The sequence below is a fragment of the Cupressus sempervirens genome, chromosome 9, assembly GCF_028749045.1.
Source record: "Cupressus sempervirens isolate cs-2001-9-10 chromosome 9, ASM2874904v1, whole genome shotgun sequence".
In the NCBI taxonomy this organism is placed as follows: domain Eukaryota; kingdom Viridiplantae; phylum Streptophyta; class Pinopsida; order Cupressales; family Cupressaceae; genus Cupressus; species Cupressus sempervirens.
The window spans coordinates 708,752,789-708,824,877 of record NC_143126.1 but is presented as its reverse complement, the minus strand read 5'-3'; positions in this window follow the sequence as shown (position 1 = coordinate 708,824,877).

The window sequence follows — 72,089 nt, the reverse complement described above, 5'->3', positions numbered from 1 at the left end:
ATTTATTGAACCCACTCTTTAATAACTAGTAATGTAATAGTGAAATCAAGATATATCATTACATGTGGCTATCCTCTTGCTAAAAATGCACCATTGACTTTTATTTTGAATTCAAAATACAAAACAAGATTTAACCATTTTTTCAAGATTAATTCTTTACATGATCAAAATGATTTACAGAAGAAAACAATAAAAAACTATGAAAAAAATACAAAGTTTTCTAGATTTTTAAAAAAGTCAATATTTTTGTTTTATGGTGCATTTTGTAAAGGGAATAACTCGTGGAATTGTTGTTGTCATCTTTAACTACTATCAATACACTCAATGAGGGTTTTAAGACAATGAGAAAATATGAATCCTAGTATGATATGATTTCTTGTGCTTGAATGATCACTAAATAAACTATTATAAATTAGATATAAATGATTAACTTAGTCACAACTAATTTTAGTTTATTCACATCGATATATAATGTCAGCAAATCTATTACTAAACCATTTTAGTTATTTATTTGATCATTGAATTAATTGATAATTTAGTCCTATATTTAATCACTAATTTAGTCATATTAAGGCATGATAAATCCAACCACCATCATTCTGCTTGTAAAGTGAGTGCTCTTCCACTAAATTAGTACTTGTTAAAGAATAAGAGATGCAATATGTTATAGTTATCACCATTAGTGTAATTTATTTAGAGTTAATATTATGTGAAATAAATAGGTTAATGCATTACACTTTTATAGATTATGTACTTTAAACAAATTCAAGAAAATACATCAAATGTAAATTGTTAGAAATAATCTATTGGTGTTTTGAAATGTCACGGTTTGAAATTACTCTGATGAGAACATAATATATCTAGGGGTAGCTACTTCCCATCTGCAACATATCCCTTTAGACACTGGGCCAACTATAAGGCTAGACCTTTCTTCTACTTCAGGCTCTACAAAATCTAGGCAGGTGGACCTTTTAGATTCTTCATATGGTACTAGTGTTCCAAAAAGCATACATCTGAATCTAAAACAAAGTAGATTAGAAACCTTATATCTTCTATACTTATGCAAAGATCATAGACATGAAATAGCTAATAACAATGCCCTAATAAATTGATAAGCTGAGTGAGGCCATCCTTTTAGCTCTTAAACAGAAAGGGAAATGGATGATTATAAGTTTGTTTTTAGCAAATCCTTAAATATGCAATAGTTAGAACAAGTTGATCCTTTAGCTAATTAGTGCCTTATCTATTGGGTAGTTCCATGAATCATACACATCCATCTATGATACTAGTGACATGTTCCATACATCAAGATATTAGATCTATCTTATCACTTTGTGAATCAGACATCGGTGGTCATCAATACCTCATTCTCATTAAATATCCTTCTCAAGTGACCAACAATCCTGTCAAATACATCAAGCATTTACTTGGCTCTTTGTTCCAATAGAAAAATACACCAGGCATACAATCTTACAGGGATGCAAATGGGTCTAAGTTCTTTGTCCCTAAACCACATAAAATTTTAGATTATAGAGATAAGAGATGAGATTTAGAATGAAACTAAGAAGATTCTTTCTTATTTGTATTCATTTCTTTGAAACTATACATTCAAGATGCATGCAAATAACTCCTAAAACCACTAAATAGATCAAAACTATCTCTATTATCTTAACTACTGTTGTTTGTACAAGAGAAATATTGAAGAATGTGGTGGAATCACAACTCTGAATCCAAAAATGTGGTCTCATAGACAAATTGGAACCAACATGGTATCAAAGTAATGAAACATATCAAAAACTAGAACCCCTACAATGGATGAGAAAGAGAAAGATATAGGAAATGAATGTAATCATAGATCTAATTTGGAAGTGACATGTGTCCACTTGAATCTTCATTCCTTGTTGTAATGCATCTCTTATCTTTCTACAACCAAAATATGATATGATTCTCATAATTGTCTATAACAAACTTGGAAATATCTCTTCTAAATGATGAAAACCCTTGTTTTGTCAAAATATTTGAAAAGCATTTGAAATGTTGATAATACCTTCATCAAACTAACTTGGAAGTGAGAAAAATCTGCCCCTAATTACATTAATACTGCCTCTAGCATTCACCCAGTTCATCATTTCATCATAAATCAAATTTGAACTGCCCTAACTGAACAAGGTTGAAAAATGAGCATCTGGCACAAAACCCTACATAAATTGAATAGATGGCTTCTTGTGTGAAAAAACTCCAAAAATGGAAAGTTCACTCTCCTGATTCTCGTGATATATAATAGTACTATATTGGTGCATCAAAGATGCCAAGAATATCAAAATGAAAAATAGGCTCTTGGTAGGCTCACAGATCTACACTTTATTACAAATATTTATTTTTATCCTAAAGGTTGAAACTATAGGTTAAAACTAGAATTTTTTTAAAAGACCTATTGTACATGCCATTTGAAGGAAAATAATAAAAAAACTTGATTTTATGCAATTTGAATTTTTCCTCTTATTTCCCAACTGGGTCAAACTAGGTTTGACCATGCGGTGACACGTGTCACATTTTGATTTTCTTGTTCTTGCCATGTCATCTAATCTACCACCTAGGCACCATCTAGCACCACTAGATTGGTCTTTGCTCCACCACTTGTTACTGGGCCCTCTGCTACATGGCAACCTCTAATTGGGTTGCCATGTTGCTATCCTTGTTAGCATGGTCACCATGTCATCACAACATACTAATGTTACGACATGTGGCACCTCTGTCCATGTCACTACCTCATAATCTGTGCCACATCACCAGTCCCACCATGTGGTAGTCTATTGCTATGTCGCTATGCCATCTCAACACCGCCACATCACTAGTGACATAGTGACATCGTGAGACGTTTGATCTTGCCACATCACTACCTTGAGAAACATGTTAGGCTCTAAAAACCACTGCCATGTGTCACTATCATATTTGTCATCAATTTTCCATGTTAGCATCTAGTCAGTGTATTAGTTCAAAATAAGTTTTCCATGTTAGCATCTAGTTAGTGTATTAGTTCAAAATTTATTTATGGTTATACCTTTAACATGGCTGGGTGGGCCCATTGCACTTAAGCTCACATCTCAAAAAGGGCACATCTTTAAGACATTATATTGGACGAGGCTTTGAGTATAAAAACACTAGAATCAAGCCAAATAGGATAAGTGTGGTATAAATGTTTTGTTCTTGTTTCTCTTGCTCGCTTCATGGCACTGAGACTATATTGGTTTTTGACCCAAAAGCCATTACCTTAGCAGGCAGGGGAAAGGGTAAAGACAAGAATAGTGAGTAAGGCCAAAATGGCTAAAGTCAACACTGAGACAAGTGAAGCCAAGACTACTCAATCATACGCTACAAAAAACATTACCCATTGCTACAATAGACAACACAGCTCACATGAAGCTGCTCTCACTATACTGGATCCCAATAGAAGCATATCTAAGCATAACTGGCAAAACAAATTACTTTGCCTCTCCTACCTTTGATCTAGGTGTATCTGGAGGATCTTGAACACTGGGGTATGGCTCTCAATCTGGAAATGCATAAATGATACAACAACTACTCCTGGTTCAAGGTTAATGGACTAGGATCCAATTGGTTTAGCTAAATAATAAGTTGATCTCGTCATTCCATGTCTAGCTCCTTAGCCTTTGCTCTTACCACTACTTGGTAAACAGCGATGGGGGTGAAATGGGAGACAATTTTTTCTTTGTCATGGGCGCTTCTTTCATCCTTTTTGGATGCTGTTGCCTGTTATCTGCTTATCTGTGGCTGTTGCCCTTGCCATGAAACTTTGTTCATTTGCCCTACTCCTTATGCGGATGACTCCTTGTCTCCTTCACAATGCTCGTGAGTCCTCAAACTTATCACTCCCCTTTTCAGCAACGTTCCATTCTTTCTTTTGGTGTGAATCATAAAGTTGCATTCTTAATTTCTTAAGACAACCACCACTGCACTCCCTTTCATCTACGACTAACTAGCACCTTTTGACTTTTCTGTTGTTGCAAGTTCTCCCATGGCAGCTCCACCTCTCACATCTTTTACTGCCAAAAATGAATGCATTCCTGGGAGCACACCAAGTTCTCACCCGCAATCTCATTGAGGACTCGTTATGTCAAATTAATTCTTCTATCTACCTTCCTTAATCAAGAAAATGGTTAGGGAAGCATCTTTGTGGATTAAGACTATATTGTAAAGCATGTCCTCAAAACCATCTTGGCAAAGAACCGAGCAGGATCTTCTCTAACTGCGATGGGCACAATCCTTTCAAAGAAACTGTTCCTTCTATTGCTGCCTCCAAACTGCATGTACATGGGCTCATCTACCATTAACAAATGGTTGCTGGGAATTAATGGTGTTTCATCTGCTCGATCACAAAAATATGTGACAGCTTCCATGTTCTTGAATATTTCTGCCCACGTTCGACCTTATTAGAATCTTGATGATCCATTTTTTGTGAGCATCTATTGTAAATTAGCCTAGGCCTATTTTATTTGTGACTTTTAATAGTCAATATATGACTCCCAATTGATGGGTTGTGGCTCCCTTTTCACTAAACCTCCAAAATTTTAGTCAATACTTTGTTAGTATTCACATATCCACATTTCCATCGATGCCTAGGAGAATCACTTGATCCTTCACGCTAAAAAGCATCTTCCACTTACTTGGCTTTATAAAAATAATAGTATCAAGCCCACTTATTTAAGATTCATATTTAGAAGATTGGGAAATAACTTAGTAATAAAGACCTTGATATTTCTTTCAAATATCAATTTATTTTGAACATCAGCCTTTTAGTTATGGCCCGCCTTTCTTTCATGCTCATAATTGGTATCCCACTCATTCACTGGTTATTGCAAGGTAATTGAAAATCAAATATATAATGGATGCACCTTGACTTTGGATTAGGGTCAAGGACATGATGACATGACAGAGCTTTGAAATACGATGTTTAAATGATCATATACATTCAAATCTCTTTTAACCATCCCGGCTCCCAACTATGCCTTATCAATCTATTGAAATTAGTCAAGCCCAGAGTGGGTCTAACTAAAAAAAATCAATCTGAAACACTTGATTGGTTAGATTGAAATATTAAGCTTATCATATTGACTGGATTCCAAATCAATCATGGCTTTACCATTTAAAAACTCATTTTAACACCTCATGCAAAAATGCCAATTTCATGTTAAGGGGTCCTTTAACTAGCTTTAAAAATTGACAAAAACACCTAACTAGGCTATGAAATCAGACATGTTGATTCTTTATTCCATATTCTCTCACCCTACCAATTCTTGTATTGTGACAACTTTGGGGTCAAAAGATATTGACTATCAAAGTTTCTCTCTCAAAACTACCTACAAGAAAACATGTTAGAAAACTATAAATCACATTCGGTTTTGGCTTTGGAAATAGGTCAAACTGATACTTAGGGGCACAAAAATTGGGGTATTAGTTCATTATCATGAGAAAAGTATAAATCTATGATTTGGGCTCATGAAGAATAACTAGACTCATTTGAAAAGTGGTCAAAGTGGGCTACTTGGATTTGTAGAATTGGGAACTATGGAAAAAAAATGATTTTGACAAATAGAATAGACCTGGGAAAGTGTGCAAATGAATTTGTCAAGATTTGCAAACTTGCACACCTAAAGATTTCTCAGATTAGAACAAAATGGTACAACCCACTTAGTCTCATCTGCTATCACAGATTTAGAGTTATGACATCCCCAACAATGGTATTGATCAATTTGCATTTCTTGACACCAGTAAATTGAATTTGGAATCGCATTAAAAAATTGATCAAACAGATTCTTCATAAGCTCAAATAAAAAACATAACACGTCTTTGACCTTTATAATGCAATTCAAAATAAATTATCTCATTTTGGTCAACTAGGTCAGAGTTACAATAGGTCAAATAGGGCTTCCTAGAATTTTGAACAGTTTACATCAGCATGACAACAATAAACAACCAACTTTGAGGGATTCCAAACCTAGTCAAAACATGTCAAAATTTTTTAAAATTTGAAACTTAGGTTCTTTGATATGCATATTAAACGTTCATAAGGTAGAAAGTCATGAAACATAACCGGGTGTAAGATATTCAAATGCAAACTAGGCTTCGTATCGTTGTTTGACACTTAAACAAAAATGTAGAATCGAACATTGCTTAAAATGAGACTTAACGAAATGACTCAGAATGCAAATTTATCTTCATGAGATGCATGGATATACTAAATATAGTGTATTAGAAAGATTAAACAACTCTTAGGCTTCAAAAGGACAACCAGGTACACATGCATTAAATGCACTTTAAAGGGCTCAAACACTTGGAATGGTACTCAAATCAGGAAGGTGATTTTGAGTCCGAACATAATCAATTTAAAAAAAAGCCAAAATTTTGAATGTATTCAAAACAAAGCTAAAGTATATTAAAATTATTCATGCTAAAATTTTAATCTTACATTACTAGATAATCAAATTTAGAAAAGAGTTATTTTTAAATAGATGCAAAAGATAATTAAAAAATAAATTATTTCTAGGCTTTTAATTTTCATAAAATATGTTAGAAAAAAAGTTCAACTACTTCTCATTGCGATCCTCTATAATATTAGTTTTAATGAAGCTTTTTCCTAGAAATTCTTAAAAAGTAAAAATGAGATGAATAATGCTACAATAAAAGTTCGCCTACAAGTATTTTTAATGTTTTCAAGTACTCCTCATCTTATATCCATTTAGTCTTCCATTCTAAAATATTAAAAATAATTTAATATATATACACTGCATAATATAAATATCATTAATATGATTAAATAAAACTTAAAAATCAATATTCAAATTAAACTAAACACGAATTATAGTATCTCATATATTTCTTGTGTATTTCTTTTACCCTAATTGGAAACCCTGACACTATTTTAAAGATTAAAATATGATTAAATTATAAACCAATTATTAGATTCTACTAAAGATCGATAAAAGTATTCAAAGTTTAGCTCAAAACACAAAAACACATATAGATGTAGGATCAATATTTTAACTGGATCCTAGAAATAGAATTCATTTGGCTTCTTGATCTTGTCAAAGAAGAGACACTAGTATTCAAAGAGAAGTTAAAAGATTCAAACTTATGAAAAGTACCAAAATAAGAACTCAAATTTAAGTTCCTATGATATATTGTCAATAAGAAGATTCTTATTGATGAGGAGCATTCTCATGAACTATGTGCCACTTCATTTTCCTTAACTTGTAAATAGATTTTAAAATATTTATTTTGAATCTTGTCTTATGGAGGTTATATTAGAAAGTCAATTCCACTCGGGGGGGGGGGTGGTGAATCAATTATCCAACTAATAAAACACTTATCAACATTATTAATCCTTAACTATGTGAACAATATAATCAATTACCATAAGAAGATATGCATACACAATAAAACCATATATGTTAACTAGGAAAACCATTGATCAGAGGGAAAACCACAGTGGGGATGGTACCCACAAAATGATGTACTAATATAAACCTTCCTTGTAAGAGGATGGAATTTGTTAAGAGCCAATGAAATACATTCAATACATATCAGTCCTTGTTAGGAGACTGTGAATCCTTGTTAAGAGTTGTAGAAGGCAGATGGACCCATTGTCCTAACAACTTCAAGGGAAAGACCACCGAACTCACTATCCAACTGGTCTATGTATTATTCCTTCTAGAATAATAAAAAAGAATAACCTTAGCTCCTTCTCTATCTTCTTGACTAGGCCAAAGCCTATTTTGATCTCAATATTAGATCACCAACTTTACATCGAAATAATCCCTTGGATTTCTTACTTGCATTTACCAACTTCACATATCACTTGCACAATTCATAATTTCTCACATATTTCACATATCACACTATAAGGAAAATAGCCTTCCTTTATACCATATTGTCAAAATAGTTCCTTGAGTTAGCTCTTGGCCCTAAGGCTTTTCCAGTTAATCACAATAGGACCTCATTAAGATACTATGATTATTTTACAATTACAAACTATTGTCAGCTCACATTCTTCACAACTTCTCACATGTGTGACCTATGATATTGCACAATAGCTAATGTCATCATCAAACTATCTTCTGTCATTGTCTAACTTTTCTAATCATTATTCTATCCTAGTTAATAGGTACAAATCAACCATCAGAAACCACTTATCAGGTACCCTATCTTTTTATTATCTTCTGTAAACCATGAATATATTCTATACAATCTTCAACTCTTTGTTGTATGCACACTTGTCCATAGAACTAGGACACAATTTAGAATTCATCCGTAATTGTGCTTGACCTGATCATCAATACATAGTCTATATAACTTCCTTCTTTGTCTTCTACTCTAAAAGTCTTCATAGAAAAATTACTATGTTGACATCAATGACGAACACAGTCATGAATGCAACATGTCAATCATAAATAGTCTCTCTATTTCTTAGGATACTCCCCCAAAGGAATACCATCAGCAGTCATGCTTACAATCTCCCCCTTTGATATTGATGACAACATAGATGAAAAATATCTAAGTTCCAAGAATACCAAATCAAACTCTATTGTTGTTTCTATTGTTCTCTTCTTTTTTAAATCCTCTTTATCAATCAAATATAAAACTCATTGGAACACTACTCTTTCTATGCTTTCTCATTCTTAAGATTAACATTAGTTGTTCACACTTCTCCCTTATTGATATAACACAATGTTTCTCCCCATTGATATCAATTATCTTCACTAGTGTTTCTCCTCCATTTTTTCTCTCTCCTTCCCATTATGTTAGAGAGGTTATATTCTCCATCTACAACACTTTTCCCCCATACACAGGAGATTATTTTCATGAAATATCTCCCCTATTTACATCAATAACATAGAATTTATTATGTCAATCATCTAGTCCAAATCTTTAACCAACTCAAGTATCCAAAGACAATATTTTGTACCAACTACCAAGAGTCTTTGATGACTATGCTCATGACAGATACTACCCTATACATGAAGCATCAACATTTAATCAAGATAAAGAATAGTGCTATATATGAATTGACTAATGTATTCTCTACATTATTTAATTAGAAGTAGGTAGGGCCATAATCCCAAGAATACCTCAGAAATGCTCAAATGTATCTTTAGAAAAAGACTCCATGAAGATATCTACAATCTTCTCTTTTGTACTCACATACTCTCATCTGATCTTTTTCTCTACAACTTTGTCTTTCAAAACATTATACTTAATAGATATATGCTTAGCCATAGAATGCAACACATGATTCTTAGAAATACTTATTGTACTTGTTTTATCACAATCTATGATAAAAGGATTTGATAATTATATCCCATTATCATTTTGCATCATTTTCATCCTAATGATCTTCTGCATAATGTGATTTCTTAGAACCAATTTGAAATCTTGCTACTATCCCAACTATATTTTCTATATCCAATCTGGTGTGAGTTAGATATTACAAATCTCTAATCATAGATCTACACTTATACTTAACTATAGGTGTCTCATCTTTGCTAGATAACTTATGACCAGTTATCATAGGTTACCAACAGGCTTAAAATTTTCCAAGCCAAATCTTTTTAACAAGTCTTTCAAATACTTAGTTTGTGATAAGAAAATACTATCACTATTATTTACAATCTGTAGAGCCAAGAAAAATTTCATCTCACTAATCATACTCGTCTAAAATTCAGTTTTTCATTTCTTCAACAAATTTATAACTTTCTACATCATTACCTCAAAAGATTCAATCATCAAAAATATCTTACTAATCAACAATCCATTCTCAACTTCTTTCAAATACAAATTGCTATCTTTTGTACCTTAAGAAAATCCCATTCTTTCCAAATATTTTTCCAATCTTGCATACTGAGTTCGAGGTTCTTGCTTTAGACCATACAATGCTTTCTTCAATCTACATAACATGTTTTCCTTTTTTGTCAAAAGGAATCCTTCAGGATGCTTAATGTAGACCTCTTCTTCAAGTTCTCCATTCATAAATACTAACTTTACATTCATTTGACATACTTTAAACTTCTTACTTGTTACATAAGCCAAGATTATTCTTACTGCTTCAAGTCTAGCAACAAGGGCAATTTTTTTATTTTTTATTTTGGCAAAGTGGATGAGCCACTATATATATATATAATATTTAAAACTAGCTCAAGAGCTCAACTGGGAAAGAATCAGTAAAGAAGACCCCACATCACTGTAGTATGTACAAATTACAAGCATTGATATTGACAATCATAGTTTATCAATGGAAAAAAGATAATTTCGCCAAAATTCAAACTTTATTGAATTTTGCATTTTCAAGCATATCAAAATAGCAGGCATAAGGGACTCAATGCAACCAAAATTTTCTAAAATTTTACAAAACATACTTGAAGTTTAGAAGAAAGTCCAAAAAATAGGAGAATGCCAATAAACTATTTTTCTTCCATGTCCTTGGCACCCTTTGCAGAAGTGGACGTCAAACTAGTTTGTACTAAGTGACCTCAACCAAAATCAGAGCATGGTAGTGGAGCCACCTCCCATCTTGAGCTTGAACCTTCAACAACAACATGATAAATACCCCCCCCAAGTTGTTGGTTTAAGATGATCCAAATGGGGTTTTTGGACAAGGTGTCCTGAGCCTACAACACTTAGAGAAGGAACTGACCAGTTATCAATTTCATGAACCAACTGAATTGAGGGAGTTGGAGACATCTTCTTATGAGAACCAACTAGTTACTAGTTTTACAAACCAACTAAATTCATGGAGTAAGAGGCGTATTTTTATGAGAAGATACTACATGTGCTTTAGAAATTGGAAGACCCAAGATGTCAAGCAATGCAAAACCAATTTTCTTCACACCTTCAGACATTTGAAAACCATAGAGCTTTTCTTGTGATTTGCAAGGTCTTAGTCAAGATCCATGAGTTTTTCATTTCACATGGCTTCTATAATGCCTCAAAAGTCACCAAAGCTTCATGTTTTTGCATGACCATGGTCCTTGAAAATAGTCCTCCCACCAAGGCATTTTCGGACCACAAATCACAATTTTGCATAGCCTGCTTCAATTTATTTTGAGCCCAAAACTCTAGTCTGACCATCTTGTAAGCAATGATTTCCAGTCTTGATGTTGACTGAAGAAGATCCATAGCATTAGATAGAAAAATGGAGACCAAATTTGAAGGATATAACACTTTTTTAGAAGTTACAGAGAAGAATTCCTCCCCAATGACATTTTGAATTGCACGATGGGTGGAAAAAGTAAGTAGAATGAACATAATATCCAACATCTCATCATCCAAGGGATGAGAGAGTGCATCTTCATCTACCATTGGTTGAAGAAAAATTCTATAATTTTTGGGTAGGATGCTTCTATGATATTGATGACAAGACTCACATTTCACACAAGCATCCAATCATAACGATATTTTGGAGATTAAGAAGGCAAGAAAAGGGAGTAGGGAAGAAGGAATCAAAAAAGGAAATCCATTGATTGCCTATAAAATCCCCACCAAACACTCAAAAGGTGTGACAAACCTACTCCCATGTGAGTAATAAATAAGGTACCATTACATCAAAGCCCACTTGCAACTGTATAGAGTGAAGAACAAGATTAACAACCCCAAAATTGAATAAAGAATGAATAGTCTGCATCTGTATGTACTAGAATTAGAAAACCTTATTACCATCTATTAATGTCATCCTTGATCAACTTGAGACATGCTTTTGACTTAAATGCAGATTTGATCTTTCCATATATAAAACCATACACGGTACTCAAGTGACGATAGCAAAGAATGATACTGAGTAGTGCAGAAAGATTTAGTATGACTTCACCATAATCTTACACATGCAAACATCCTTGAACATCAAGAAGCTTCATGCCACTACAATTCCTCTTTAAGACCTTCACAAACTTGGACACCATACCACCATGTGGACTTGAATCACATAGCAAGATCAAATAGCTTGGATAGTATACCCATGAGCACTCGATAAGAACTATGAACAAATAGCTCTGCATGAGCCTCTCCTTTGTTAACTTGGAAAACACCTGGCTGAAAGTCGGTCAATACCCTGCCTAGGGGAACTTAGTAATTAGTAAACTGAATAGCTCAGTAAGCCTCAAGTAACTTGATCAATACTAAACCTGATCTTGGTCAATATGCATTGAGCCAAGGGAGACTTGGTCAATAATGAACCCAAACTTAGTGAACTCAGTCAATACTGAACTTGGTAAACACTAAGCCAAGAGTAACTTGGTCAATGCTAAACCTAGTAAACATTAATCCAAGAGTAACTCGGTCAATACTAGCCAAGAATAACTTAGTCAATATTGAACTCAGTAAACATTAAGCCAAGAGTAACTTGGTCAATACTGAACCCAAACTTATACTTTTTGTTCAACCATCATAAAATTATAAAGGGATCAAGATAGTATTAAAAGATTTTCTCTTGCTGAATTAAGGAAAATAAAGTGGGAAAGTTGGCAGGAATAAACTCTGTAATACTTGCCTCATTAGTCTTCAAGTCACAACCAATATTGGATAAATTATCTGCAACCTGGTTTCCCTCCTTGAGGGTATGAGAGAAGGACACCCCTTTAAATTTATCAATCATTGTCCAAGATTTTTCTAGAATATAACCAAACTTCTAGTTCTCTAAATTTTTCTTTACATATGAATTGATAACCATTAAATAATCCCCCTCAATGTGAATATGAGCTATGTTTAGCTAAAGTGTCAGTTCTAAACCAAGAAGGAGTGCCATGGCTTTAGCTTTGTTATTTTTACCAGCTGACAATTTTTGAGCCAACATACCTAACACTTGCCCATTATGATCTCTTATACACACTCCAGCTCCTGATTCACTAGGATTGCCTCTTGAGCAGCCATCAAAATTTAACTTGCAATCTCCCCTAGTAGGGGGAATCCATTTCACAAACTTTCTATTAAATTTCTCACGAGGAGCACCAAATTTAATGAATTGATAATATGGAGAAGGTAAAGAAGTCTATCTATTAGCCAAAGCAATATCCCAACTTGTAACAATAAGATGCTTAGAAGTTCTTTTGATATAGGCTACCAAAACTTCCCCCAATGCAACTTCTAATTCTAACAATGTAGTTTCCAATGATGAAGGTTGCTTTTGAAGAATCCTTTTATTCCTCTCCCACCAAATTGCCCAAATAATAATTGCTGGGATACACTTCCAAATACACAAATAGTAAGAGTGGTTAATCAGAATTGGAAAATCTCGAAACATATCCCATAAGGTATTTGGAAGGGGCATACTAAAATTTAGTTTTTGAAGGATGAAGATCCAACATTGATATGCCATTTTACACTAAACAAAGAGGTGATCAACATTCTCCTCTACCTCCATGCATAATACACAATTCATAATCTGAAAAATATTTAATTTTGATAACTTTTCTCTTGTCAAAATTCTCTTTTTTAAAGATAGCCAAGCAAAATTACCTACCTTTGGTAAGACTACCGGATTCCATCAAAATTTGAATACCAATTTTTAGGTTCTTGGCAGCTAAGTAACCCAATTTTATTGAATATCTACCCTCTTGGTGTGGGGCCTAGATTAGTGTATCTAGGAGATTAGACACTAAAACAATCCTTATATTACATATACTAACAAATTCTTTTTTGATCAGATCAAGAATTGGTAACTTGTCTGAGTTTTTCCAAGTAAACCCACTTGAAATTGCATCAACGAACTAAAAATAATCAACTACATAGGGGCCCCATTTAGCAAAAAAAATTGTAATCCAATTATCAAAGGATTGATTATTACAAAGTGGAGGAAGGCCATTCCATGAATCTTGCCAAAAGAGTGCCTTAAAACCATTGTTAATTTTCCAAGTCAAATATCAAGCAACTAAATCACGAGATTCTACCAAGAAGTTCCAAACAGTTGACCCTTTAGGCAAGTGGTGCATAGTGAAAATTTTGGAGGGGTCTAGAAGGATCTGAATATTTTCTCTATAAGATTTTGTACCATTTAGCCTCTGCTTTCTCATACAAAGACCAAACTAATTTTCCTTCAAAAGCAATATTCCTTAAAGCTAGATTAGGAAGATTAATCCCACCTTGATGCTTCTCTAAAGACATTTCCTTTAATGAGATGAGAGGGATTTTACTATTACCTAACATATTTTTTGTCCATAAAAAACCCCAAATAATGCCTTCAGTCTGCTTAATAATAAACCTAGGTGTTGATAATGTAGAGAAGTAATAATTTGGGATAACTGCTAAGACAAACTTAACTAAAAGAATTTTTCTAGATAGAGAAAGCCATCTTACCTTCCATGCCATTGTTCTAGCTTTAATTCTATCTACTATATTTTTCCAATAAGAAGTTTTATTACTACCCATGAAAAAGGGAACACCCAAATATGTAGATGGTAATTTTCCTCCTCAAAACCAAGAATCTTTTTAATCCTTTGTGCAATAGGTGGACTTGTGTTGAAGAAGAAGATTTTAGATTTAACCATGTTGATCTTTTGACTTGAGAACAATGAATATTGGTCTAGTAAATACTTAATATGCTTGACTTCATTAATGTTTACAAATCCAAACAACAACATGTCATCTGCAAAGAGAGAATGAGTGACCACTAGATCATTTCCTCAAAATTGAATGCCTTTCCAAAGCTCCAATTGTTGAGATTGAATTATGGCCCTGCTAAAGGCTTCTTCCATTAGAATAAATAAGGTAGGTGAAAGGGGATCACCTTGTCTGACTCCTTGACAAGATTTTAAGTACCCCTCCAGAGACCCATTGATAAGAACTAAAAATGTAGCCACTAAAATACAAGCTTTGATCCATTTACATGAAGCTTTACTGAAACCAAATTTCTCCAATACTTTGATAAGAAAGGACTAATTAACTCTATCATATGCCTTCATCATATCTAGTTTAATAACAAAGGAAGGAATTTGGTTTTCTTTGATATGATGAAGAGTTTCATGAGCCACAATTTCCCCTTCCAATATCTCTTTACTTGGCAAAAAATGTAGAAGTTGATAAAAGCCAACTTCATAGTGTGCCAAGATCACCTACATGTAAATAGCTTGCTAAAGAGAAACTGAAGAAGCAAGAGCTTGAAGCAAAAAAATGAAAGAGAAAATATTTCACAATAGGAAAATGAAATTTCTATGTGAATGAATTTACAATGAGAGAGAGACCAAATATAAAGGCCTCAAGGAAGGTTGTAGAACAAGATGGAAAGTGGTAGAAGATAAGGTTGACAACTAAGCATATGTCCACAAAAAGGTGGAACATGCTAGAAGGGAACAAACTCCCATGTTGTCAACAACTCATCACTACAACTATTAACTACATGCATTAACCTAAGTAAGCTTAAGTAAAACTATAAATAATTAATAATTAATTATTTACTCTAACACCCCCCCTTAAGTGCAACTTAGGGAAATGCCTTAAGCTCATAAAACTAAGATGAAATGTAGAATGGGTCCTAGCAACAAGGCCATTTGGGCACCCATGTACAATGCAAAGAAGCACAACCTCTAAAAATAGGGAAAGACAGAAAACCTCATGGGAAAAACCCTCTTCCAAAAAGAGGTAAGTACAAACATGTAGAAAAAAATGAAGGAAGGAAGGAAGGAAGGAAGGAAGGCCTCAACAAGACCCCCCAAGGACAACTTCCACCAAAAATGTTTCAAGAGAATCTCTCAAAACCATAAGTACCACTAGTCCCCCCATGAGAGATAGAAAATGCACCAAAGCCCCCCTAGAATAATGGAGCCCCTAAACCAATGAAAACACAATGTGAAAGAAACAAGGGAGTAGAACAAGGGAACCCCTAAATGAGAGGGGAAACTAAAAGGCCTAGCTAATTCTCAAAGGAGAAAGTATGAGGATCCTGAAAAGGAATCCCCAAAGTAGGTGTGATGATACTGTCATGAATGTCCTTTGTAGAATCCGCAACAGGTGCACCTAGAGGCTCGATGAATGGAGATGGAGGATCAGGTAAAGTAGAAGAAGAATCTCGTTGAAGAGAAAAGACCTCAACTAGATGTGGTGTGGAAGTCAAAATAGGGATCTCAGGAATAATACAAAGGTTTAAGTATCTTGACTACACCACATGATGCTCCTATGAAAGAGAAGAAGTGTGCTTCGACAATGGAGATGGTGGATTAAAGTGTGAGAAGGGGTAGAGATGGGTGGAAGGATCGATTTCTCTTGTAGCAATATGACCTCCTATTGCATGATCCCAAATGAAGATTAAGTCTATTGTGAAATCAACTATCTTCCCTAATCCATTGCATGCAATTTGAGAAATTGAGAGAAGGTTTGTAGATAGAGATGGAACATATAATACATCATTGAAGGTGCCATCCTAAATGCTAACTAAACCTTTCCCAAAAACTAGTAGGGTAGTGTTATTTTCCATGTGAATATGAGCAATGGGAGAAGCCTCAAGAGTAGAGGAGACACCGTGAGAAGATGTCATATGGGGAGAAGCACCTGAATCCAGTATCCAACTGACCTAGGAAGGCAATGCAATGGATGCTCGTAACATATGACCCTATCCAAAATCTGATGTAGAGGATGAAGATTTGGAAGAAGACTGAAAGGAAGATCCTTGTGAGGTAGAAGAGGATGGAGAAGAAATAGTGCTCTTCTAAAGAAGAGCTTGCAAATTTGTAATTTGTTTCTTATAGCTATTAAATCTCCTCTAAAAACAATGTGCCTCATCATGAGATCCTTTCTAACAATAGGAACAAGTAGGAGTCTCATTCTTATTTTTCTCCTTTTTAGAAGGAGATGATAAACCAGTAGAACGAGAATCTGATATCTGCTTTGGCTTTTGTTCCTGTGTATCCTTGGCAAGTAATGCCTATGACTATGAACCTAAAAGTGAATCTATCTGAGTGATATTAGACTATTCATGAGTTAACCAATCAAAAAATATCTCAAATGAAGGCATCCTATGTCTATCACCCAAGGCATCCATAGTGGAGTAGAAAGTGGAAGAGAATATCTGATACTATCCCCTCAACTTTGAGAGTATCAAAAAGATACACTCATCATCTATCTTCGTTTTCTCACATCCTTGCAAAAGTGTATGCAAAGATTAAACTTCAACAAAAAGTCCTCAATGGTGGGAAAGCTATTAGGTGTCAAAGAAGTCAACTCTGCATCAAGTTGCAATGTCAAGAATTCATTCATTGTGCCAAACAAAAATTGAAATTTCATCCAAATAGCCCATAGAGTGGTCAAACCATCTAAGTGAAATAGAAGACTATCTAAGATGTTTAGTAAAATCAATCCCATGGGCTCATCCATTTTATTTCTTTGCTGAAGAACCTCAAAAGGGTGTGTTACAGCAAGTTGGTTCTCATCTAAACATGACCATAAGCCTCTTGACATGAGAAGCCTAGTCATTTGTGCCTTCTAGGTGTGATAGTTGTGTGGCATTAGTCAAGTCACAGAAGGATCTGACATTGAGAGAAGAGGATGGAACTAGAAGGGTCTATTCTGAAGTAAATTATAGAAAAGAAAATGCTTCCCCCCCACAATGTATAAATTAAGCACTCTTTACTTAGTGTGATTACAATAGCCAATTTAGGGCCTATTTTTGAAAGTATTATTTCTATCTATAGAACTTATAATCTAATTGTAGATCTAGAAAGTAGACAAAAAAAATACACTTTCAAAAAAAATAGAACTTGATTATGTGTCTAGATGAGCCCATACTAAGCATTTGAAATGGCAAAAATCGAGAATTGCAAGTTGCAGAAAAATTTAGGAATGGAGATCTCAAACCACCTTTGTAGTTATTTTTTCTAAATCGTCGTCATCACACCTCTAAAAAATAAAGAAAAAAAACCCAAAAAATATTAGATCTATTATTTCAAACCCTCTTTATCCTTTTTCTCCAAATATTTAAAAAATGCTCTTCCTCCCGATTGAAGAAAAATCACAAACAAACTAGGGTTGGTGTCCCTGAATCGTGGCTTTAAAAAATCAATTGAATAAGTAGTACAGAGGCTCTGATACCATGTAGAAGTTGATGAAATCCAACTTCAAAGTGTGCCAAGATCACTTGCATGCAAATAGCTTGCTGAAGAGAAACCAAAGGAGCAAGAGCTTGAAGTAAAACAATGAAAGAGAAAATATTTCACAATAGAAAAATGAAATTGCTATGTGAATGAATTTACAATGAGAGAGAGAGACCAAATACAAAGGCCTCAAGGAAGCTTTTAGAACAAGCTAGAAAGTGGTAGAAGATAAGGTTGATAACCAAGCATACATCCACAAAAAGGTGGAACATGCTAGAAGGGAACAAACTCATGTGTTGTCAACAACTCATCACTACAACTATTAACTACATGCATTAACCCAAGTAAGCTTAAATAAGAGAATAAATAATTAATAATTAATTATTTACTCTAACATAAAACCACCCTATTTTGGAGAAATAATATTAGGCAAAAAAGCTTGAACTCTAGAATAAATAGCCTTTGTGAAGATTTTATATATAGTGTTGCACAAAGAAATTGGTTTGAAATTAGCAAAAGTCTGGGGATCACCAAACTTAGGAATGATGGCAATATTAGTAGAATTAAAATTCCCATACATGTAACCCTTGCGTCGGGAGGATTCTAGGGCCATAAGTAAATCCAACTTTAGAACATCTCACCATTTCTAAAAGAAGAGAGTTGTAAAGCCATCACCAGGTGCTTTATCTGGGGCTAGGGAATGAACTATTTTCTAAATTTCCTCCAAAGTGAAGGGTTTCATAAGAGCATCATTATCTTGATCTGATATAATTCTTGGAACTACCTCTAAGAATGAGTTATGTTGAAGATTATTTACATCCATTTTCACTATTGGATCAAGGAGTTCTATAAAGTATTTGACTCCTTCCCTTTTGATACTTGCCTCATCTAATAATTTTTTACCTATAAGCTATTCCATGATTTAAAAAATAGATTTACTTGCCTTTTTTGACTTGCTGAAGCATGCAAGAATTTTGTGTTATGGTCAACATCACTTAACCATAATTCTCTAGATTTTTGCTGCCAATATTCTTCCTCCCCATAACACAACTCTACCCATTGAAATTGCTTCTCTTTCTAATGAGCATATGAATTTGAATTTAGTCAAAAACTAATGATTTCTTCATTAATTTCTTGAAGTTCCTTTTGCACCTTGTTTTTTTCTTCAAAAATATATTTAAATACCTATTTGTTCTAGATTCCAATTTTGCCTTTAAGATATTGAAGTTTCTTATAGAACAAAAACATACTACTACCTCTTTCCTATGGAGCACTGACCCACCATTGTCCAATTAAACGAAGAAACATTGGATGTCTGAACCACATTCTTTCAAATTTAAATGAAGATTGATAACATGATGTCATATGGTCCACTCTATTATCTAAGGATAAAGAAACAAGAAAGTTATCTGATCTCGGGAAAGAGAGAATTTCTCCCAAGAAGAGGATAGATGTTATTTTCCATGCTTGTGAAACTAAAAATCTATCAAGTTTCTTAGCAATTTACAGGAAACCATCTCTTTTGTTATGGAAAGTGAAGCATCCATTGGATGTTTCAATTTCAAACAATTCATTAGTAGTGATAAAGTTATCAAATTCCTCCATAATTTTTAGAGATGGAAAAATTCTTCCCTATTTCTCCTTATTACTTTGAATTGCATTGAAGTCACCACCTATGAGACAATTTAGTTGTGGTAAAGATCTAAGTTTTTCTGAAATGACATTCCACAATTTAACCTTATCTAAAATACTTATGGGACCATAAATGTTAAAGATAACCATCAACATTTCAAAATGTTGAAACTTAAAACATTGCCAATCCAGATCTTGACCTATTAAGCTTCCAGAGACAACCTTCAGGTTCCACAAAGTGGTTAAACCTCCTGAAGCCCCAACAATAGGACAATGGACAGATTTCCATTGTTTCTATTTAGAAATAGACTCCTCATACTTTTCATCTGATAACTTTGTCTCTTGAAGTAATATAATGTCTCCTTTCAACTCATCAAGTAGTTTTTTATTCTTGCTTCATTTGTCAGGGGTGTTGATACCCCTAACATTCCATGTTATGATCTTCATCCTTCCACCAAAGGACACTTGGTCCTTTTGGTGATTCTTTTTATTTATTGAAATTTTTCTTCCAAAGTGGATTGAATGCCTACTACAATTTCTTCTTTAGCTTTTGTACTTTTACTCTTTCTACCATGAGTCTTTGGAGTAGAAGATACCATAGAGGGATCTCCAAGTGACTTCATAATTGATAGGGTTTGTGAGAAATCAAAAGTGGACTCACAACCAATATTTCCATTGGCCATTTGTTCAAGTTGGATATCTCCAAATTGCCTTTGAGCTTCCTCAAAATTATCTACTGATATCTGGGCCATATCTTTTTGCACAACTTCTTTTTCCATTAATTGAAATTGTTTTGATACCACAAATGTTGAAATCTCATTAGCTAATTGATGTAATTCAGATTCCACATTACTACCCAACTTGAGGCCTTGCATAGTCAGTTTACATGTTGGGACAAACATCTCCAAAGGTGACTGATTAAGCATAACATGATGTGTGACTAAATCTCCTGTAGACCAACTTTTTTGGAGCAATTACACAAACTAAAATCCTGATAATTCAACTACCTACAAATTGTTTGATGAAATGAAATGTTATGGAATTTTTGAGCATGTGCCATAAAAAAATTTGGATTTTTAAAACTTACTCCTAGGAAATATATTGGAAACTATTTTGCAAAATAACATTTGACGAGGCCCCTTCTGTCCATAATCTTATGACAATTCTCTAAAGTATTGGAAATCTGTCAAGGTAAACTTTAAGAAAGCCACCTCCAAAAAATGATATAAAATATTGGCGAATATTTCATTATTTTGAAAAAAAAAAAATATTTATATTGGCAAAACTCTCAATTTTTTATTCTGAATATGATTAATTTTGGTGATTACTTTTGAATCATAATTTTTTTTGTATAAAATATTGACAAATCTCAATAATAATAGGAAGTTCATTAATCACCATGGAATATTACAAATCAAAATTGAACATTTTTTTACCTTGTGGAATGTTATGAGAATCGTTACATATACTTTAAATCTATAGTGAATAATAAATATTGGTGATATATCCCTAAATTAACTAATAATTATGATAATTATTGGTCAGTTCAATTTAATTTCTCCAATAATATATTATAGTTAGGTTACTCAAATCTATTCATGTAATGAATATTGTGGCGAATATTTGAGTTTAAATATTTCAATAAAATAAATTATCGAGAAATTTTAAATATTCTAGAATTGAATTTTACAAAACTATGGCGATTTAGGTTGTATCAAATCTTAAATTATTAGCCAAAATACTAGCGAAAAAATTCTAAAATTAGCCAATTTACGAATATTGGCCACTAAATTATACCCTAAAATCTGTAATTCCAACCTAGGACTAGTTTGATTATCCTTACATACCTCCATTGTAGGATTTACACAAGAGTAATGACTTGAAAAAGAGAGGGATGAATGATCTTAATAAAGAGTACCCTCAATTTCCAAATTTGATGAAGGGTTCTTATCTTGTAAAGGCTCATTTCATAGATCCAAGTCTAAATGAGAAATAGGTATAGCATCATTATTACAAGTAATTAAATGGGTATCTATACTATTTACATCAGCAACATGCCTAAATTTACATTTCTCAAGCATTGATAAATGATCCTAACATACCATTTTGAATCAATACCTTGGCAATCAACATTAAAATGGCCCAAAATCAAAGAATGTTTATCAATTACCTCTAGTTCTTGAATGCAAACAATTTGTTTCCAATCCCCCCATTTGAAGTGGCAAATTATATATTGTGTAATTGGTTTCTGATTGCTCAAAAGTAAGAAAACCCTAATTGGGTGAAAGACTTGTTCAAAAGGGATGAGATCATGCCTAATAAAGATACCCACCTTGTTTGCTATCAATTCAACAATTTATGTGTCTCTGTATTCAAGGGACAAATCTGGTAATTCTATCTAGTAGGGAAAAAAGATAACATCACTCAATTTAGGGGACAATTTTGAGGAAAATGAATAGGTAGAGATGCCAAAACCTTTACAGAACCACCCTTTGAATTTATGCAACTAATCCGAGTCTCAACTGAAGTAAAGAGAATAGTAAAATAATTCAAAACTTGATCATGGAATAATACCTCTTTCGTACCTAGCCAGTTACTAAAAATCCATGCTTGTATGTCCATTTTGTTTAAATTATGGGTTTGAATCTACACCCTAAGTGTTATCTTTCTCAAAAATTCAACATGCGGGGAAATCAACCTTTTTGGAATAGTGATTTCCATTACTACTTGACCTTTAAACCCTATGTCTACATGAACAATATTCTCTAATTGGTTCTTCCTCCAAATCCTCTTTGGCTTACCAGCATTTTCATGAGCCTTCAAAGGTTTGGATTTGGAAGGAGCTTTCCTAGAGTTTCTAGAAATCATTTTCCTTTGCATTCCTTGTAACAAACTCTGACCCTTCTCCCATAAGCCCTTTTCTACTTGAGAAGAATGCCCATATAACTACTGGTTGGGATTAACATTAGCATCTCGTTCTTTCAATAACCCCTATTCTATGTCTGAAGTAGAAGGACACCCATTGCCTTGCTGATTGGGAATATCACCATCCATAACCCTTTTCTTATCAATCAATTCCCGCACCGGACCATTGAATGGTGTCTCTTTTTCAAAAATGTTGAAAGGCACTTTCTACTTGGATTTTTCATTATTGCTGATAAGAAACCTAGGGTTTATGAAAAAGGATTTTTTCGGCTGCAAAATAACCCTTTTAAAGAAGATTTCATCCCAAGATTTGAGTCATTTCCCTTCAACATGTTAAAATTGATCCACCCTACCTGACTACTTAGAATACTAAAATTTCTTTACAAACCTCCCTATCTACCATTGTCTACTATCATGTCACAACACCATTGCCTATTTTTTAAAGTTACTACCCAGAATCTTCATTTGAAAATCATAAACAAGGGCAAATGTTTCATCTGATTGGTTTCTATAGTTTTTGGTTTTTGGCTTTTTGCATGTTCATTGTTCTGGCCTTATGGTTGGCCATAGTATTGTGGTTGGGCTTTAGTGCTTATTATTAGCCTTTTGATATTTATGGATTGTGGCTGGGCTTTTGTTGCTTATTATCAGCCTTTTGATTTTTTTTGAACTTTTGGATTTTAGGATCCCTGTAAAACCTATTTTTCTAATAAAAAATAAGGGGAAATGTTTCTTCATAGTCTATGCCTTCTTGCTGTGAATATCATTTGCATACCAATATTTATTTATTTATTACAAACTCACCTTATTCATTCATCTTATTCTTGAATACCCATTTAGTTCCTATATTATTCTTGTCTTTATGTCTAGGAACCAATTCCCATGTCCAGTTCTTAACAATTTGATCTAGTTCTTCCTTCATTTCTTGAATTCAATGATCATCATTGCATGTCTCATCTGCACTCTTTGGTTTAATTTGAGAAATTAGACACAATTACCATGTACTGGTTGAAAACAATTGAACAATTATATATTGTCTTTAATGTTACACAAATTATATATTATCTTTGATGTTACACAAAATGTCATATCTTTACTAGTCCATATATGTCGAGCTCATTTGGGCAATGAAGACAACTTCAAGTGTTAGTCAAGCATTATAGTGTTTGCCAAGTTTAGAAGATTGTGTCTACCAAGTTCAGTCGAGCATCAAAGAGAAGTTTGTTAGGATTAAACCTCTGATAGAAATAAAAATTACATGCAAATATATATAATAATAGAAAATAATAGATCACACAGAAGAGAACACAAGACACCAAGATTTAATGTGGTTCACCCAATCCCTAGGCTATGTCCACCAAGTAGCAAGTCCAATATTATTACGATCTAGTGATTACATCTTGATTACAATTTGTAATCCCTTATGGCTCAATACTACCATAAGAAGCAATTTTTTCATCACTCACAATTAAAACATCCCTAACCCTAAGCCCTTTTATACAAGTATTTTTGCCACTTTAGGGTTAAAATTAGTTACAACATTTTTGAATTATGGCATATGTACAGTACTTCTTTGATCAATCACCACAATCTAACAATCTCCCACTTGGGGACTGATCAAGCTCCACACTAAAAAATAATCTCCCACTTGGAGACTGATCCTATAGCTATGTCACTACTCCATGAGGCTTCCACTAGATCAAACCACCATGGATTATCTTGTTCTTTTATTCCTATTCAGTGTAGAAGACCAACCAAAGCTAAAGAGGAGTTCAACTTCTCCTTTTTTACTACCTTTGTAAATATATCCACTAGATTGTCATTTGTATGTATCTTGTCTAGCTTTAATTATCCATCATCCAAAACTAACTGAATAAAATGGTACTGTAACTAAATGTGTTTGTATTTGAATGCAAAGTTAAATTCTTTGCAAGATGAATGACACTTTGACTATCTATAAAAAAATAAGTTTCCTTCTAGGGGTGTCCCAATTCTTATAAGAAGAACTGAAGCCATATCATCTCCTTGGTTGGCTCTATAGTAGAAACATACTCTACCTCTATAGTGGATAAAGCATTAACCTTTTGTAACCTAGAAACCCATCTCACGACTACCCCACTAATACTAAATACATAACATATAGTACTCTACCTAGTATTAATATCCCCTACCAAATTTGAGTCAATAATTCCCTATAAATTAGTAGTAGAGCCCCCAAAGTGTAAACACTTATTAGATGTTCCTCTCATATATCTGAGAATCCATTTTACTACATTCTAATGCTCAATTCTTGAATGACTCATATACCTACTAATGAATCCCACTACATTTGCAATATTTGGCCTAGTACATACCATAGCATACATCAAGCTTCCTACAATTGAAGCATAAGATACCTTCAACATATTATCCTTCTCTTTGTGTGTCTTGGGACACATCTCCTTAGTCAACTTCAAATGACTAGGTAAAGGTGTGCTAACAACTTTATCATTCTCCATAGAGAAACATTGCAACACCTTCTCAATATAATCAGCCTGAGATAATGTCAATTTCCTATTATTTCTATCTCTACAAATCTTCATACTAAGGATTTATTTTTCTGCCTCCAAATTCTTCATAGAAAATGCATGTGCTAACTAGCATTTCAGCCCCTTAATGTGATCCATGTTAGACCCAGCTACAAGTGTATCGTCAACATATAAACATAAAATTATATAGTTCTCATCATCCAACCTCTTAAAGTAAACACAATGATCTAAATGACACTTACTATATCTATGCTCGTGCATAAAATTGTCAAAGTTCAGATACCATTGTTGAGGTGCTTGCTTCAAGCCATATAAATCTTCCTTTAGTCTGTACAATAGGTTCTCCTTACCTTTGACCTCAAATCCCTATGCTAAGCCATATATATCTCTTCACATAAATCACAATGAAGAAATATTCTTTTAACATCAAGCTACTGCAAATGCAAATCTTTAGTAGCCACAATACTTAAAACAGTGTGTGTCGAAGTCATTTTAATAGTAGGAGAGAATATCTCATCAAAATCAATGCCCTTTTTCTGTACAAATCCTTTTATCACTAATCTAACTTTAAATATTTTCTTATCTCTATCCTCTTCTTTCAACATATAAGCCCACTTATTTTGTATAGCCCTTTTACCTGTAGGCAACTTACATAAATTCCAAAATCTTATTTTTTAGTAGAGTACATTTTTTCTTTCATTACAGACTCCCACTGAATCTTAGTAACCACCTGCACAACTTCATCATAACATTCTTGTTCACTAGCTTCAGTAAGTAAAATAGAATACAAAGAGGGTGAAAATATTTTTGGAGGTCTACTTAGCCTTTTTGACCATCTAACATTCACCAGTGTGTGTGCTATTTTTTGTCCCAATTGTTGCACATCATGAGGAATTACTGGAACATCATCCTTTGGAGTATCATCTAGCACTACATAATCATCTTCTTTCTTGTCATGCTGCTGCAACAAATCTTAATACTTTCTCATTGAATATGATGTCCTTGCTTCTTACAATTTTACAATTTTCAAAATCCCAAAGCCTATAACCAAATTCATCAATGCCATATCCAACATATACACATTTCTTTGAAATAGCTTTCAACTTGGTTCTATTTTAAAGATTTTTCTGAGAAAATGCTTCATAACTAAAGGTTCTAAGAAAATAATAACTCATCTTCTTACTAGTCCATGCTTCTTCTAGAATACCATGGCCTAAAGGAGTAGAGGGACCTCTATTAATCAAATATACAATAGTATTGATAGCCTCCATCCACATGTGTAAGGGAAACCCAACATGAAACCTCGTGCTCCTTGCATCCTCCATTATAGTCCTGTTCATGCATTCAACCACTCCATTTTGCTGTGAAGTGTAGTGCCTGTCCCTAGGTCACATTTTTGGTTATCATTGTCAAACTCTTTTAGGGCTAGTTTTATGTTGATGGTTAGCAACATTGTTTTGAGACTATCAGATATTGTGCTATGGATTCAGTTGATATGTGATGAGATTACTTAAACTTTACATTTCATGTATGCATGATGATTATTACATTGCTTCTAGCTATTGATGATGATTAGTTAGATGGTTTATTATCACATGTGTTTTATTATGGATACTTACTCCATACTTGCATGTGTATGGTGTGTGTGTTTGTTCTTGGATGGCATTTCTGATGTGGTTAAGGAAGGGAGTCGTAATCACCTACTAGTCGGGATCTACATGATGCACCACTTCTTGCCATTGCCTATTTAGTATATATTGTGCTTGTACATGCATGGTTTTTATGCAGGTTGCAGGTACCGAGTATCGACTTCCCTGAATTGTCAGGATGAGCGTACCCTATCACATTATCTCAATGGTAAGAGAGGGGAGATAAATTCTCAAGTGTCATAATTGGAAAATTAGGACAAGTATCTGCGTTGAGTACCCTTTGAATGTGTCAGATGACATAATTCGTGATATTAACCCTTTTGGTTTGATTTTGTATGTGTTTTGCTATTATGGGTTTTTCTTATTTTACCTTATGAGTCTTTGATGTATTTTCTATTAATTAAACCTAATTAAAAGATTTAATTAATGGTTTAATTTAATACAAAATTAATATGATATTTTAATATTTATTTTATTTAATTAATTAAGAAATTAATAAAATAAAATAATTAAATTTGAAGATAAAAGTTATAATTTTAAAAGTGGAAAAGATATTAAAATTATTAAAAGATTCTAAATTGTATGATGTGTGCATATGATTAAACTATAAATACATTAAGATAAAACAAGTGGAGTTATTAAAGTTAGTGCATGAGATTTAAAAAAATTAATAAATTAAATTCGAAAGAGTAAAGTGAATATTAAATAAATTAATGTGCATTATTTTAATATTTAGGAGTTTGCAAATTCTCGAGAATTGTCATGTAGACAACACAGGAGGTTGCACTCTAATTATGCACGTGTTGTCAACAACACAGGAGTTAGTGCACCAATTAAGCACATGGTGTCTACAACCTTGTGACTCACCTAAAAGGTTGGAAAAGACTCATGCTTAGTTGTTGACAACTTCTGGTTGCTTCTAGGGACATTCTAGGTGCTTCCTGAGAGTTCTTTATAATGAGGCACTCTTAGAAGCTTAAGGAGAGTGTTTGGAGAGCGTTTGGAGTGTGGTTGGAGGATTGAGAACATGGGAGAAGGAAGGAGCTTGCTCTGCGGATTCTAAGGAGAAGGGAATTAGCATCAGTATCTAGGTGCACTCGTGATTTTTGCATATTACCTTTTTGCACACTTTCTCTTCTTGTCTTCATCGTGTCTACTAGATGACTGCTTGGATAATTCTTGTGATGAATGTTTAACTCAGATTTGCATGTTGATTCTTTCCTATGTGAAGAAATCAATAGAGAACTCAATTAGAAAACCCTAGCTTCCATTCATGAAAAGGAATTAATTTTAAATAGAGTTTGGGTTCAAATTGTAATAGAATTGAGGATTTGAATAGACAAGGGTTTGTATTCTAATGAAGAATTCTAAGTTAAAAAATTTATAGTCAAACCTATTAGAAGAATTATTAGGGAGTGATCATTATGAAGAGAATTTCTAATTTATAAAATTGGAAAGCCCTTCTTGTATACATACATACAGATATGTGTGTGTGTGTGTGTGTGTGTGTGTGTGTGTTAAATATTGAAATACTATAGTACTTAATAATATTTTGCATGTATATATATACACATATACGTATACACACACACACACACATATATATATATATACATATGTACATACATATGTACATACATACATACATATATATATACATATATATATATATATATATATACATATATATATATATATATATATACATATATATATATATATATATATATATATATATATATATATATATATATATATATATATATATATATATATATATATATATATATATATACCTATGTACATACATATGTTTATTTAAAACACTAGTCATTAAATCGTGACAGAAAAAAACTTGTTCAAATCTGAATCGCATGATATAAAAACATTTTTAAGTGCATTTGAAAACAATTTTTAAAAATGTTTATAATAATAATAAAAAATTGAATATATTATGAGGGGCAGGTTACACCCCCCCCCGCCCCCGCACATACTGCAGTACCTATACTGGTTGTAGGGTACCTGCGACAGAGCATTTAATGCTTAAGTCGCAGGGTACCTGCATAAGCAGAGTACGCGTGACGGAATGTCGCCGAGGGACACTCGCGATAGCAATGTCCATGCTTTTTTTAATTTGATTACCTTTTTTTTATTTTTTAAAAATGATTAATTTATATATGTTGCTTTTTATATATATGAACGCCGGTTAATTTATATGTTGCAAATCAGATTTTTGATTCGATTTTATGTATTAATATGAAATGCCATAAATATTAATTGTTATATATATATATATATATATATATATATATATATATATATATATATATATATATATATGATATAGTTTTATGTTAATAAATTTATTTAATTAGAATTAGTGTAATTAAGGTTAAGAGAAATGTTGTAATTGAAATATTGAAGTTGTCCAAATAATTTTGGAATTCTCATGAATGGAAAATTGAGAAAACTATATATGATTTTAAAAGAACAATTTTTCCTAGAGATATTAATGTTTACTTGATATTCATTGAATGATTGAATGAATGATGAATCTGATTCAAGTATTGATCATTATAATTAAATAATGAAATTATTAATGAGCTTATTATTTATTAATAATTGTTAAGGTTAGCAATTATTAATGAATGATAAGTATAGTTAGTATAACTATTAATTAATTCAATTAAATTCAAATTGAGATTAGTTAATAATTGAAGTATAGCAATATGTTATAGATCAATTATAATAATTTTAATTGGTTTAGACAATCTCAGGAGATATGAGACGTAAGGTTAAAGTAATCATTAGATAATGATATTGAGAGATAGTTATCCTTATATCATTGGGAATATTAATTCATTGAAATATAGGTTATGGAAACTATGGTTAATTATTAATTGAGAGATATTCATTGAGTTGTTAATATAGTCATGTAAAATATTAGTTAATTTAATTAATTGTAAATTAATTAAATTCAATTAATAAATAAGTTATGCAATGTGGTTTAATTGAAATAATTATTGATAATATTTATGTTCGGTAATTGTAAAGTATTTTCGTCGAAGTTGATAAGTCTTATTCTAATGATTTGAATAATGACTTTAGATATTTTAATAATTGTTAGTGATGATTTAATTATTATAATGATTAAAATTAAGAGACTTAACTTTAGTAATATTTGGTTTAGTTAAGTACCATTGAAATGATCAAGAGTCATGGATTGTGTACTTGTGTACGATTTAATTATGATTAATTAAGCATGGCATTTAAGGTAAGTTTTAAAGACTAGTCAATCTTGGTTATGTTTGGAGAAGTTGAATTTATATTAAAGAAGAATTGAACTTAGCAAAATAAAGCGAATGATTTAATTAAGGGTCAATGAAGATTAATTTATTGAGTAAATATTTATCCTGTAGTTGTTCTTAAAATGTAATTTTAAATAATGGAAGGATGATGTTATCAAGGGAACAAACGGGTTGATTGGTAGGTCAAATGATAAATCTTATATGCTTGAAGTATTCTTGCAAACAGAAACTGAAACCTTCACACTTTACTCAACTATGAAGTTTTAGCAAACCAAAACATGTGGTTGCATTGTGTTTTCTTTATGTTTCTTGTTTTGAGTTTTTTTGGGTTGACTAGTGTTGACCAGTTATAGGACGTCTACCAAAGGCTCGAGTGTTATGATTGTGATGTCATGATGATATCTTGAATTTGATCTTTATAAACCCAACCATGGTAATGTGATGGCATGCTCTATGAGATGTTTTTATTTACTTATTGTTATTTCTCATTAGTCTTCTTGAGTGAAGCTGAGTTATATGTGTATGAGACACTTGACCTAATCATTTTTGAGTCATCGATCAGTTATCCTTGGATTATTTTCTAGTCACCATGATGGGACTAAAATGTTGATTTATGATGTCAGTTGTGACATGTTTTGACTCAACCATTTTGGAGTCTTCGATTAGTATGATTTTGAGATACATTTTGGTTATTGAGAACCAATGGATACTTTTGATTATCAGTGATACCTTGATACCTTTAGTTGCCAATAGAGAACTGTTGTGGTCATGATTATCTATGGATGCTTTTCATTTGTTCATGGAGATTTGATGTTCTTTTTATGGATTATCTTTTGGTATTTCTTTCCATTCGCTTGTATAGGACTGTGGTGATTTTGGTGATTTATGATTCCATGAGCTTACGGTAGGTTATCTACTTGTAGTGTCGAGAAGTGGCTTGCAATGGTGGCCAGGGCCCTAAGTGGCTGCCAGGGTAACTCATTGTAAGTTGTTTTAATAAGTGATAACATTTACACTAAATGGGGATTAAATGAACCTAAAAAGATAATTTTTTTGTTCTTGCCCATGCCTCGAGTGCTAGTATAGACTAGGATGGGAGTAGAGAGAATGCTTGGTTGCAACCTTGCATTCCATAGTATGCCTTGTTAGTATGAGAGGATACTAGTGGCCGCATAAGGATCAGTAGGGACCCTGGAGTCCTAAGCTAACTACCAGGGTAACTTCTACATGATTTATGCGATGACACTTGCCCGCTTACAGAGTAGGTTTCCTACATGTCATTGTGTGCCTCTAGGATTAGATGTTAGTTTTGTGATTGAAACCTTTGAGTTAGTATACTTTTAGGTTTCCTAGTCATAGAGAGTATTTATGATTTGTGATTTTGATAACCTGTTTGGGACTTGAGATTATCTCCTCAGCACGGTGGGAGTGGAACATTTAGGTTCCACGTGGTTAGGTGGTAGTGCTTTATCACTCTTATCATTTGAGATCTGTCTGTAGACACCATGGCTAGAGCATTCTTGGTTGGTATTTATCTTCATTCTGTTCTTGGATCATTATGATAGATGGTATACCCTATGATGGATGTATTGACTGGTATGTTAGATGATGCTATCTTATGCTTTACTTTGCATGTTAGATGATGCTATCTTATGCTTTACTTTGCATGTTAGATTACTTTTTGCATATGATGTAGTATGATTTAGGAGTGACATTCCTACTATGTTAATACCGATGATCTCTTCGATGCTTTGGGATGTTATGCACAGTGGGATGGCTAGGATCCATGATGGTCTAATGATGCTATTTACGGTTGGCAAGAATCGTGCACTTAGTTAGTTATGTTTGCAATTTATGGTTATCTCCTATGATGATGTATCATGTATAATTTGTGGTTTCATTTATGTTATTGCATCATGGATTAGAGTTAGTATGATGATGTAGTTTATTTACATGGATGTGTATTCTTTTAAGCCTTTCATAGCCTATGACATGTACAGTGGATGATTGAGCAATCAGAAATGTAATTTATGAACATTGGACTTATCATTATTATTTCGTAAGGATGTGATGTTAGATGAATAGATAAATTAGATGTGATTCAACATTAAGGATCCATGAAGAATGTAACCTGTTATGTATGTAGGTTATGTTTACTTTCAATTAGATAATGTTATTGCTTTCGCTATTATGTTATGAATGGTTTTACTTTGATGTTCAAAAAAAAATTTAAAAAAATGCTGCCAAACTTAGTGAAACTTTAGGTTAATTCTTTAGATCCCTTGGCAGGGCATTACATGAAGTCCTTGGAACAATTTTCTGTCTATGAATACTATTAGTGGAGCAACAATATTCAAATTCATGACTTCAATACTCACCACCATTATTAGATCAGAGACATTTTAATTTCTTACCAATTTCATTTTCAACAAAGCATTTCCATTTCTTAAATTTTTGCAATACATCAAATTTTTGTCTAAGGAAATAAACCCATAATTGTTTAGTTGCATCATCAATAAATCTAACATAATAATAAAAGCCACCAAGGGAAGATACCTGAGTTGGTCCCCATACATCTGTATGCATAAGCTCTAATTTCTCACTTTTATTTTCCTTCTTAGTCTTCACAAAACTCACTCTCTTTTGTTTTCCATACACACAACTTTCTTAAAAATTCATATTAACACATTTCAAACCTAAGAAAAATTTCTTTGAATGAAGTACTTATATACCTTTCTCACTCATGTGCCCAAGTCTGTTATGCCACATCACTGTATTAGAATCTACAACAACTATGTGTTCTCCCTGCTCAACTGTAGCAACTATTCCTAAACATTCATTTTTCTTTGAAACAATCAAAGTAGAAGGAACAATATGACCTGTAAAAAGATATAAGGTTCTTACTTTCAAAACTTTTTCTACTACAAGGGAACCTTTTGAAACTTTCCAATTTTTATGATTAAAAGTAACTAGACAACCCTCATCATTGAGTTACCCTATTGAAATTAAACTCCTACTTAGCCTTGGAACATGTCGTACCTCATGTAGTAGCCAATGATTCCCATTCTATAACTTAATCTTAATTTTCCCTTTTCCAACAATTTGACAGGGTTTATTATCCCCACAATAAAAAATTCCAAAATCTCCTTGGACATAATTAATGAAATAACCTTTATGAGGTGTATCATGAAATGAAGAACTAGAATCTAAAACTCATGAATCATCAATACTTTCTAAAGACAGAAGCAAAGAATCCTCTTCGGATTGTTTACTTACCACATTGTCCTCCTTTTTCCCTTCTGGTTTATCTCCTTCATTTTTCTTTTGAGTCCAACAATATTTCTTCTTATGCCCTAGTTTCCCATAGTACTAGCAATCATTTGGTTCTCTTGATTGAGACCTCTTCCCCTTTGATTTTCCTCTTGATTTTCCACAATTTTCAGAATTATTTCCTCTCTCAATCATTTTGCCTCTACTTCCTGTGTTCAAAGCACTTCTTGATGTAGATCCACTTGATCTTTTCCTACGAGTTTCCTAACTGAAAATAACACCAATCACATCATCATATTTTAGGGTATTAGATCTAGAAATAAAATTACTTGTAGTCATTACCAAGCCATTTTGGCTCTCAGGAAAAGAACACAAAATCAAGAGAGCCCTAATTTCTTCCTCAAAATTAATACCAATAGAAAATAACTAACTAGTAACAATATTAAACTCATTTAAATGATCTACAATAGAACCACCTTCATCTATATTCATATTAAATAAATGCTTCATGAGAAATACCTTATTTGAAGCAAAGTGCTATTCTTACAATTTTGCTAGGGTTTCCATCAACTCTTCAATCATCTTCACTTTTGTAATGTTAAATGTCACTGATGGTATCAAGAATAGTCAAATTCTTGCAAGTTCCTTTCTATTTAAAATCTCCTAGTCTTCATTCGACATAGTTCCTTGGTTCTTAGTTTCTCCTTCCAATGGCTTTCATAAATCCTTCTAATAGAGATAGTCCTCCATTTGCATTTTTCATAACTAAAAGTTCTAACTATTAAACTTGTCAATCCTTAGCTTATCCTCACCTGCCATCACTCCCAATCAACCATGAGACTCCCACTCAATTGTGAGACTTTCCTATAGAGGATAATTGAACAAAAAGACAACCTAGCTCCAATAGCACTTGTTAGGATTAAACTTCTGATAGAAATAACAATTACATGCAAATATAAACAATAATAGAAAATAATAGAACACATGAAAGAGAACACAAGACACCAAGATTTAACATGGTTCACCTAATCCTTGAGCTACATCCACCAAACAAGTCCAATATTATTATGATCTAGTGATTACAGCCTAATTACAATTTGTAATCCTTTATGGCTCAATAGCCCTACAAGAAAAAAATTTCACATCACCTACAATGAAACAATCCCTAACCCTAATCCATTTTATACAAGTATTATTTTTCTTTACGGATAAAATTAGTTACAACATGTTGGCCATAAAATGCCAATATGTATAGTACTTCACTGATCTGTCACCACAATCTAACAAAGTTCACATAAGTTGAGTGTTAAACAAGATCATTTGGGTAACAAAGGAAAGTTGGATGGAATCAGTGCTAACCAAACTCACTTAGTTACTAAAGGAACTTTGTGAAGATGTAGTATTAACTGAGTTTACTTGGTTAACAAAGGAAAATCATTCTATTGTTAGTGTCTACCAGGACAAGGTTAGTTAACAAAGAATTTTCTTGTTTTGACATATTGAATTAAATGGATTTGTTTCTTGGCTCTAGTCAACTAAGGAGATGAATACTAATTATTCTAAGTTGTATTCAAGCTAACTTGAAAATATTTATGATATAATTATAAGTTCAAGTTGAGGATTAAATGTGTGAGAGTGTGTGGAAGATAAGAAGATGCTTAGAGGAAGTGAATTGAAAAGATAAGTAGAATATCCTTGTTGGGCGGCAAAGATTAATCTGATCAAGAAGAATCAAGTATTTGAGGTAGAATTGAAATATAAAATTAGAAATATAGTTGCATCAACAATAAAGTCATATTATTTTTTATTCTCTAACCATTGTAGAAGTGTATCAAATCTCTTAACCGAGTTGGCTTAACAACTATTTTTCAAATCCTCTCTAGATTGAAGTGTCTAAAGACCTTTAACAAGGTCACTCCTAATAGGGTTATTAAATCCTCTAACAAGGTCACACCTAATAGTGTGTTTTGTAACCTTTAGTAGGGTTGGCTCCTAACAAGGCACACTTCAAAAGAGTGAAAATCAATAACTAGTTGCAATTGGTGGTTTTTCCCAAATTGGGTTTCTATGTTAAATATTGGTGTCACTTGTGTTCATGCTATTTATTTTATGTTTATGCAACTAAATTAATTGAAGCTAATCATAGATAATATCTTAATATCTACATGTTTAGTATTTTTCAAGTAACAGTTGATATTATAGTGCTTGCCAAGTTACAACATATTGTTAATATTAACTGAGTGCCTATGTGTTAACCAAGTAACAAAAATTTCAATAGATTTTATGTTTATTATTGACATCTAAGAGATGTAGAATTTATTTTAGTGGTAATTGATTCACCACTCCCCTCTTAGTTATCCCTCTTATATTTCCAACAATTGGTATCAAAGATTTTGGTTCTTGTAGAGAAGGTTTCAAGGAACTAAGCTAAAGATTAGGATGTCTTACAAGAGAGAGATTCCCAAGTTAAACAAACATAACTTCGAGTCATGGAAAGAACTTATGAAGATACATATGGAAACCATTAGTGATTCAAGTCTAAAATATTTGAATGCTAAGTATAAGGCTCATAATGGAACATTGACTATGGAGGAGATTGCTGAAAAGAAAAATCATATTATCATGATGATTGACATTTTATCAAATCTTAACTAAACTGAATTTGATGAGGTTAAAGGATGTGGTACTGCTCATGAGATGTGGAAAAAGCTAAAGGATATCTATGGAGGCAATGATAATGTGAGAAGAGCCAAGACAAAAAGCTTAAGAGGTCAATTTGATCAGATGAAGATGAGGGGATGAAAATATTGTAAAATATGTTGACAAAATCAAAGCTAGTATCAAAGCAATCAAAGCATCTGGAGGGATAGTTGAAGGTGTGATAGTGGTAAGCAAGGTACTCATAACCATTATTCCTATCTATGTAATCAGAGTGTCTAATATTCAAGAGATGAGATGTGATCCAAATAATAAAATAACTTTGGATGCTCTTGTGGGGAGATTGATAGCATTTGAGCTAGATAACTATGATAATTATGTTCCTAGTTCTAGCAAACTTGAGTTTGCATTTGAAGCTAGGTTGTAACTCAAGAAGAAAGCTGCAAATTCTAAAGAAAAATAATCTAAAAGTGAAGAGGAAGATGGTTTTGGCAGTGATCTTGAATCCATTGAAGCATTACTTGCAAGGATGTACCCTAAAGGAAAAGGAAAATACAAAAGTAAAATTCCTCTAATTTTTTTTCTTGTAAGGAGTTGGTCACATTGTGTTAAGGTGTCCAAATAGAGAAGACAAAGATGAAAAGAAGAATAGGAAGTATAAAGGCAAGAAGGATTTCAAAAGATACAAAGAATACAAGGATAAAGGTAAGTAGTCTTGTTTTATGGATAAAGATTCAGATAGTAGTGATGACGATGAAATGGTCTATATTACTATAAAAGATAAATCAGATAATGAAGAAGATAAAATGACACTTATCTCTCATGTTAGAAAAAATGATACATGGATTATTGATAGTGGTTGTTCTTGTCATATGATTAGTGATAAGCTAAAGTTTGAACATATGGAACACTATGATTGTGGAAGTGTAAGATTTGGAAAAAATGAACCATGTTGCATAAAAGGAAAAGGTTGTATTTCTCTAACCAATGAACTCAAATGTGATAATGCTTATAGGGCTGAAGGATTAAATCATAATCTATTGAGTATGGTATAGTTGAATAAGATTAGATTCAAGGTAAAATTCATGAATGGGAAGGAAAATTTGCTAGATGGAAAAGGAAATCTAGTTGGATCCAATAACCAAACAAAATGTAACTTATTCTACCTAGATCTTAGTGAAAGTTCATGTTTCATTCCTTAAGTAGAAGAAAGTTGGTTATGGCATAAAATGTTGTCATGTGAACTTTTACAACTTGATCAAGATAAGAAAAAACAAAAGAGTAAGAGGTATTCCTAGTTTGGGCAAACCTCATATGGGCCAATGCAAGAATTATCAAATTGGTAAGATGGGAAAGACAAATTTCAAGAGAAAGAACACTTATTCTAAAGAAGTCTTGGAGTTGTTTCATGTAGACCTTTGTGGACTTATTAGCATTGAGAGCTACAATGGAGATAAGTACTTTATTTTATTTGTTGATGATTACTCTAGAATGATGACAATAATGTATCTAAAAGATAAATCTAAAGCTTTCAAAAAGTTAAAGTGGTATCTGGCAAGAGTAGAGAAGGAAATATGAAAGAAGCTAAAATATTTGAGATCAGATAGAGGAGGTGAATTCATTTCTAATGAATTCAATGAATTCTACACTAAAAGAGGAATCAAAAGACAAGTATCAGCCTATGGTACACCTCAGTAGAATGGTATAGTAGAAAGAAGGAACAGATCAATCATGGATTGTGCAAAAACCTTGATGATAGAAAAGAATGTTGTAATCAAATAGTAGAAGGAATCAATTAGCATAGCAGTTCATACCTTGAATAGAGTATAGTTGAAGAAATAATCAAATCAAACTCCTTATGAACTCTGGTATGGCTACAAACTTAATATAAGTTACTTGAAAGTATTTGGTAGAAAATGTTATATCTTGAAGGAAACTAGGAAAGGTAAATTTGATGTCAAAAGTGATGAAGACATATTCCTAGGATACTCTAGCAAAAGTAAAGCATAAAAATGTTTAAATCTAACCACTCATAATATCATAGAAAGTGCACATGTGAAGATTGATGAGTTTGCACAAAAGAGTGAAGTAGAGAGCATTAAAGAACTTGAAGATTACAAAAAGTTTTGTTTTATTTTGAACCTAATACATTGCCTAATCCAATTGTAAGTTAGCATCTCTAGAAGCACCTAAGTTTGAGCCATGCAACCTGAGTCATAGTCTAAAGGACTTAATTCATAGTCAAAGGATACCTAGTTATAGCCAGTGCACCCCAAGTCTAAATTTGAAGGACCCGAGTCATAGATAGTGGGAGTCGAGCATGATGCAGAAGATCATGGTTGGGCAAGTGGAACAAATTTTAAATCCAAAGTACTTGTATTATTAAGTTATGTCAGAAGCACCATGCACCTTATAAAATCATTGGAGAAAAGTTAGATGGTACAATGATAAGGAATAAATTGGAAGGTACATGTCTACTTACTAAATTTGAACCTAGAATAATTAAAGATTCTTTGGATAATAAAAGTTGGATTGAAGCAAACAATGAAGAGATAGAATAGATAGAAAGGAATAAGATCTAGATTCTTGTTCTTAGACCAAAGGATAAGAATATTATTGACACAAAGTGGGTTTTTATCTAAATAAATTGAATGAAGATGGAGAAATTTTAAGAAACAAAGCAAGATTAGTATGCAAAGGTTATTCTATAGAAGAAGGTATTGACTATGGTGAAATTTTTTCTCCAGTTGCAAGATTAGAAGGTGTTATGACTTTACTTGCTTATGCTACATATAAATTATTTAAAGTGTATCAGATGGATGTGAAATTTGCATTCTTGAATGAAATTCTTGAAGAATAAGTTTACATAGAACAACTTGAAGGTTTTGTTATTCAAGAAAAAAAGGATATGGTTTGTAAATTGCACAAAGAATCGTATGGTCTTAAGCAAGCTCCTAGAGCTTGTATGAAATACTTCATAATTACTTAATGAAGATTAGTTTTAAAAGAACAAATGATAACATCAACCTTTACATCAAAGAAGGACCAAACAAGATTGTGTTGGCAGAAATCTTTGTAGATGACACATTGTTTACTAGAAATGATGATCTATGCAAATCTTTCTTAGAGGAAATGAGTAATGTCAATGTTTTGAGAAATCAAATTCTTTGTTGTCCTATAAATTCAATAGAAGAAAGATGGTATCTACATTTCTACATTACTCAACCTAAGTACATCAAGGAGATACTAAAGAAGTTTGGAATGGAGGATTCAAGACTAGTTGGAACTCCTATGTCTACTGGACATAATCTTTCCAAAAATGATAATTTCAAGGAGGTAGATTAGACCACATATAGATCAATTATTGTTAAATTTTAGTATCTTGTATATACTAGGCCTAAAATTTCTCTAGTAGTTGGTATGGTGGCAAGATTCTCAACTAATCCTAAAGAAAATTATATGATGGCAATAAAGAGAATCATGAGGTATCTGAAGGGTATTGAAGACTATGGATTATGGCAGAAGAAAGGAGGAAATTTGGAATGAAAAGCCTTCACTAATGTAGATTGGATAGGAAATATTTATTACATGAAGAGCACCAATGGTGGATCATTCTTTCTTGGTAACTAATGTCTTAGACAAGTAAGAAACAAAATTACATTTCTTAGTTTATAGTAGAGGTAGAATACGTTACAACAATAGTTAATTGTTCCAATGTTGTTTGGTTTAAGAAAATATTGGTAGGTATGATGGTAGTTATGAAGGATCTAGTGGTTATCTTTTGTGATAACACAAGTGCACTAAATATATCATAGAAACGTGTGATGGATTCCAAGACCAAACACATTTCAATAAAATATTATTTTCTGAGAGAATTAGTGCAAGACAAAGAGGTAAGATTGGAATATGTGAATACTAAAGAGAAAATTGTAGACATATTCACAAAGCCATTACCTAAGGGTGCATTTTTTTAATCCAAAAGGTAGTTAGGGGTTATTCCCCTATCTGAAGCTCACTAAATGAAGTTTAGTGATGCATCAACTTAAGCATGTTGAAGATCAGTCATGTTGATGTAGTAATAAAAGGGTAGAATGCATATGAATCTGTACATCAAGAACATTGGAAATTCACTATATATTGTCTTTGGCATGCCATGTCAAAGAGGGAGAGTTTGAAGTATCATATCACACAACATTTCTAAAGAGGGAGAATATACATATCATAGAAGTTTTATTTGAATATGTCAAAGTGGAAGAATTTGGTCTGATATCAAAGAGTGGGAGTTTTCTATTAGAAGAAGATGTTGAAGACAAAATTTGCTAACAGATGGAGAAACTAAAGTTAGAGGGAGTTCACATTGATAGAGGGAATTCTCATAGATGAGAACTAGAATGAAACTAAGGATAATTTACTTAATTTATTTTCTCTAATATTTTATTGTATTTTGACATGTTGTGTCTCCATCAATGCCAAAGAGGGAGATTGTTGAAAACAATTGAACAATTGTATATTGTCTTTGATGTTACACAAAATGTCATATCTTTACTAGTTAGTGTATATTGAGATCACTCGAGCAATGAAGGTAGATTCGTATGTAAAAAAGGAAATTTGGATGGAACCAGTGCTAACCAAGCTCACTTGGTTATCAAAGGAAGTTTGTGAAGATGTAGAGTTAACCAAGTTCACTTAGTTAACATAGGAAGGTCATTCTAGTGTTAGTGTCTACCGAGCAGGGTCAAATAACAAAAGATTTTCTTGTTTTGGCATATTGAGTTTAATGGATTTGTTTATTGGTTCTAGCCAACTAAGGAGATGAATATTAATTATTCTAAGTTGTATTCAAGCTGACTTGAAAATGTTTATGATATAAGTATTTAAGGTCAAGTTGAGGATTGAATGTGTGATAGTGTGTGGAAGATAAGAAGATGCTTAGAGGAAGCAAATTGAAAGGATAAGCAGAATATACTTGTTGTGAGAAAAAAAAATTTAATTAGGAAGGATCAAGTATTTAAGACATAATTGAGATCTAAAATAAAGAATATATCTGTATCAATAATTAGATCATATCATTGTTACTCTCTAGCCGTTGTAGTAGTGTATTAAATCTCTTAACCAAGTTGGCTTAATAACAACTTTCCAAATCCTTTAATAAGGTGGCATTTCCATATTGAAGTGTGTAAAGGCCTCTAACAAGGCCACTCCTAATAGGGTGATTAAATCCTCTAATAGGGTTACACCTAATATTGTGTTTTGTAACCTTTAACAGGGTTGGCTCCTAAGAGAGCTTACTTCATAAGAGTGAAAATTGGTAACTAGTTGGAATTGGTGGTTTTTCCCAAATTGGGTTTCCATGTTAAATCTTGTTGTCACTTGTATTCATGCCATTTATTTTATGTGTATGAAACTAAGTTAATTAAGATTAGTCCTAGATAAAAACTTAAGATTTGCATGCTTAATATTTGTCAAATAATCATTGATATTATAGTGCTTTTCGAGTTACAACATATTGTCAGTATTAATCAAGTTCCTATGTGTTAACTGAGTAACAATAGTTTCAATAGAGTTTATGTTTTGTATTGACATCTAAGGGATCTAGGATTTATTTTACTAGTAACTAAATCACCCCTCCCCTCTCAATTACTCCTCTTATACTTCCAATAGTACTCTTTTTCTTGTCATAACTCCTTTGTCTTTGCTTGCAATAATCTGATTCTTGGGTTGGTTCTTTGTTAAATTCATGTTCAATGTAGGTCTTATTGTTTCAATTCTTGCTTCTTCTCTAAGTTCAAATCTTTGTTCAACAATTTTAACATTATTTTTAAAATAATTTTTAGTCTCAAAGAAAAATTCAATATTCTTTCTAATAGGTTTAGAATTATATTCTTCTTTATCAGAATTATAATCCAACATTCTTCCTTTAACTTCAAACTTTTCATCCACTTTCACATTTGTGCACTCAATAATAGTCTTACTTCTTTGATTAAAACATCTATAATTTTTGAGTTCTAATGACTAACCAAGGAACATACCTTCATTGCTTCTTCCATCAAACTTACTAATAGGTAAAAGTACAAACTTGTGTCACCCTTTTCCAAAGGAAAAGGCTAACAAAAGTATAGTTGTTCACATTCAATGACATATAACTATTATTATTATTTAGAATTTCAAAATGAAGTAAACTAATGAAATGTGTAGAAATGGATAAAGTTTAGGATTATAATTTTTAATAATTATTTGGAATAATAAATTATATGTTTACTTATTTTTTAAAGATAACTTTCAGTTGCTAAAAAATATTGGAAATTAGGGGTCTAGTTCCCACTACAAAACTACATGGAAATTAACTTATTTCCGTATGATCTTAGATTATGTTATAGATAAAATATATAGCTAGAACAATCAAGTATAAAAATTGGTTTTAGACCTATATTTTCTTTTTTATAACGATTCAAATTTTAACTTATTCAAATCAATAGTTTTCATATTCCACCACATTTTTAAAAATAAATCTATTCCAACCAAAAGAAAAATTATAGATTTTGGAAGAGGACTCTTTCCTCTAGAACCTCATACATTTTAAAATTTTTTTAATGTGATTTGGTATTTTTCTTTCTCAAAATCAACATCTTCTCAAGTGTTCAAATTTGTACTTGTAGAATTTTTTAATTATAATATACTATATCAAATTAAAATGCTATGAACTCTATATGAGAATATTCATGAGTTTGAGATCCATAAGATGGTGTTTATATGTTATTAAAAAAATATTATAACAAACAGTAAGAGTTATTGAAACCTCAATTTTACGAAATAATTGTATTTCTTTATTAATTGGATACTAACTAGTATAAAACATGCATTTAATAGATATTTACATTTGGAAAGGTGTGAGACCATATATAACTTAGCTAGAATAAATTTATCAATATCATATGTTTGAACAAAATTATTTTTTAGATAGAAATACTCAAATTCAGTCATTCTGATAAGTCAGCCTGAAAGGTGACACAATTCTGTACTTTTACCTCAATATTATAATCTCTTTATGTAGCACTTACTTCCAAAACTTTTGAAATATTTTACTAAAGGTGCATCCCAAACAATAATTCATAGGGAGTCTATTTTGTACCTTTTCAGATTATGTACTATGCTAATTGTGTACACTATTACATTGAATTCTTCTCTCCAAAATGTCTTGCATACATCATTCATGCAAAAGAATCTTGGGTGTAAGAGCAATCTTGCATTAATAATTTTTATTTTATTTTATTTGTTTGAATAAGGGCTTTTTTAATATAGATTTTTTATCTATGGAGGCTTGCTACTTATTACATGAGTCAAACTAGCTCAGAATGTCCTAGTTTGGGAGGTGGATATTCATCTTAGATATATCTACCTACCAATTGAGGCTCAATGCCATATCATGTGTATTCTTCAATTATTATGGATCTTTGGTTTGCAAGTTTGGTATATAAACTTTAGGCTCACCATTGAAAGCCTAAATGTGCTTATATGAGGCCCCAAAATTTGATAGATGCACACCTACATGGTTTTGAGCCTATAGACCAGAAGCTAAGGATTTCAAAAAGTGGTTATAATAGCCAATCAGAGAAACAGTTCAAGTACAAGGCCTTTCAAAGTTGGGCTACCCAAAATTTCTAAAATAAATGTCAAAGGTGTATTTGGCTAACTCTATATGCATTGTCAGGGTCTTTTGACCCTAGGTATCAAGTTTGAGTATTTACAACCTTTGCAGGCTGAATAGAACTGCCTATTTAAAAAATGCTCAAAAATTATCTATGACGAATCTTGGTAATAGTTCAAAGCTTTGTCTTACAAATTACTATAATGAAGGTGCCCATGAGGGTTAACATTAATCATTCTTAAACATTATGGATCTTGCTTCCTCTATTACAGACCTTTTTCTTCTTTCAAAAATCCCATTTTCCTTAGTAGTCTTAGGTGTTGAAAGTTGTCTCTTGATACTATTTTCTCCTTAAAAGGTGTTAAATTCTTGTAAAGTAGATTCTCTACCTGTATATGATCTCAAACATTTTATCTTTACTCCAAATTCATTCTCAATTCTATTCTTGAACAATTTAAACTTTTGAAATGCCTCATACATTTTTTAAAGAAATGCTACTCAAATCATTGTAGTGAAATCATCAAAAAAAGTCATAAAGTACCTTTCACCCTAGAATACCTTTGTTTTGTTAGGACCACTCAAATTTGTATAAAATTTTCTAGTTTCAATGTGGTAGTGAATGTCTCATTAGGAAAAGAAACTTTTTTCTACCATAACACATTCTTTGCATACAACACTAGTAGGCTTCACAAGTTTAGGTAGATCTTTGAAAAAAAATGTGCCACTAGTCTTCACAATGTTATCAAACTTTATATGACATAATATTCTATGCTATAAATAGCTATTATCCACTTTTTCAACCAAACAAGTCATATCTATAGGGTTCAATTGAAACACATTACCTCTGGATCTTGTACTAATACTAATCAACTTACAATATTTATCCTTCATAATGCATGTCTTCTCTGTGAATTGCAACTAATAACATTTATCAACTGATTGTCCAAAAATCAATAGGTTATTCTTTAATCTATCAACACAATTTACATCATTTATGTTATTCTTTCCATCAAGAGTAATAGATCATGTTCCTTTGATATGACAAGCTGCATTGTTACCAACTCTAACAATTCCTCTATCATGATTGCTAAACTTAACAAACTTATTCATGTCTCCAGTCATATGATGAGAACATCTATTTTCTATAATCCATTAAGTTTTATTTTCAACTTGCAAAACTAGGGCTTTTTCTTCTCTAACTTATTTTTCAAATTTTTTTTCTTTTATAGCTACAAATCCTAATTCACCACCACTTTCACTTTGAACTCTTGCTATTGACATTCCAGTCATGTTTATTATTAGTGGCATACACGTATTCAAATTGTGAGTTAATACCACGCATATTGTATAGTTAACAGTGTTAACCAAGCATTTAAGTTGCTACTGAGTCCTATAGATATATTTCAATTTGAATCAAGTAGTTACTACAGAGTCAAAGATCAATAGTGTAAATCAAACATTACAGTGTATGCCAAGTTTACTAGTGTAAACTGAGCTATGTGGTGTTTACCGAGTTCATAGTTGATGTGATGTGAGTCCAATGTTGACTAAGATACTCAATGTTAACCAAGAGACTTAGTTTATACCAAGCTCAAGGTGATAGTGTTTACCAAGCTATACAGTATGAATCAAGTGATTTAGTTTTTATGCCGAGTTTCATAGTGTTCACTGAGTCACTAGTGTAGATCGAGCTCAAGACTACTTGGAAGTGATCAATATGGATCAAGCTTCTACATCTACCAAGTGCATGATCATGCTGAGCATAGTGGATGTCGAGTATCAGAACCTCACCATGTCAATCTTTAGAGCCCGAGTTTCTACACTTTGGCTGACTTTTTAATATTTTGTGTAAACTTGCATTATGGTCGACTTTATAATTATGTAATTGGATTGATATATGTAATGTATTGTACCACATCCAATGAATGAATGGAATCAAAGAGGAAGGAATGTAATCATGAGAGAAGAGTAGGAGAGAAAATTACAAAGGCTACAACAATATAAGGAGCAATAAAGATTCATCTATCACAGCAAGGTGATTTTTACACTCAGAGGAATCTCATTCAGCAAACCAAGTTGTAGACCAGAGATTAGCCATTGCTTCATCCTAACAGGTGGATTAATCAAATCCTTTAACAAGGTATACCTAACAATCTTATGTAAATCTCTTTACCGAGTGCATACTTTATTGTATGTTTGTAAATCCTTTCGTAAGGTGGACCTAGTAGTCCTTATTGCTTCTAACAAGATAGATCATCAGAAGTGATCAATGTAAGCCTTAACAGACCAACTTTATATTGTATTACTAAAGCTTTTGGATATCATCCCCACCCTAGTTTTACTTTCTATTTGGAAGGTTTATAGGTCACCAAATCTTGTGTCAAAGTGTTATGTATGCTATCATGTTCTCTAAGTTTCTCATGCGTGAAGTTAGATCAAAATTCATATAAAGGATAAACTGCTGATTGGGGTAAAATTTTTAGAAGCTACTAATTCACCCCTCCCCTCTCAATAACTTAGCTTGTACTAATATTTTCAACAATTCGTGTCAAAACTTTGTGGTTCTCAGGGAAAAGTTTAACAACTTGACCAAAGATCAAAGGCAATGGACATATTCAGACTTGACAAGGCTATTGACAATAAGAAGCTAGATTTGGAATTGGCCATTGGACAACTCAAGAAAGAAAAAGAGAAACTCTCCCAATCTTAGAAAAGAAAAAAAAAATTGCAATCTAGATGAATGATTCACTCTACATTGAAGAAAAAATTGAAGACATCATTCCAAGCAATTCAGATAAAGCTAATAAAGCAATCAAATAACTTCTAGAAAAGAACAATAATCTTCATGAAGAAGTAAGAAAACTAAGAAGAGAGAAAGAAATTCATTTATTAAGATTAAGTAAAGTCATGGAAGAGAAAAATAAGATAAGAGAAGAGATAAAAGGAAAGAATAATGAAATTTAGCACATATCCCTCCAACAAGTAGACTTCATTGATTAGCTCACCAATGAAAATGAAGAAATCATGAACCTGAGATTAGAGAATGAAAGATTATAGAATGATCCAAACATTGAAAGGCAAACCAATGAAAGAATCTTGAAATCTCAAGTAGACATGACTCAGTTGAATGAACAAGGTAACTTTAGAAAAAAGGGAAAAGCAAGAATTGGATATATAGAAGAAGGAGAATCATCTAAGAAATGAGCTCAAAGGATCAAAAATTCTACTTGCAGTCACTGTGGTAAGATAGGTCATACTTCAAAAAAATGTTGGAGTAATGGAAAAGAAAAATTCAATGGAAAATGCTAGAATTGTAATCAACATGGTCATAGAGAAAATGAATGCAAAGAGAAATCAAAATTTGAAGGTAGATGTCACAAATGTAAGAAGCATGGGCACAAATCATTATAATGTAAAACCAAGATATTGAATCCAGTAGAACAGATTTAGAAAGCTATATTTTCTTAGAACTATAACACCTGGTGGAGATGCCATTATTGTGGAGAATTTGGACACATTGGTATGAATTGTGTAAAACATCACATGAGGAAAAGAGATACTACCAAAAAATGTTTCATCTATATAGAACTTGGTCACCTTGCCAAGAACTATATGAATGATGGAAGAATAGAAGATGAAAAGAAGGCAAAAGATGACAACATAAGAAAACAAATGAGACAATAGTGTGTTCCAAAATCTACCGAGAATACAAGTTTGAGAAATGATGATCAAGTCACTCAAGAATTGGGTGACTCCAACATTTCAACTTGATTTCTCAGAAGGAGAACTAGAACTTGTACCTATGAATTGTGGGCCTCTGAACCTTACAGACACTTCAACACAGTCATTGTACATGAATTCATCCTAGAATGAACATGAGATTTTTCACCCAAGATTAGCCCTACGAACTGACCTGTTGCCTCCTATTTATAGGGATTTTTCCAATTAATATCCTCAGAATCAAGGTGCAGATAACTAGACCCTCTAAGAATGAAGGATTTGATGAATGCAGCTAGTCTAGATGAATGTGAAAATTATTCTAAATGTGTTACGTAATTAAGCTAAGAACAAAATAAAGCAAACTAAATTAACATATGCTTAGTTAAGCTAAATGAAATTAAACTAAGAATGCAAGTGTATGCAAAATGTGAGCAAATGTGAGCAAATGTGGTATGAATTTCAACAATACTTCGATAGAAATTTCATTCATCTCATCAAATGATGAAATGAGGGTCTCTTAAATAGATTTTCCTGAAATACTCCAATGGTTGAGATCGATTTCAATCAATGGTCAGGATTGAAAATGAGGTTCAGTTAAGGTGGAAGATTCCCAAATTAGAGGGAGTTAACTAGCTCAGATCTGAGTGTAAGAGTCAGTTAGCTGAGATAAACTTTAATGAGAGAGTAAGTGATCTGGGTCACTTCTAATTTGATCAACAGTGAACTAGGAATTTCCATTTTTGAACTGAAGAGAAAATTAGGAGAGATATTTAATTTAATAAAATGAGATATTCTCTCATAAATATGTTTTCTATTTAATTAAATAATTTGATTTAATTGATTAGAGACACTTTTCTATTTAATCAAATAACTTTATTTAATTAATTAGGACTAACTTGCTATTTAATTAAATAACTTTGCTTAATTAATTAGAAGTAGCTTCTCCATTTAGTTAAATAATTTTGTTTAATTAATTAGAAATACCTTCCCCATTTAATTAAATAATTCCTTTTAATTAATTGAGATAGGCGTATTTATTAAATTAAATAAATTTAATTCCTTAGTACATTAGCCTTAGGTAACAATTTAATTTAATTAAAATATAAATACTTAATAATTAAATTAAATGTTAACCAGTAGGTTTAATGCGACTAATATGAGTCAATACTATAGGAATTAAATAAAGAGTCTGATTAATGCAGATTAGGGTTTCAAGCATTTAACAATTAAGTCAAGTAGCGAGTAGCAGAATAAGAATTGCCTATTAGAATAGGTCTTAGGATTGGTCAAAATAGACCATAATTGGTATCATGACAAATGAGCCAATTTTGGGGTATTACATTTTGCCCCTCTTTGAATGAATGTGCGAGTAGCATGTTCAATTCAAAGAAAATAAAAAAGCATGATGTAAGGATCAAGAAATGAGATTGATTCCAAAATTGATGATACAAAGACCAATTGATAAGCTTTTAAGAACTATCTCTAGAATAGAGCTTAATCCCAAAGAATCCAAGCAAGATACCTAGATACCCAAAATTGATAAGCATTTTAAAGGTTTCCTTTAGAACAAAGTTTAACCTTTAAGGATCCAAATAGAATGTCTAGATACCCAAGATTGATAGAATTTTAAAGGTTTCCTTCAAAACAAATTTTAACCTTTAAGGATCCAAACAAAACGTCTAGATACCCAAGATTGATAGAATTTAAAAGATCATCTCTAGAATGGAGCTTAACCTTTAAGGATCCAATAGAACACCTAGATACCTGGATTGAAAGCATTTAAAAGACTATCTCTAGAATGGAGCTTAATCTTTAAGGATCCAGATAGAGCACCTAGATACCTGATTTGAAAGCATTTAAAAGACTATCTCTAGAATGAAGCTTTATCTTTAAGGATCTAGATAGAACACCTAGATACCTAAGTTGAAAGCATTTAAAAGACTATCTCCAAAATGGAGCTTAATCTTTAAGGATCCAGATAGAACACCTAGATACCTAAGATTGAAAGCATTTAAAAGACTATCTCTAGAATATAGCTTAATCTTTAAGGATCCAGATAGAACACATAGATACCTGAGATTGAAAGCATTTAAAAGGCTATCTCTAGAACAGAGCTTAATCTTTAAAGATCCAGATAGAGCACCTAGATACCTGATTTGAAAAGAGATAGCAAGATCAAATTATGAGTCATAGAATCATCCCCACAAGGCTTGATGCTCAGGAGTCGAGGTTTGGATTGTCCCAATACCTATAACCAAATGTTGTCAAGATGAAAGAGATGCTAGAAAGAGGAAAACAAGATGCAACTAGTGGTGAGATGCCCTGAATGATGAGGACATAAGATGGGAATGAGATGCCCCAAGAAAAGGATTCAATGATGTAATCATCTTGCCCCCTCAAGAGTGAAATCGAAAGATGACACACTAGAAATGTGACATAAAGCAAGAGATAAAGATATGTAGAAGAAATTTGAGATTCAGTAGAATGAAGAGATCAGAATGATCTAAAGAAAATTGGAAGTCAATCAAAAGTGATTTCAAAGTCCAAAAAAACCAAGTTTCGCCAAAAAGTTGACCATAATTGAGCATAGTTGACTTGAGTTGACTATTTCCAAAATGATTTTGAAAACATGAAGAATGTAGAGTTGAAAGGATTCCAAGAATCGCAAAGTATCAGAAAAATTTAGACTGCACAAGTGTTTGATCGAGCCAGTTCCAAAATTTTAAAATGTTTTTTTGAGACACTTATGTCTATTAGATTTTGAATTCGATCTTGAAAATGGATTCAAAATGGTCAAAATAGCTAGGGGTGATTTCCACGCAAATCGAAGCACTTCAAAAAATTAGGTCAATAGCTATATAAGGGCCCAAGGGGTCATTTTCAATTCATTTGTGTTTTTTGTCCTTTAGTGAATTAAGATTTGAGAGAGACATGATAGTAAATGTGAGATATTATCATTTTGAGCGCTCTAGACAACACAATTAGCCAGCAAACTATAGACCACCAGTGAGTCATCAATTTCTCACCTTTGTACTTTTACTTTTACATAGTTCGAGGTCATTTATTGCATGTTTTAAAACATTTTAGGACTTGGTCAATTAGTCTTCACGTGAGACTGTCTTTTCTTGCGCGAAGATGTTCTCTCCTTGCGCAAAGAAATAGGGTGTGCTATTTCTTCACGCGTGTTGGTGAGGTTTCTCATGCAGGAGATATCCACCTCTCATGTGAAGAACGATATTTTTTGTGAGAAAGAACTTCATTTCTCATGTGAAAAAGAGATTCTTTGCGCAAGAGATAGAAACTTTGTGCGAGAGAGAGAAACTTCACACAAGATCTAAAGATCTTCATGTGAGAACCTATGACAGCAGAGTTAAAATTTTCAATTTTGTACGTAAAATTTTCATTTTTATTAGCTTTGTTCTGCCATTTCATTCTGGTATTGATCGTTTGCTTGTCATTGTTGGTTATGTGTGCAAGAGGTCTTTGGTGATGTGTTGTTTAGGTCACACTACCCACCTTATTGAGATTTGTTACAGAGCCTTGATGATGTTGACCTAACACACATCGAGCAATTGGGCCTATCCTCTCTATGATGAATCCTAGCTATGATGGTGAATCATGCCCTACTCATAGCTTTGGTGGAGCATTTCCATTCAGAGATGAACACCTTCATCTACCAGTGGGAGAGATGATGATCACCTTGAAGGACATCTAGAGGATATTACAGATCCCCTTTCATGGTGCACGAGTTGTGTATGATACAATGCCTCGAGTAGGTATAGAGGAACTTTTTTTGTGTTTCGGAGGGAGTTGTAAAGAGGTCAAGCCATTAGTTGGGATGAGTTGATGCACACATATGGATAGACACACAGACTTGCATCTATGCTAGTGATCTTTCTGAGCTATTTTTGATGCCTGATAGAGGATAGCATGGGCTAGAGTGTGGGTGGGGAGTTATGCTTCACCAGATGGTAGAGACACCTAACATTTTTAGGTGGGGTCAATGTATGCTAGCCCACCTATTCCATGAGATGCATGAGATAGTCTTCCATGAGAAGAAGACTATGGCCGCCAGTGTTTATGTGTTGTAGATCTAAGCATGGGAGCATCTTCCCATATGTAGGCCCATTCACTAGGATGCTCGAGAGCTGATGGAGCCATATATCTGTAGATATCGAGGGCATATTACCCAGGTCTTCCTGGGTAAGATAGAGCATTAGAGGACACGTCTCAATGACCTGGTCTCCGTTGTATGGTAGCCCTAGCGAGAGATGGAGGATTGGGATGATGCCTAGAGAGAGTTTCCCTAGATGTTCAGCTCACAGCCACTATTAGGTAGGACCATGTAGATCATAGAGCAGTTTGCGATTTCATGGGTGTGGCGACAATATGACTGACCATAGGATATCTCACAAGAGTACTACACCTATGCACAAATTCAGAGGGACATAGAGCGGGGGTGGCCTCCACATATGGATCTAGGCCAATCCATGATAGACATGGGTAGTTTGGCTATGGTTCACTGGGACTACCTTCTGGAGGTAGTAGATGCAGGGATGACACCTTCCTATCAGGCTCATTTGATTAGCCATCCATTCCCATGATTTACCGATCCACTAGGGATGGCAGGTTAGGCATAAAGACAGGTGCCTTAGTAGTAGTAGCCACAACCACAACCACAGTTGTAGCCATAGCAGCAACCATAGATCCAACACTGGGTATAGCAGGTGCAGATTCCTCCATGGTAGATGGGATCAGACCCAGGTGCTAGGGGTAGTGGGATAGGATAGGGTTGGCACCAATGGTAGAGGACAAAGGAGAAGGCCCCATGATAGGAGGTTCCACAGTAGTAGGTGCCAGAGTAGTAGGCACTTGAGCTACTTGATGAGAATATGCCAGATCAACTTGCAGCTATGGTGTAGGAAATTATGCGATGATATAGAGAGAGGATTCGTGTGGCCTCTCGTCACTTGAGAGAGTTGTAGATACAGGTTGTAGTCCACAATGCACAGCTTGTGGAGTGATAGTAGGAGATTGATGGATGGATGGAGTGTGCCAAGACTACTGAGTGAAGAGTAAAGATGCTCTAAGATGATTTCTTATTACAGTCATCTTAGGCAACATACTATTTTGTGATATATTTGACAATGGTGCTTGATGAGGCTCAGTAGGTGCAGCAATTTTCACAGTATGCGCAAGAGTCAAGAGGTGCATGAGCTCTTGCTAGACCTGACATGTCACCACCTGTGGCTCCTGCTCTTGCTCCTCCTGGAGATGAGAATACAAGAAAGAGTTAGATTTTGTGTACTTGGCTCTTGATTTTTGATCTCTGGCTATGTATTTATTGGTATGCCAACACCATTGTGTATCATTTTGATTGATAGTACTTGAGTAGTACCCATTTTTGTACTGACCCATTTTTTTGATTGATATATATACGAGATTTTTGAGCTGAGTATCAGTGTACATGTCATTGTATATGTCTGCCTCACTTTGATGTACATGAGATATCAATATGATGATTATGAGATGTATGTTTTACTTTGATATGAATGCATATGTATTTTGATGTGATGTGATGTGATTATGAACATGTAGAGTAGATATTATGAGTATATGGATGCAATGTGTATGGAAATGGATTGACATCTCATGTAGTGTTGTGTGTTTTGTTTGACAATGACAAATATATCATCCAAGAGTGCGAATCAATAAACCAAATACTTGTGTAGCCATGGAGAAACCTAATACATATGAAGATGCCCCCAATCCTTCCTCACACAGGGGAGAAATAGAATCAGAACCAAATTGTGTGCTTATGCAAGTGAAGCATGTAATGTAAAACTTATGTTAAATGCAACCCTAGGTCTGGTTACCAAGCCTCGACAATTTATCATCAATAGATACAAAACAAAGCTTGTATATTATACAATTCCCACTAACATTGCAATCATGGGAATATGAATAGAACATATGTTATAGGTTTGTTAGGATTAAATGTAAGCATTTGAGGCACAAGAAGCCAAAATAACTAGAACATTTGTCACTTTTAATGTAGCAAGTTAACATAAGCATCAAAGCATAAAAGCTAGGAAGACCTGAATGTTGCTTGCATGATAAACACACCAAACACATGAGAGATCCATATTATGCTAAGTATTCAGTATTTATTCTATCTGTAATGACCCTTGCATTAGTAACCTAAGAGAAAAGTGTGCTAGATATACTCACAGTGACCTGTATGTTCACTTAGCAGGACGAGTATCGGTATTTACTGTAGCATGAAGAGTTCACTCCAACAAACAAGAAGAAGAACCAACATTATTGACGTATTTTTATAAAAGGAGTCAAGGTACACATGACCATCCAATATGAGATGGAGGCTCTTATAGTGGACACCCCTTTTATAGAAATATATCAACTTATTGGAACTAAACCACAGAACAAAAGCAAAAAAAAGATCATGCCCCTAGTCATTACTTCTCTAGTCAAAGATAAAATCATCGAGTTAATTGAGGAGATATGATAAAGAAAAACAAAGTAAACAAAGAAAATGCTTAGCATATCCAAAAAAGTATGTCATTTTGATTTCAATGTTTTTAGGATTGATGTTACGTGTCAGTGTCTAGAACATGTTTGAAAGAAATCTCCTTAGTAGGGTGACAACTGTAGGTAGACGTAGTCAGAATGACTGGTGACTAAGGTCAAAGAGGGATCTTCGATGTGAAGAATCTAGGAGAACTGAGCGATAGCAGAAAGACATAGCCAGGATGACTGGTGACTGATAAAAGAGATATCTTCCATAAAGGAATCTAGAGATGTGACCCAAGCAACAGTAGGCGAACATAGCTAAAACAACTGGTGACTATTGCAAAAGAGATTCTATGAGGAGAATCTCAAAAAGAGTGACACTAGCGATAGTAGGCAGATGCGGTGAGGACCATTGATGACTATTATAAAGGAGATTCTATGAGGAGAATCTAAAAAAGAGTGATATTGGCAACAATAGGCAGACACAATGAAGACCACTGGTGACTGTCGCAAAGGAGATTCTATGAGGAGAATCTCAAAAAGAGTGACACTAGCAATAGTAGGTAGATGCAGTGAGGAGCACTAGTGACTGTCATGAAGGACATTCTATGAGGAGAATCTCAAAAAGAGTGACACTAAAGGGGAATGCCCCTGAGCTGTGAGAAGACTCAATCCATGGATACATGAGTGAAAGTAGGAAACCAAAGTAGGAAATCGAGAAATCAACTGTATAGAAAGCTAGAAGGTGCACTGCAAGATGGAGCATTAGGAACAAGAGGTGCCTGTTTACTAGGTTTTCACCTTCTTGGCATGATTTCCTTTTTTTTCTACCATGATGCCTATTTCCAGGTTTTCATCAATGACACTTTTTTGTTTTTCATTTTTTTTTTGGTATTTTTCTTTTTTCGAATTTTTTGTATTTTTTATTTTTCAATTTTTTTAGTGTTACCAAGGCACCTATTGCTAGGTTTTCATCAAGGTAACAATTTTTTTTAGGACTTTTTTTGATTTTTAGATTTTTTTCAAAACATTTAGATATGTACAAAGAGCTTACTGATATCAGATCAACTATTAAACCACTTCAAGTGGAGAGTGTTGATAGGTTCTTTTAGTACTTCTCCCTCAGTTGTGGAAAGTTGATAGGCACCAGATCAATATACTATAGTAATGATGTAAGGACCAAGCTAGTTTGGTTCAAACTTTCCCTTTTGGACCCGCTACTATTGACTCTTAGGGTTCTCTCTTAGGATGAGGTAACCTAGCTAGAAGTCACATGGCTTGACCCTCCGATTGTAGCTTCTTGCCATTCATTGTTGATATGCCCTCAAATGGTCACATGCCACTTGTCTACATTCATCCAGTAATACAAGCTCTTGAAGTTGAGCTATCCTTTAGTCATCATTAGTGATAAGGCCCTTCATGGAAATTCTCAAGGTAGGAATTTTGACCTCTATTGGAAGCACAACATCTACCCCATACACCAATGCAAAGGGAGTCATTCTTGTTGGAGTTCTGATGCTTGTCCTATATGCTCACTGGGCTAGGTTTAGCTGGAGATGCTAGTCTCTCCCTGACTTATTGACTGTGCAATGAAGAATTTTGAAGATAGCCTTATTGGATGCCTCAGCCTGGCCATTACCCTGGGGTAATAAATGGAAGACCAATATTGTGTGATTTTGAATTTCTTGCATAGTTCCTTGAGGTCTTTGTTCTTGAATTGTCCTCCATTGTTGGTAATGATTGAGGATGGTACACCATATCTATAGATTATGTAGTTTGTAATAAAAAGCACTATAGTTTTTCCATCAGCAATTGTGAGAGGTATTGCCTCTACCCATTTCGTGAAGTAATTTGTAGCCATGATAATGAACTTATGTCCATTAGAGGAGGTTAGGTGGATCTGTCCCACCAAGTTGGAGGCCCATTGTTGAAATGGCCATGTTGTAGTAGAAGGAATTGGCTCTTTGGCTAGTGCGTGAATCAAATTCCCATGTAGTTGACACTATTTGTAGGACCTAGCATACTTGATAGCATCTTGCTCCATTTTGGGCCAATAGTAACCAGTACGAAGGAGTTTGTGAGCTACTGCCAAGGCATTGGAATGAAATCTACAAATGCCCTCGTGAATGTCAATTAGTGTCGATTTGGACCCTTTGGGTTCTAAACACCTAAGGAGTGTTTCATCGAGACCTCTCTTATATAGATCATTAGCAATAATGACATAATGTGAAGCATTATGGATTAGGTAACATTTCTCATTCAAGGTCAAACCTTTTAGAATGGTATGATTGCAGAGATAGGAATAAATGTGATGGTAGTGAGATGATTCATGTCCAACAATAGAACATATCATCCTAGAATCAGGGGTGTGGTAGGCTGGGTAGTGTAACACTTCCACCAAGAACTCAAGTTGGAGATCATTTTCAGGCATTTGTAGCAAGGAGGCTAAAGTAGCCATGGCATCATCCACTTTATTATCTGCTTGTGGAACTTGCTAGAAGGTGATGTGTGCAAAATACTTCTTTAAGTCATCAACCATGTGCTTGTAAGGAATTAGTTTCTCATCCTTTGTTTGGTACACATTATTAACTTGGTTGATGACAAGCTGAGAGTCACCAAAGATGTCTAACTGATCTAGTCTCTATTTGGCTGCAATTTTCATGCCATTGATCAAAGCCTCATATTCAGCAATGTTGTTTGTACAAGGAAACATAATCTTATATGGTTTGGGAAATGAGTATCTTTGTGGTGTAATAAAGAGTAATCCAACACTCAATCCTTGTTGTGTGAAGGACCCATCAAAGAACATAACCCATGTGTGATGCGTTAGTGTCAAAATTGACTCATCAGGGAAATCAATGTTCATTGGCAAAAGAATCTGTATGGGTGCATCGGCCAGTTGGTTTGCAATTACCTATCCCTTGATAGCCTTGCATTCAACACATTAGATGTCAAACTCACTGAGTATCATAACTCATTTAGCCAATCTTCTTGTGAGAGCTACCTTACTGAGCAAGTACTTTAGTGGGTCTATTTTAGCCACAAGCCTTGTAGTGTGGGCAAGCATGTAGTGTCTCAACTTCTAGGAAGCAAAGACAACTACCAAGCAAGATTTCTCAATAATGCTATAGTTTTTCTCATAAGAGATCAGTGTATGAATGAAGTAATAAATAGCCCTTTCTTTGTTGTCATTGTCTTCTTGAGCCAACAAGATGCCTAGAGATGTTTCAGTGGCTGAAATGTATAAAAGCAAAGGCTTCCCATGAATAGGAGGCATTAGGATTGGTGGATTGGTAAGATATTGTTTGATCTATGTTAAGCTTTGCTCACAATCCTGGCTCCAATTAAATTTTACACCCTTATGTAAGCTCTTTGTGAAGAGTTGTGATCTATCTGCCAATTGTGACATAAACCTGTGAATAGACTAGAGCCTTCCCTATAGTCCTCTCATTTGATGGATGTTTTGAGGTGGTGACATGTCCATTATTGCTTGTACTTTCTCTAGATCTACCTAAATTCCTTTTACAAAGATGATGTATCCTAGAAACTTTCCTAATGTGACACCAAATGTGCATTTCTTAGGATTGAGCCAAAGACTGAATTTTTCCATATGATTTAGGATGGGTCCCAAATCTTACAGATGAGTATTGCATTTATCACTTTTGACCAAGGTATCATCAATGTAGTCTTCCATGGTCTTATGCATCATATCATGGAAAATTGTAGTAATAGCCTGCTGATATGTAGCACCAGCATTCTTCAAGCCAAATGGCATCACATTCCAAAAAAAGGTTACCCATGCACATGTGAAAGCCATTTTCTCCTAATCTTCTGGTGCAATTTTTATTTGATTGTATCTAGAGAAACCATCCATAAGTGAGTACATCTCATAGACAGCCATCATGTCCATGATCATATGAATATTAGGGAGCAAAAAGTCATCTTTAGGACATGCCCAATTAAGATCATGAAAGTCTATACAAACCCTGATAGATTTGTCATGTTTAGAAATTGGAACAATATTGGATATTCATTTAGCATAATCAATGGCACGGATGAGGCCAGCTTTTAGAAGTTTCTCTAGTTCCACTTTGACAAGCAATGCAATGTGAGGATGCATTTTCCAAAGCTTCTGTTTAACTGGTTTGATGCCTGGTGCTATGGACAAGTGATGCATGATAAGATCGAGATACAATCTTGGCATGTTAGAGTATGTCTAGGAATAATTTAGTTATTTTCTTTGAAAAAAGAAATGAATTCTTCCTTTTCTTCAAATGATAGTGACTGTGCCAGATATATCATATGAGGATGTTCTTCCATGCCCAGGTTGATTGGCTACATTGGCTCTATCAACATTGATGATCTCTCCTAAAAGTGACTGGGGAGTGCATCAAATATCTCATCAATAGGTGCATTAGAGAGGTTTTCACCCTTGGATACATCTTTTGTTTTTAATTTTTTGGGTTCTGACATTGCCACAGTGTGGTTTTCACCATTAGACCTTTTGCATTTTTTCTATTTAAGTTTATGGCTGGGATATTTGATGTCACCCTCAGTCATGTTGACACTCTGCTCATTGGTGGAAGATGTTATAGGTTTGATAGCATCTAGGGAATAGGCGAGAGCATAATCATTCTGGAATGTGGGGACTTCACTAGATGCATTAGGGTTCCAGTCTATAAGCTCGGGATGTGTGAGTGAGAGAGTAGTTGCTGGTTCAATTGCATTCACAATATAGTCATTAAGTGCTTGGACTAGCAATTCGAGACCTACAGTGACCTCATCCATAGGTGTGTTCAAATGCCTTAGAGGATGAACATTAGCAATTGGAAACTCTAGGATATTAGTTGTATTAGACCCATGCAACATAACCCTAGACATTTGACACATTTCAATTTGGTTTTCATAGACATGCACTTGATTAATGTCTTTATCAATAGTCACTTCTGAAAGGGAGTCAAACTCATATTCCTTAGATTCAGTTTTGCATGGCAAGAGACTATACAACTCCCCAACAGTGATAGGGACATACTGACCTTCATCCTCTGGGTTCTTACACAAATATTCAATATGGAATGACTGACTAGATTCTCCCTTTTTTGAATGATATTTGAATTGCTCAGTATTGTCCTCAAAAGAGTCACTAGTATTATCCATAGTGCTAACACATGGCACAAAGTCATCTGGCTTAGCAAAGAATTGAGTGAAGTCATGAGGAATAGGATGAGTATAGGAATCCTCATCATCAGATTCTTCCTCTCAAGTATCTGACTTAGTTTGTGACTCGTTTCCAGGTGAACTCTCAAGTTTTCGTATAAATTTATTTGGTCCCAAATAAAAAGGAACCTTCTTAAATCCTAGGTCGGTTGTATCACTATTATTTTGAGTTTTTTCTTTGATGGGATTAATTAGACCATTTTTATTGCATGCAATAGGGCTAGTTCCCTTGTAACTAAAATGTTTCATAAGCCTAACACTAGGCCCATATTTTTTAGGAGTGATTTCTTGAGCTTGCTCTATTAGGTCCACTGGAGCCTCTTCTCTATAAAGCCATGCTGTAATGACTCTATTTTAACTTTCATCTTCTAAGGGCATTGTAGCCTTGACAAATGCACCATTATACTTGGTCTAGGGTGTTAGCATGAATGGCTTCTTTGCCTCTGAGGGTCTCCTATAATGACGAGGAGATTCTGGAAGAGATGTCAATGACAGTAATGGTTCAATGTGATACTCTCCCATGGCAATTTCTTTCAGTTTGAATGATTTCTCAAAATTTTTCAGCTTATTATTGTGATAATTAGTGGACTCACAGTTACCAGGGATGAAAGTTTTAGTAGCTTTGAGCATATTGCAAGTATAGCTAGTAGTGGTTGGAATAGTAACTTCAGAGCCATGAAATGGGAACTTGATGCATTGGTGGTATGTGGGTGGTACAACATGCATCTCATGTATCCATGGCTCTCCTAACCAAATGTTGTAAGCTAAGGAAATGTCAAGCACTTGACAAGTGACATCCCTTTCTACAAGACTGACACGAATGGGTAAAACCACAAGGCCTAGTGACTTTCATTCCACTTTGTCATATGCTTTGATGGCGATCTTATGTCGAGGATCAATAGAGTCCTCAAAATAATTCAATTTCCTAAGGAGATTAGTAGAGACAATATTTAGGCCAGTGCCGTTGTCAATGAGTACCTGATGAACACATGTCTAATGGATCATAACCTCGATGTATAGAGGTTGATTATATGGGTGACTCAACAAGTTATCATCCTCCTCAGAGAAGGTCATAAGATAAGGTGAGGTTAGGTGACCTACCATGGATTGGAATCACTCAAGATCAAGGTCTTAAGGAACATTTGCCTCAGCAAGGGCTCTATCCAGAATTTCCTTGTGAGCAGGCAAGATTTTAAGTAGCTCAAAGATGGAAATCTGAGCATTAGTTCATTTCAATTGATCAAGAACACTACAACTAGTTTCTGTCAAGTTTTTTGTTGGTTTTCACCTTTGTTAGATGGACCAGCAAGGGCTTTGTCTTTGTGTTGTTCAAGATCTAAAGTAGGAGGCACAAGGCCTTTGAGCACCAACTTGGCATGAGAGTGAGTGACAATGTTAGCATAGTGTTGCAAGGGTGTATTATACATTGCATTGAAAGTAGAGCCCCTCAAGAAAAATGGTGTCTTGGGTTTGTCATTATCTTGTTTTCCCTTAATGGTAATAATGTCATAGTATTTAGAATCCATAGGTTCAACCATGTGTTGTATTGTGGTTTTGAAGTCTCTCCTTTTTATAAGCTAGGAAAGGCTCTTTGAACACCTTGTGGTCCGAGTTTTTGTTATGTTGATCTACCACAAGATCGCTAGCATCAATCATGTCCTAGATTTTATGACACAAGTTTATGTAGTTACTAGTTTTGTGTCCCTTATTTTGGTGATACTTATAGAATGAGGTTTCATTCCACCATGGTGGACATGGTTGTGGATCATAGGGATGAGGATTATCCATTGGTGAAATAAGCTTATGTTGTAGCAATGTTTTGTAAACCACATCCAAAGGTTCTCCCAAGGGTGTATACTCTCACTTAGGGCATGTTGCCCACGAGTTTCTTGGTTTATTCCTAGATGGATTGTTGTTAGGGGGAGGTTTCTCAACATTTTTGGCTACTTTGAGGTCATCTATGAGATTATATGCCGCTTTAGCAGGTTTGGGTGTGACATTGTCAATGACTCCATCATGTACGATGTCTCTGTTCTTGTTGATATGTTTGGTTTTATCCCTGTTGGAAGTGGAACCTTTTTTTATGTCTCTTTGAAGAGTGAGTTCACCTTGCTTGACCATAAATTCTTCAATATAGATAGCTTGTGTGATCATGCCTTCAAAGGTATGTGGACCTTGAAGTTGGACTCTGTATCCAAAATCAGGTAGGAGGTTATCAGTGAAAATATCAAGCTTCTTTGTTTCTGGAATTTTGCAGGAATACTTAGTGTATAGTTGTCTCCACCATTGGAGGAATGTGAGAAAAGGTTCTCCAACTTTTTGTTTAAGGTTGCATAAATCTCAAATATTGATAGGATGTTGTATGTTATGAGAATACTACTGGACAAAGAGATTGGCAATTTCATCAAATGTCTTGATAGCAGGAGGTAAATGTGAGAACCACTCCAAAGCCTGACCACCTAGGCTTCTAGGGAATAAATGCATGAGGTAGGTTTGATCATGTATAAATTCCATAGACAAAGCACCAAATTCCCGCAAGTGATCTTGGGGATCAATGGTACCAAAGTACATGTCATACTTGGGTAGCTCTATGCCTCATGGGAAAGGTGACATGTTTATGCTTTTATCGAATGGAAATGGACAAAGAGCATCCAACGTGTATGTTTTCATGGGTTTCTCTTTCTCATGCATCATCTAAGATAGTTGGTCTTGCATAATTTTCATTTTTTTTTGGAGTTTATAAGTCTTAGTTTGTTCTTTAGGTGTGATAATGGTTTCCACAATAAAATGAGAGGGCAACTTAGCTCCCTTTTGGGAAAGTTTGAAAAAGTACTTTTCTTTTTCTTTGTTGAGTAGGATTCTCATGACCTTTTGAAAGTTTTTGTCTTTGTGACATTTTGCTATGTGTTTAGGAAGTATTTACACCTCTTCTTGTTCCTCATTGGTGTCATGGTCTTTCTCTTTCTCTTTGTCATTCCTAGGTGGTTCTTGATATTTACTATGACTACCATGCTCAGGGTCACGATGAGTCATTGTATGAACATGTTCAGTTTCAATATGTTGTGTTTCAAAAGGTCTTTTGAAGAAGGAGTCAGACAACATGTTTGGTGATACAGGACCTCTACCTATCTCAGTGTCCTCTTAGTACAAATGATTCCTAATTTGTTGCAAGTTTATGGAAAATGTTTGCTGAATTTGAGGTGACCTGGTAGGTGAGGGAGATTGTGAAGATGCCTCACTAGCCAAATTAGATATAGATGGTGTAACAAAAGGTAAGTGACCTTTGCCATTATTATGACCCTTGACATGACCTCACCTAAGTTTAAGAGGGTAAAACATGTTGCCACTTCTAGTTGCGATAGTCATAGACAAGGGCAAGAAGCTAGAACCCAGAAAAGGACTACACTAAGACTGAGTCTCAATAAGATAAGACAAGAATTCTTTATACTAAGGCACAAGTAATTTGATTTGAAGGCTAGAACAACCAAAGGTTATGACTATTGTAACACAGAGTATGACAAACATTAAGGAACAAGAATCCAAAGAAGTAAAAGATGAGTCTAGTCAAAATGCAAATCACAAATCTTTAGTTAGGCTAAATGCCCCTATTCAGGATTGTGTATAGACAAAAAAGGACAACTTGATGTAGGAAACTAACTAAACGAAGATCAAATATTGGTCAAACTGACCAATTTAACAGTTTTAGAGTAGGATTTCGTGCGAAGATTCTCTACAAGCTGTGCAAAGAAGTTCAAAAGTTCGCACAAAGACTTATGATAGTTGTTTAATTTTGTGCAAAGACCTTTTCTGTCTCACACGAAGAAATGATAGGATAGCTAGGATAGAGGAAATATTTGGTGTGATTAAATGCAAGATCTCGTGTGAAGACCTGAACCAACTTGTGTGAAAAGATGAATTCGTGCATAAGAAAGTACAAGTCTGCACAAAAATTAGGACCAGATTAACAATAGCATTGGATTTTGAAGAGATTTTTAGACTATTTGGACAAATTGGATAGATTTACAAGAAAAATTTGATTTGAGAGATAGCAAGGTTAACTCAGTAAGACATTTGGACAATGTTTCAGGATTCAATCAAGGCAATGTGTTTGAACAAGATAGTGGGAAGCAAGAAGTAGTCAAAAATAGTCCTACTGAAGGCAAAGCAACTCGATAGGATAAGGGAGTCTTGACCTTTGTTTGTTGTAGATAGTTTTGGACTTTTTTATGACTCAAGAACAAACATGCTTTTATCCCTAAAAACAAAAATTTGTAGAGAAGGAAAAACCTTTGTCCCACATCTTATGTGCATGTGTGTACCTCACACAGCCATGTCACCCCCTAGAGGGTGCCCGTGTTTTTGGTATACTCAAAGGGCTCAATAGTATATACTGAACTAGTGCCCTTGTGGTAGGGGATGAACATGTATACCACCTTCAAACATCAAGTAGTATGCCTATGGTGAGTTCTATAGGAGAGATTCTTCCCCCTCCTTGCACAAAGATTATGCCTCCTTTCGAAGGTGAACCGAGTGGTTTCTAACTACAAGGTTATTACTTGGCTTTAGTTCATATTAATTATCAATGGCTTCATAAGCGGAGTTGAGACCAGCAGCCCACACTAGCATCTGAAAGTGCACACTACTTGCTTAGCAAGCTAGGGGCCAGCACCAACTAGTGCACAAATAAAGCTTTCCCTTGAAATGCGATATCAAGAATCAAGGGAAAGAAATTAATCTAGCTTTGGAGTCTTTCGCTCTACAAAGAATCTTAATTATAGTGGGTTGGCATCTTCGGCGAAAAGAGTGTGCTAACTTGGGTCGTTCCTGAAGGTTGGATCACGTCGACAAGCCCTTTAAAGGATTGACTTGGACTAGTGGTTTGATTGCAAGGGTCAAAGTTTTTGATTTCCCCCAAGGGGAAAGAGCATACTCCTCTACCTTACTTTCTCACCCAAACATGAAAATAAGTTAATTTACTAACTTAGCTTAATCAATCTAGACTTGTCCTTCCTCAAGATTTTGATTCCCTAAAAGGAAATTATCATCTCTTCATAGAAAAGGACCCATACTAGAGAAGCACTAAGCTACTTGCCTTCTTTAGAATGTTGTCTTTCAGAAGCATCTAGGTTTCTAATTCACCCTTGGTTATGACCTCCAAGTGGTGAAGAGAATAATCCCTTATTCTTCTTTCTTGCACCCTAGGAAGTTTACAAGCCCCTAATTAATCTAGTTTGGAAAGTAAGAAAAGAAGACATAATATTTTGTGGGTTTGAAATTTGGTCTTCGTCAAACGTATCTTTGTCAATCATCCTATAGGCAAACCATTAGTCCATTTTTGAGTGGGTTGTATGAGGAATCTTTAACAAATCCTCCTGCAGGCAATAGTTAAGCTACAAAAGATCAGAGAAACAAAGCAAACAGATTCCAAGAAAAGTATGTTAAGGAAATTAAGTATATTACAAAGTGAAAATGCTTGAAACAGAGGCTACTATTACAAGATCTCGTGAAAAATCTCTAGCAGACCCATGCAAAATCTTTTTATGGCCCACACAAATAAATAAGGTGCCATGCAAAGATTTGCATGCTCAGGCACTTTCTTGCACGAATTGAAAAGAATCTTTGTGCGAAGATTCTGAATCCTCTCACAAAAATGGATTGTCTCACGCAAAGATTCCTAAATCTATACAAAACCATATGGACAAAGAGCTTGAAAAATAATTTTAAAAATGTAGGAAGGCCTGAGAAATTGATTTTCTTGGCCCCATAGTGGGTGCCAGAAATGTACCTGTGAATTGTGGGCCTCTGAACCTCACAAACACTTCAACACAATCATTATATGTGAATTCATCCTGGAATGAACATGAGATTGTTCAGCCAAGATTAGCCCTATGAGCTGACCTATTGCCTTCTATTTAAAGGGATTTTGCCTATTAATATCCTTAGAATTGAGGTACAGGAAACCAGAGTCTCTAAGAATGAAGGATTTGATGAATGCAGCTAGTCTAGATGAATGTGCAGATTATTCTAAATGTGTTACGTAATTAAGCTAAGAACAAAATAAAAAAAACTAGATTAACATATGCATAGTTAAGCTAAATGAAATTAAACTAAGAATGCAAGTGTATGCAAAATGTGAGAAAATGTGAGCAAATGTAAGTATGAATTTCAACAGCACTTCGATAGAAATTTCATTCATCTCATCAAATGAAGAAATGAGGGTCTCTTAAATAGATTTTCCTAAAATACTCCAATGGTTGAGATCAATTTCAATCAATGGTTAGGATTGAAGATGAGGTTTAGTTAAGAGTTAGTCAACTCAAATAAACTTTAGTGTGAGAGTAAGTGATCTGGGTCACTTCTAATTTGATCAGCAGTGAACTAGGAATTTCCATTTTTGAATTGAAGAGAAAATTAGGAGAGATATTTAATTTAATAAAATGAGATATGCTCTCATAAACATATTTTCTATTTAATTAAATAATTTGATTTAATTAATTAGAGACACTTTTATGTTTAATCAAATAATTTTATTTAATTAATTAGGAATAACTTCCTATTTAATTAAATAACTTTGCTTAATTAATTAGAAGTAGCTTCTCCATTTAATTAAATAATTTTGTTTAATTAATTAGAAACACCTTCCCCATTTAATTAAATAATTCCTTTTAATTAATTGAGATAGGCATATTTATTAAATTTAATTCCTTAGTACATTAGCCTTAGGTGATGATTTAATTTAATTAAAGTATAAATACTTAATAATTAAATTAAATCTTAATCAATAGTTTAATGTGACTAATATGAGTCAATACTATAGGAATTAAATAAAGAGTCTGATTAATGCAAATTAGGGTTTCAAGCATTTGACAATTAAGTCAAGTAGCAAGTAGCAGAATAAGAAATGCCTATTGGAATAGGTCTTAGGATTGGTCAAAATAGACCATAATTGGTATCATGGAAAATGAGCCAATTTTGGGGTATTACAGAACTAGGCTACTAAAAGAAGACGTCTAAATATGTTCCAACTATTGGGACACAAGATCCATATTAGCATTCAAGATGTGAAAGGGATCACCGAGTAAAAGGTATCAGTTACTACTGAGTTAGCTTCCTTACCAAGTGACGTCGAGTCACAGACTCTACCAAGTGAGGTTGGGAGTAACTAAGTTTTACATGTACTTATCGAATGATGAAAGACTTTATCGAGTAATCAATGCAAGAAAAGTGGATGGTAGTCTGTCAAATCCATCTAACTTTTGTACTAGGCATTTATGGAAAAATTTGATAAAAGAAATGAAATTGAAGTCATTTTCACCATGAATTTTTGAGAGCAAAATTGTGCATAGTGATCTTCAAGGGTATTCAATCGATTTGAGTTAAATGTCACCAAAAGTTCTTCAAATTCTCTCAAACCCTACCAATTGAAGATGGCAGCAACCAACAACAAGACAAAGTGAGGGTTAGACATGCTAGTTTGAGGTTTAGAATGGAAGGTACTAGACTTCAAGCTCACTCTTGTAATCGCTAAAACCTAGACCTGAGTGGAGCACAATCACAAATCCCTTCCAAGGTATTGTTAATCAATGGCATCCATTCTTATTTTAAATGTGTGATTCAAGATATTAGCACCCTAGAAATGGATGAATATTTAAAAGAGTTATGTGTTAATGGCATTTTGAAACCTAAGCACCAACATCTCGAGGCTAAAGGCTTAACCCATATTTGTCACATGCCCCATGATTTCCAAGTCAAATGGATTAGGTTTATTCTTAACCACGTGTGTAATGGATAGTTGTGGTTGGAGCAACCTATTTTGATTACAAAGAAGATGATTCATAGAATTACTGGTCACCCTATGCTAGCTAAAGCTATAATGACAAAAACCCTAGATTAGGTCAAACTGGAGAAGAAAACTCTAGATGACTGGGATGGTAGCGGAATGAAAATTAGCATTGTCACTAGCATGGAATTGAAGTTTGGCATTCATGTCATTGCACACAAGATCTACAGTTTGAGCATGTTGAATAGTGTGTTATGTGAAGCAATTGACCTAGCATACAAAGTAGTCAAGAACAACCTTTCTCTTGACCATGTCAAGCTACTATTGAATCAATTCAACAAAAACATGGAGAGCATCAAATTTTTGAAGAATAACCTATGTAATTTTTACTCTTTGTTGACATGTTTATTCTTTTATGTTCAAAAATTATTTCCATCAAAAGGCACTATTGTTTCAAGGAAAGATGTGGCAGTACTATACCAGATTAATGACTATATTGTTGAGATGGGAGAAAATTATACTAGTATTATGGATAATTATTTTGATGCTTTCAAGGAGAAAATGAATAAAAAATACAAAATCTTAAAGAAACTAGTTGAAGACTATAAGGATGATGTATGTTTAATGGTGGATAGTGATAAGCTAAATATTCATATAGTTAGACCTAGAATTGCATGGGTAAAAACTCTAGGATATAAGGTAAATTTTGATGAAACCAAGGATATAATTGAGACACTAATCAATGAACCAGTTGAACCCAAGGTTGCATATTTTGGAACATGTGATGAGGCTAAGGCTTGAATAGAACTAGAGATCAAGCTCCCTTAGGCAGTTAACAAAGGCAAGAAAAGAATTTCCAAGTTAAAAATAAGTTCTGCTCTTTTGTTAACCGAGGGAAAAGGTGAAGATGAAGAAGTAGAGCATGAAGAATCAAAGGAAGAGGAACCACTAAAGAAAAAGGGCAAGGTAATTATTACCAAGCCTACCAAAAAGTCCATTGTAGTATTCACCAGGAGATCCTCTAGGAAGAAGATAGACAAAGAAGGGGGAGACATAATTTTCAAGAGGTCTCCACCCACATTTGAAGAGAGGATGAAGGAATTCAAATTTGGTTTTGGGATAACTAATTTCAAAGAACTAAAATATGAGACCAAAATAGTTGATGAGCAAAGGTAGATTGAAGATATTTTGATATCTAAAATGGGCAAATGAAAATAATCTCTTGACCAGCTCACTCAAAAACTTCCAAATGCTTTAATGGATAAAATCAAGCCAAGATGGGAACATGCAAAGCAAACTGCAATGGACATTCATGAGTAGACCCTGAGGTAACTGATGACAAATTTGACTGACAAGGAAGTCAAGGAATCTTTAAAGAAAAATGAAGAAAAATTGACTTTAAGATTGAATACTTGTCTAATTTTGTTGAAAGAAATAGAGCATGTTGTGAAGAATGCAACAAACACATGGAAAAATATCTATCTTCTTCACAAATTGAGTGATTTTCTAGTTATCATAAGTGAAAAAGATGAAGATGATGATCAAGAAAAGGGTGAATAAAAATATGATGAAGAGGTAACACATTTTGATAATAAGTATGATGAAGAGGAATAGAAGCAAGAGTCTACCAAGGAAGATGCACAAGAAGTTGAGGAAACTAACCCAGTCAAGATTACTGCAACAGTTATTTCCTCACTTCCTCACTCTCCAAGCAAAATAGTGACAACATCAAGCATAGAGACAACATCTATAGGATTGATTGTATCTAGCACTGCAAGCACAAGCATCTAGTAAATCTTTTAACTAGTTGAAGTCAGCACATCATTGACTAAAGTGTCAACTACTTCATCTACCAAGCTAGAAACTCTTCCATCTACAATAGTTTTGGATACATCAATTTTGGCTTTAACAGGTACTTCTGCTAGCATTTCTACCATAAGTGTAGTATCAATTTTTGAAGCAAGCCCCACTATTTCTACTATTGTTTCCATTCCAAGTACAAAAGTAATAAGTGGAAGGAAATTCGAGACCAAGCCTCAACCGAGCACAAAATTTTTGAGTAAAGGTAAAGAAAAGGAGGAGGATGTTGATCTTGATGAGGAAATTGTGATTGCTAATTGGGATATTTAAAAACTCAATCCTGATCAAATGCAAACCTTTGGAGAATTACTCCAAAATAAAGCCGAGCAACATAGGCTAAGAGAGGAAAGAGATAAAGAATTTAAAATCATTGAGGATGCCAATAATATTTTGGCAAAGGCTATAGGTATAGAAATTGATTCTTCTCAGCTAGTTTTGTATCAGTTGGCAAAAGCAGTCTAGAAATACAATGAAGATCAAGATAGACAAGATAAATTATCATATAAAGTAGAAAAGAATTTTGAGAATAAGGTCTTAGAACTTATTGCTCAAAAGATTTCCATTTACCAAGTAGAGTTATCTACTATTTTGAGTTCTCCTGAAACTTCTTTTACAAATGTAACTTTACTTTTTGGTAAATTATGTGTTATTCCAAGTTTTACAAAGAAAATAAAAGACAAATTATCTAAGATTGATGAAGATCTGAAGGTGAGTGCTCAGCAATTGTAGCTTGACCCGAGTTCAAGCTCTACCCATTTCAAAAGGATCAATTTTTTGAAAGACATGTAGGAAGAATTGCTTAAAGAAGAAGCTAGAATCAGATCTACATTGGTAGATATCGAAAATATGATACTCCCTAACATCAATGCACTATAGAATTATACTAATTATTCAAAAACTCTCATCCATGATAATAATTTCTCTATTGTAGACCACATGATTGAACTTTCAGTAGAAGTGCATGTGGCATTGCACACATGTAGGGTCTTGTAAGAGAACTAGGACAAGACTTTGGCAATCATACTAAAGGTACATTTAGATTTCTTATCTTATTTTGGCATTACTATGTAAATTCATATAGTATAAATCTTTCGCATTAATGTCACAAAAGGGGAGAAGATATTGGAGAAGATATTAAAAAGATATAAGTTGATATAAAGAGGAGTAAGATGTAAAAAGATATGGGGAGAAAATTGTAGGAAACTGAGAAGAAATAAATATTGTATGTATAGGAACCATTACCATGTACAGAAATGTATCCTTTACAATTTTTTTTTAAAGAAATCTCTAAAATAGTATACTCTACTTAGTTGGAGATATAAGGTGATGGATAATTCAATTTTGACTTATAAGTGTTTTTGTCACTAATGCCAAAGGGGGAGATTATTGAAATTCCAGTCACATTTGTTATTAGTGATATACAGTTATTTAGATTGTGATTTCATACCAAGAATATTGTATAGTTAATAGTGTTAACCAAGCATTTTAGGTCCTACCAAGTCCTATAGATAGATTTTAGTTTGAACTGAGTAGTTACTACAAAGTTGAAGATCAGTAGTGTAAATTGAGCATTACAGTGTATGCCAAGTTTATTAGTGTAAATCAAATTGTGTAGTGTTTACCAAGTTCATAATTTATGTGATGTGATTCCAGTATTGACTGAGCTACTCATTGTTAACCAAGAGACTCAATTTATATCAAGCTCAAGGTGACAGTGTTACTGATCTATACAATTTTAATCAAGTGATTCAATTTATATGTCGAGTTTCACAATATTCATCAAGTCACTAGTGCAAAATGAGATCAAGACTACTTGGAAGTGATCAATCTAGACCGAGCTTCTACATATATGGAGTTCATGATGATGCTAAGCATTGACAATGGATGCCAAGTATCAAAACCTCACTGAGTTAGTCTTAAGAGCCCAAGTTTCTACACTTTGGCTAACTTTGTAATATTTTTTGTAAACTTGTATTGTGGCAAACTTTTTAATTATGTAATTGGATTGATATATATGTAATGTATTGTATCACATCCAATGAATAAATGGAATCAAAGAGGAAGGAATGTAATCATCAAAGAAGAGCATAAGAGAAAATTACAAATGCTACAATAGTATAAGGAGAAACAAAGATTCATCTATCATAGCAAGGTGATTTGTACACTTAGTGGAATCTCATTCAACAAACCAAGTTATAGATCAAAGATTAGCAATTGTTTCATCTTAAGAGGTGGATCAGTCAAACCCTTTAATAAGGTAGACCTAATAGTCTTATGTAAATCTGCTTTATCGAATGCATAGTTTATTGTATGTTTGTAGATCCTTTCACAAGGTGGACCTAGTAGTTCTTATTGCTCCTAATAGGGTAGATCATCAGAAGTGATCAATGTAAGCCTTAACTAGCCAACTTTATACTATAGTACTAAAACTTGAGGGTATCATCCCCACCCTAGTTTTACTTTCTATTTGGAAGGTTTCTGGGTCATGTATGCTTTCATGTTTTCTAAGTTTCTCATGCATGAAGTTAGATCAGAATTCATATAAAGGATTAATTGCTAATTGGGATAAAAGTTTTAGAAGTTATTGATTCACCCCTTCCCTCTTAGTAACTTATCTTGCCATAATATTTCCAACACTTGCTTGAAACTCATCATCTTCATTACATACAAACAATCACTAGCTCTTTTAAAATTGAAATTCTTCTTATACTTTTTCTCTCTTTTAGGACACTTAGAAGCATAATGTTATTCATTGCAAGTCAAACATTTAAAAAAAATTCTTACCATCTAGTTCTCTTCATACAAGTAAGGCAATTCCTTCTTCAATTCTTCTACCATCCTCAAATCTGGATTTTCTTCTACTAGAGTAGTCTCATCTAGTGCTTTCACTTCTTGATAAAAAAGGACAAACACTCAATACACTAAAATTTGTTCCCACTATAGGAAATTCTCCATTTTACTTTAGGCTCACTTCTGTTATTCCCAATCTTCCAAGTAGATTTTCTTTTGGCAAAATTCTTAGACATACAATGTATCACTTGTTCAATCATCTATATTGTCTATTTTAATGGTGGTGTCAAAGTTTTCAAGATCTTCCATACAATCTTATCTTCATATTTGGATCCTTGACAAGACTTAATTGTTGGAACAATTTATGATATTCTACCATTATAGCTTCTCACATATTCATCATACATCATTTTAGCAACTTGAAACAAACATGTCCAATTTTGTAGTCTAATTCTTGTAGCATGCTTATCACCCTCATGAGTAAATTCTAAGG